This window comes from Hydra viridissima, unplaced genomic scaffold, assembly GCF_058129835.1.
Source record: "Hydra viridissima isolate aposymbiotic clone 2 unplaced genomic scaffold, HvirCarnegie_v1 scaffold_10, whole genome shotgun sequence".
NCBI lineage: Eukaryota > Metazoa > Cnidaria > Hydrozoa > Anthoathecata > Hydridae > Hydra > Hydra viridissima.
This window is the reverse complement of record NW_028324309.1, coordinates 561,235-615,000: the sequence shown is the minus strand read 5'-3', so window position 1 is coordinate 615,000 and position 53,766 is coordinate 561,235. Positions and strand designations below refer to the sequence as shown.

The window sequence follows — 53,766 nt, the reverse complement described above, 5'->3', positions numbered from 1 at the left end:
CTAACTGTTTTTTAACCCTGAAAGACCACAAAGAGAACTTTATAAACAACCCTACAGTCAGACTACTAAACCCTGCTAAAAATGAAATTGGAAGAATCAGTAAAAATATACTATCAAAAATAAACCATGATATCAAACGTATACTTGGTCTCAATCAATGGATATGTACGCAAAATGTCACTGATTGGTTTAAGATAATCACTGAAAAACACCTGTATAAGTTTCTTATCTTTGACATAAATGACTACCCTTCAATCAATGAAAATCTTTTAAACAACGCAATTAGCTTTGCTGAGAAGCACGTAACAATTAATAATGATCAAAAAATGATTATCAAACACGCAAGAAAATCGATACTCTTTAATAACGATCAAGTTTGGGTTAAAAAGAAAAGCGGTTTGTTTGATGTTACCATGGGTGCTTTTGACGGTGCCGAGGTTTGTGAACTTGTTGGCATTTTCCTACTTTTCCAACTATCGCAACATTACAACAAAGCTGATTTTGGACTATATCGAGACGATGGTTTAGCTATATTTAAAAACACCAGAGGCACGCAAATGGAAAGAATAAAAAAGCACTTTGTTCAAATCTTCAAAGACAATGGCTTACTTATTTCCATCCAATGTAATTTGAAAATTGTCAATTATCTTGACGTCACTTTAAACCTCAATGACTGCTCTTTCCGGCCTTATAGTAAACCTGAAAATGTTTTAAGCTATATTCATGCTGAATCCAACCATCCTCCTAACATTTTAAAGCAGATCCCGCATTCCATCGAGCTACGATTGTCTGCCAATTCATCTAGCGAACAAATCTTCAGAAATTCTTCTTATATGTATGAGGAAGCCTTAGAAAAATCAGGTTACGACCAAAAGCTTATATACATCCCCAATTTACAACCTGTTTACAACCTGTTAACAACAAAAGTCGTAAGCGAAGAATTATCTGGTTCAATCCTCCTTACAGCAAAAATGTTTGCACAAATATAGGAAAGCGGTTTTTAAACTTGGTCGACAAACATTTCCCAGTTACCCACAAACTCCATAAGATTTTTAATAGAAATTACACAGAACTATCGAAAGAAATATGGAAAATGAAAGAAAAAAATTTCACACCTATCGTTAAGTGGAAGATAATCAAACATTGCAAATCGTACAACCCGGCCACAAAATGCTGCATGCTATGCCTGCATGAGAAGTACATGATTATTATGTTTAATGAAGGTACCTTATTGAATAAGAAGAACGAATTGGTTTCAAAATGCAGGCATAGAAATAAATTTCTTCTTTCGAAATTTGATACTGGTGACTAGGCCTATATTATTTCTTTCTTTTCTTTTCTTTCTTTCTTTCTTTCTTTCCTTTCTTTTCTTTCTTTCTTTTCGTTCTTTTCTTTCTTTTCTTTCTTTTCTTTCTTTTCTTTCTTTTCTTTCTTTTCTTTCTTTTCTTTCTTTCCTTTTCTTTTCTTTTCTTTTCTTTCCTTTCTTTTCTTTCTTTTCTTTTCTTTTCTTTATTTCTCTATTGCTTTCTTTCATTTCTTTACTTCTTTATTCCTTTCTTTCTTTCTTTCTTTTCCTCCTCTTTTTCCTAATATGACGTCAGAGCACACGATACAGTAATTTTTGCAATTTGTAACGGTTTTTATAGATTTTTGATTTGTATTTCATGGCTGATGATTGCCGCTAGGCATGAAACTTTATGTACCATACATAGTTGTTGTTTCTTCGTTTTATATATATATATATATATATATATATATATATATATATATATATATATATATATATATATATATATATACATACATACATACATACATACATACATACATACATACATACATACATACATACATACATACATATATATATATACATATATAATATATATATATATATATTCAAGTTCTTTTTTTAAAGCAGGTGATGCCCCATTTAAATGTACGATACCAATATCTGAGGAATATCTCGATAAGCCGTGCGGTAATGACTCTCCAGATAACATGGCAGGATTATGCGAGTTTGTACTATTTACATTTGTGATTTTACTTTGTAAGGGTATCCACGGTAAATGATGTGATCACGTGGAATTGTTTTACAAAAAAAATTCCTGAATGAAGTAATTTTACTGTTGTGTTGAACAAGACTCTAAAAAGTTATTTATGATTTGTTCTCATTTGCTGGCTCGTAAAAAGTTCTGATCTAAAAACTACTTAATGCAAAAAGGTTTCATCGAGATCGTCTCGATCAAGTAACAAAAAACTTCAGCGTAGCGCACGCTCAAAATAATGCTTTTAGAGGAATTTTAATTTTGAAACGTCATATCTCTTTAGGAATCACTTTAAAGAGTACCTTGTGACCCTGGTCAACAAAAACAACTTGGATCCCGTGTTTTTTTTATCGGTAGACGAGCTTAGCGTTGTATTGACAAGAAGTTATAAAAAGGTTTTGGTAAAAAATGCGGACGAAGTCGATGAAGAGTTTCATAAAAGATTACAAGAGGTATGCCAAGTTTAAGGTCTTTGTTTTTCATTTTCACTATTAATATTTTTATTTCAGTCGGCTTCGTGTAATAAACACGAAAAACTTACAAGCTGCTTTCTTTTTAGTACGTCCGCACGGAGCTTCCTCTGCTGCCAAGAAAATGATTCAAGTTTATAGAACAACTTAATTTCGAATTTTAAATTTGATAACTTTTTACCATTACTTTTATCATCGTGATTTACATTTATAGGGCATGATAGCGTACACAAATTTTTTAAATAAACACTTTTTTGTATATATTAAATGAGTTAATTTTTTGTTTTATAAACTTTGTTTTTGTTAAACGAGTTTTTTTTTTAATATGTTTTCAATTGCTTTTTAAATTAACAATAAATACCTAAAGTAAATGGAAAAGCTGTAGATTAGCCGCGCAATAGGATTATATTCAAGGCTATACCACATCTGATCGTTAACTTTTGTGCAATCATACTTTAAAGCACAAGCTTTTCAAGTTTCAGCGAAGTTTGTTTTTCTCCTCTTTGTTTCAAAACATTTTTTCTTAAACTTTTTAAAAATCTAATTCGCTTTCTTCTCTTAAATGCCGCATTGATTTTATTATGAGAGGTAATTAAAATAATCGGCTTCCCTATAGTAACATAACACTTTTATATCATTTGGTTAAGAACCCTAAACTTTGCGATACTTATCCGAATGATGTCAAAGTTTTTTTTTACCATGAGGAAGCGGATCATTTAAGAAAAAAATGTTGAAATTTTAAAGCCTTTCGTTAAGAAAAAGAAATTTTAGCCTGAATTGTCCGGCACACTCTAAAAATAAAACATTTCTCAATTCGTTATAAAATAAACTATTTAACAGAAATTATAACAACTGAAAGAGTACTCAGATTGGAAATATTATTTTGAACAAAGTATACGCTTAATATGTTGTGCAATCGCTTGCTTCCAATTACTAGATTAAAATTGAAACAATCTATTAGTTTGAAAACAGAATAGATATATTGGTAAATCGATAGCTATTACAATTGGCAGACGTTCATTGTATTGCATTCCACGCAAATTCAATAGTCAAAGAAGACAGCATATTTTGCAAAGCAAGCATAATACATTCAGTTCTGATTATGTTTCCTGAAACTATTATCACTTTGTCTCAATGGCCTTCAATCTCGATAAGTCGTTCTCTATCCGTAATGAAGCACTGTTTTAAAGTTCATCTTTTAAAGCGTTGTGCATATTTTTTTATAATGTAAAACGAACTCAAGTATTCGTAACACCTAGGCATTAGTAATTTAACAGTATTTGCACCTGTATAAAGTAACATTTTTTAAATATATATTTGTAAGACTGGGATTTTTGGCTACAGGCCAAAAGAGTAGAGCTGTTTGTTAAGTTTAAGAGTTTAGACAAAATCAAATTTTGATTGACAAGTCCAAGATATATTTGGTTTAACTTTTTTGAAATTTAAAAGTTGTTAACTGAAATTTGGTCGTCGATTGTTCGTTACTGTTGGGCGCAAGACATCGCCGTACCACCATGAGGATTATGTCCGTCATCATCACCGTCGTCGTCTTGATGGTAAGCTTCACGCCGATTAGAAGAACCGTTATCCATGGAGGGATCGTAACTACTTAACATCACTTCCTGCACATCTTCTCGTGTCAAGTCAATGTCCGCCACTTTGGTTCTGGGCGGAAGAATACTTTCGAGAAGCTAAAAAAAGACACAAGTAAGTCACACACAAAAAAAACAACTTAAATCAAAATTATTCCAATAAGATAAAAAAAAAAAAAATAAAAATAATAAAAATAAAAAAACTGGTTTCTTTTTTACTTTTAACTTTTCCATCTCTAAGTAATTATTTTGCGGAAAGATTATGTCAAACGTCACGAATAAATGTCCTTTATCAAAAGGACTTCGATAATGAGGCATGCCTTCATTGAGCAACACACGAGTAGAATCTAAAAGAATAAAAACATTGGGATTAGCCTTTATAAAAAGGGAAAAAAAAAAATTTTGTGTTAAGAAAATATATGAAAATCTTTGTTATTATTGCATTTGTCTTTCATGTGTCCTGAGTACCTTTTTCCCGAAAATTTAAAAACTGTTTTCGGAAAAACATCAAGCTTAAGCAGCAAATTGAATTCAGGAAATGATTTGGTGAAGTTATTTGGCAAACGTTTTTGAAACTTGCTTTCATTACTATGACGTAGTTAATGGTTAGAGAAGCCGTTTTATTCTTATGGAAATTGAGCTTTGTATAAACTTTGTATAAATTTTAAAATTTAAGAACTTTATGAAAATATTGCACACAAAGATGTTTTTATTTTGAAGTTGTTCCAAATCTTTTGTTCACTTTTTCTGCTTTAATCAGATTGATTTTTTTTTACATTTTTGAACCCTATAATTTACACCTTGATGTTTTTGTTTCAGAAGAATAAAAACCAGAAACCACACTAAACTTGAGCAATTTTTAAAACTAAGTTGGGTTATCCTTTGAAACTATTTCTATTAACAATTAAGTATCATTAAAAAATGTATATATTTTGAATTTGTAAAGGATAAAAACTTTTTTTCAGTTTTGTTTTTACATTTTTTAAATTTTAAAAGTACAAAAAACTTCCAACAAAATTTTATTAGAAAACCTGCAAAATTTTAACAACTAAAAACAGATCAAAATTTTTGTTTGGCATCTTACCTGGTTCAATGACTTTTCCAGGAGTGCTTGTGACAAGCAATTCTCGATTGTCTAGATGCTGAATTGGTATTTTAAAACCACAGAGAGCTTCTGTTAGCCCAATTGTGAGCTTTAAGTATAGGTCATTACCTTTTCGCTTAAAACGGGGGTGTTCAACTTGTTGTAGAACAATTATAACATCTCCACTTTCAATACCTGGCTGTAGAAATTTATTGACAAAATCAATCAATAACAATTAAACATCAATGAAGTAGTGATTACAGTAAAATTTAGAAAATTTTCCATTTTTTGTAACATACTTGTTGGTCTCCTTCATTGTGGAATGTGATTTTTTGTGAATCTTTCATCCCTTTGTCTACTTGTACCTGATAAAAAGTTTTTTTTGAAAAGAAAAGAGTTAGTAAACTGTTTATATTTATATTTATACATCACTGAAATTTTATATTTATATTTATACATCACTGAAATGAGAAAAAATAGACAATTTGTACATGTATTCAATTTTTGTTTTAAGATTTCAAATCTCATTGAATGTCTGCTGAAACCAAACACTTTAAATCAGTGCTTTGAAAATGGCTGACTAAAGTAATAAGGACGTTATGAAATAGTAAATGTCAAAAAAAAAGCAGAAAAACTTTTCTATGTGTGGAAAAAGTATTAGGTTTTACAAACCAATCTTTTATACAACCCAATACCTGAAAGGAAGTGTTCAGTTTGTACCATGAGAATTCATTCAAATCTTTATGAAGAGAGTACAAAAAAAACTCTAAAAAAGACAGTGAAAAATGACAAAAGAACTTGAGACTTCTGATAAATTACTAAGTAGGGTTTTGAAATATGATCTAGCTTTTAAACTCTACAAGATTAGAAAACATTATCTGCTTTTAAGTGATAGAGGGGAAAAATACTGGATGAGATTTAGCAAACCACAATCTTTTCATTTGGCTGGACAAAAAGATTTTTACTAGTTGAGAAACTCTTGAGTATGTTAGTGACAACTCACGAATATCAAGTATCGCTTCTCGGCCTAATGGCTAAGATCAAGTGTAGCAGGCTGGCTAAGCTGGTGTGCTTTTATTAAACTGATATTTTTCTTTTTTTTCCGCCCATTCCTCAAAGGGGAAGCAAACTCAGGGTCAACATGCTTCTGGGTCTTCCCAGGAGAGGTTCGGGCAAGTCTACAAGGCATCGGCCGGCGGACTTAAAATATTTAATACCTCAAGTAAATGAAGAAGCATGTGCTTCTGTAAAAAAGAGATAAAAGGATATATTTTACAGCAGAAGAAGACAAAAATTTTGAATTGTAAAATTTTTTTTATTTAATATGCTTATATATTAGTTAACATTTCTTTAGTGTTTTATGTTGGAAGCATTATTTATGATAAATCATTAATGGGTATATATATATTGCACCTTTAGTGGTTTAAGTTTTTTTAAACACAGGCTTATTTTCCTTGAGAAATCTAAATTTTATTGTTTTGAAATGATTAAACCAAAAGTTCAATTTCAATAAGTTTTAAAAATTTCTTTTTTTGCTTTATTTAGTTGAGAATGTTTTTTGTCTAAACAAATTCTTTAGACAAATAAAAGCACAACTTTTCTCCAGTTCAAATTTAGCAGACAATTTTTTATGATAAAGTTTTATACCTCCAAAATTTTAGTTTCATCGCACACTTTTTTGCCGAGACATTTTTTGCATCTATTTTTTGGGTCTATGACTTCTCCTAAAATATTAAAAATAGGTATATTTTTAAAGATGTTAACTTGGTAAAGTCCCAAAAAATGCCAAAAGATTTTGTGGATTATATGAATAATACATAAACTGAAATAGAAAATAAAATCAGGAACTAAAATGAGTGAACTTTAACATTATTCAAATTTTTTATTATTAAACCAAAACATATATTTATAAAAAACAGATCACCTTCTCCATTACAGTCAGAACATGTTCTCTGAATTTGCTGGACCATTCCAGGTGCAAGCTGTTGAAGACTTATCTTTATGCCATTTCCATTGCATGAAGTGCATCTTTGAACAGCATTACCTTTCCCACCAGAACTTAAAAAAAAAAAAACTTTAAGTCAACAGGTTGTCATTCTGCTACCAAAATGCTTTCTGATTTGAGACAAGAACTGTGAATTTTAATTAGTGAAAAAAAAACTTTTGAAAGTGAAATACTTTTGAGACTTTTTTTATGTTGTACAAGAAAAGAAACAAAGAAAAACAAACAAATATGAAAAGAAACTAGTAACAGGAAAAAACAAACCCTTTGCAGGTGACACAAATAACTTTTTTTTTAAGTTTTAACTTTGCCAGTTTTCCATTGTAAAGGTCTTCCAATGTAACCCTTCAACAATAAAGTTAAAGAACTCATTAAATATTTTTTAAATAAATGTATAACTTAATTTTTTTTTTCATCAAATTTTAAATTCCACAACCTTAAATCTTAATGTAGTGCTATATCAATATTATCTTGAGTTCTTAGAACAAAAGTGGAAATACTAAATACTCAAGTTAACAAATATTAATTGATTTTTTTTCTTTTATAATGAACCTACCTTAATGGGTGAACTGTATCTTCTCCTTTCCTTTTTTGACGCCTTGATCCTCCTCCCATACCAAATGGTCCAAACCCTCCCATACCTCCTGGGTAAAAAATAGTATTTTTAATAATTGGAAACCTTCATAGATAAAGCTGAAATAAAACAGAAAATTGCTTTTTCTTACCAAAAAATCCACCATGCCCTCCACCATGTCCAAATATATGACTAAGGATATCTTCCATACCTTTAAACATATATATATATATATATATATATATATATATATATATATATATATATATATATATATATATAAACTCATTAACTCAATTAGAATACTATTTATAAAGCTAAAAACTAAAAACAGTAGAAGTTTATCTCTCTCTCTCTCTCTCTCTCTCTCTCTCTCTCTCTCTCTCTCTCTCTCTCTCTCTCTCTCTCTCTCTCTCTCTCTCTCTCTCTCTCTCTGTCTCTCTCTCTCTCTCTCTATATATATATATATATATATATATATATATAAAACACCGGATAATGAAATCTAAAAAAAATGAATTAAAAAATTTAACATTTAACTTCATTTTCTAAGGAACTCACCGCCTCCAAATCCTCCTTCAGTAAGACCTTTTTCTCCATATCTATCATACAACTCCCGTTTTTCTGGATCACTTAAAACTTCATATGCAACTGAAATTTCTTTGAACTGAAATTAAAAATTTCTGTTCAGAAAAAAAGTTACTAAAGATTCTTACCCAACAAACGAATTTCCCAGAATTCATTACTGTTACCCTGTAGTTACTGGTTGTTATGGTGTATACTTATATGATGTATTATGTAATTATATAATACACCAAAACAAGGAGTAACTATAGCATAACAGAATAAGAAGTGTTTTTTTTTTTTACAGATCTTATTAAACATAAAACCTTGGTCAATGTCATAACAACCATAATAACCATTTTTGTAATATATCAACTTATTTTTTTTGAAAATGCAATTTTAAAACAATTGTAACAATTTGACTAAAAATTTCTGCAATTATTTTAAAGCAGTCACATTTTCTACAGTTGTTTTATAGATAAACCACATAAATCAAATGGTACCTATAAATATGTGCAAGTAACTACATTTTATTTTTATCTAAAAAGAGATTTCCTAATCAGTAGTCTTATAAATGATTTTAAGTTTTTTTAAAATGTTTACCATTTTTTATTATTGCTCCAGGTTTATTTTTACCAGAAATTTAAAAATTAAGAATTTCTTTTCCAGTACCAATAATAAAAGAAAGACAATAAATTTGCAATTTTCTATTTACATATATATAATCAAAATACCATAATACAATTTCACCAAAGTATTGATATAAATTCATAGCAAGATTTTAATTCATTTCATAAAGCCTTTATAAATATTTAAAAGCTTGGTACAAGGGACATAAATATTACGGTAATAATTAGCTGCAAGTTAATTAAAAGCATAATGTAAACAAAAACATTTTATTAAAACACAGCAATCACCAAATCATGTAACAGACAACATAAATCAGATAAATAACACATAAGTCTACATAACAACATAAATGATCATATAAATCAATAAATATAATCAATAAAACAATAATCACATAAATCTACATAAATTACTGTTGATTGTTAAAGGTCAGAATAATGACTCACTTTTTCCTCAAACTCTGGTCCTGCTTTATCTGGGTGAAACTGTCTTGCGAGTTTCTTGTATTGCTATTTAAAAACAATAACATTTCAAGTAACTTTTTTATCTTTAAAAGTTAATGACTTCTCAACTACATGAAATTATGTTATGCAACCTTTAGTAAAATCATAAATTTCAGTAAAAAAAGCCAATAAAGTCATTTTTAAAAATGCTTTAAAAATTAGTAGGAAAATAAAAAAAATAAAAATGCTTAAAAAATTAGTAGTATAAAAAGTCAATTAATGCTCAACTTCTTGTTAAAATTTTAAGAAATATATAGATATTTTTTTTAGCTAGTTATAATAAATCTCAAAATCAGATGTCTTAGAAAGTTACCTGATTGCACAAAACAAAACGAAACTTCAGTTTTCTAATATTTTACTTAAAACTTGCTAGTTTGAAGTATTTATTTCCCTTTCTAAGACTGAAATTTTAAACTTTCCTTTTCTAAAACATACTGACTGTGAAGCTACTAAAAGAAACTTAAAAAATGAATTTATAAACAACTTGATAGCCAAACCTTTTTAATTTCGTTAATTGAAGCATTCGGTGAAACTTCTAGTAGATCGTATAGTTTGGTGTCTACTACCATTTTCTTAGACTAAACTGCACCTTTGAGAAAACAGTTGTAAATAATAAAATTTTTATAAAAAAACGACCAGAAATTGCAGCACTTTTTAGCACTGATGTATGGGGTTAATGAGGCAGTAAGCTTTCTATTTATGTTACGAAAATTTAATCTGGAAGTTTCGATTATCACGCTGTTTTTTAAGCCTCGTTTCAACTAGACTATGTTTCGTAACGTTTGTTTACACACAAAGTGATCTCGATTATTAGCAGTAATTTTATAAGTGAAGGTAAAACTATTGAATAATTTTGCATAGTATGAAAAAAGACAATATGCGCTATTGCCTATATTTATAGATATAGGTATCCTGTTCTAAAAAAAAATTAGAATTGATTTGCTGCTTCATAATAATATTAAAACACTTTTGGAGGATTGATTAAATAAATCAAAAATATTTTATTTTCTTTAGACAATTTTTCTTAAGGGTTTCTACTCATCATTAACAAAAGCTTATAGCTTTTATGTTAAGGTTTGATAGGGGAGTATACAATCACATATAAAATCGCCCCCCCCCCCTAGCATATAATAATTTAAAATATTCCTTACCAAAAGTTTACTAGTAGGCATTTTGTATTTTCACGAAATTAGTTTCGTAAGAAATGCCATTTTTTTATTCAATACAACATCTACTTATCTTGATCTCACATTTGTTTTGCACTAAGTGTTCCTTGGTGGGGCCATGGAGGGGTCTCTGTGGGGCCGTGGTGGGGCCAAATATTAAAATAATATAAAAGTATTTTACATAGCGAGCAATTAATACAATTAATCTTTTTTTTTTAATTTTTGATGAGGTCCAAGTTTTAAAGATCCCCTGTAAATATTCTTTGCCTTCACCACTTGATCACATTTGTTATTTGTTTTATTTATTCAAGAAAATTCGGTACCGATACCTGGTTTACAGATAAAACATTCCAACCCCAAAACTCCTTAACCCCAAAAGCTCCTCAACCCCGAAACTCCTCAACCATTAACCCTGTGTAATGAGTATATCAACCTTATTTATCTTTGTTACCATGGTTTTTGCGACCGAACGTGGAGCATGCGTCGTATATCATTGGTTTGATTTACTATTGGGCTGGCATTGTTGCCCTTCTCAGTTTGCTTTCAGCTTCACTTATGAGCTGTTGCTTAGTCAGAAGTTCTGTATGCTACATTAAACACTATGTAGCATACAGAACTTCTATTATTATTATCATTTTTATGTATACTACACTAATGTAGCATACATAAAAATAATAAAAATAATAAAAGTAATAAAAATAATAAAAGTAATAAAAATAATAAAAATAATAAAAATAATAAAAATAATAAAAATAATAAAAATAATAAAAATAATAAAAATAATAAAAATAATAAAAATGATAAAAATAATAAAAATAACAAAAATAATAAAAATAATAAAAATGATAAAAATAATAAAAATAACAAAAATAATAAAAATAACAAAAATAATAAAAATAACAAAAATAATAAAAATAATAAAAATAATAAAAATAATAAAAGTAATAAAAATAATAAAAATAATAAAAATAATAAAAATAATAAAAATAATAAAAATAATAAAAATAATAAAAATAATAAAAATAATAAAAATAATAAAAATAATAAAAATGATAAAAATAATAAAAATAACAAAAATAATAAAAATAATAAAAATGATAAAAATAATAAAAATAACAAAAATAACAAAAATAACAAAAATAATAAAAATAACAAAAATAATAAAAATAATAAAAATAATAAAAATAATAAAAGTAATAAAAATAATAAAAATAATAAAAATAATAAAAATAATAAAAATAATAAAAATAATAAAAATAATAAAAATAATAAAAATAATAAAAATAATAAAAATAATAAAAATAATAAAAATAATAAAAATAATAAAAGTAATAGAAATAATAAAAATAATAAAAATAGTAAAAATAATAAAATGTTTGAAATGTTATAATAAATGTTTAAAATGTTTGTTTTTTGTTTTTTCATTTTAAATCTACGCGTAGTTAAAACGATTATAAGAACACTCATATTTATAGTTTTTTAAATAAAACAAAATGAGAGAGGGTGGGGGTGGGTGGGAAGAGGCTTTAATAAAACACAGCGGATAAAATCTTTTCAGAACGTATTTGATCCATACTTAACAAGTTCATCAACTTACCAACCACTAACCGAGTAGTAAGATATAATACCTTCTTTACTAGTACACCTGAACTGCATAACAAAAGGTTTTTTTTTTCAATCTTAGAAAGTTTGATTGATATTGAAGCACAGAAATTAAAACTTAGAAAATTGTTGTAGGATTATTTTGGCTAATTGAAATTTTTTAATACAATCTTTTAAAAAAGAAAGTTATTATAAAATTTTAGCTTACTGCACAGAAACTGTTCATTTTTCACTCTTGCTATGTAACTGGGGGATCTTAGTAATGTTAGCTATAAAAAGTATTTAACAATTTAAAATAATTTTAAAATTATTTCTACTTTGATTGCGCACTGTAAGCCAAAATTTTCTAGATAAGTTTTAAATTATTGTCATTTTTTTTTAAAATTAAAGATTATTTTCCTGAATTATAGCATATGATGCCAGTATGCATTTTACATTCGCTGAAACTATTTGGTTTTGTAAACAGCAAATGGCACTTTATATTTAAATGGCACGTTAGTCTGGTGGAATGTGGGATTAATTTCCTGTCAGCGCATGCTTTTAATGGGTTAAAATTTTTTTTTCACTGAATTAGGTGACATCTCAATACCTGTCACCTGTTTTTCTTTTTTTTGTGTGTGGGTTAAGAATCACTCTGCATGGCCCGTTGTGGCCAACATGAAGTTGCCATTCTAGGTCATGCGCAGAGTTGAATTCAGTTAAGCTTTTTATAGTTGTAATAATCTCGTATTTTATGTGAATATTTAAGTGCGTCGATTTTTGTTTCATTGTGAATATAAAGATTAACGTAAATATAAGTATAAATATAAATCTCTTGAAGTGAGAAATTTTAAACCATGTAATCAGGTTGGTAGGACATTTTGAGAAAAATTATATTTTTTCCGTAACTTTCCTTCGTTTCTAAGGACGAAAATTTGTTCGAAAAATTAGTTTCGAACGTTAACACTTTTTAGTTGCAAGAGTTCGAAGCTTGAACAAAGAATTTTAGAATAACTTTTCGAAAAAAAAATTATTCTTTGTAATTATTAAATTATTCTTTGTAAATATTCTTTGTAAAAGATTATTCTTTGTAACAATTTTTATTCCAGCACGAGCTTCAACTCTCAAGGGAACGTCCTTTTACAGTTTCATCGCTGAGTTTAACGGCTCAAAAATTAAACAGCTCAAAAGTTAAACTTGTCAAAAAATTAATGCCATCATTTTGAGATTTTTAGTAACCTAGAAATTCTTGAATGTAGTCAATCATCTTAATGGTGTTAGCGACATTTCATAAAACATTTAGGAGTGGAGTTGCTATTTTTTAGTCTAAAACAAAACAATTTCGTTTACATTCTTTTAAGATAAACATCCTTGCCCTATAAACAGAAATTCGCACGCTCAGTTACAGTTAATGAAAAAAACGATGCGTTAATTTACATAATTCTCAATGCAACATTCTCTTGACTTTAAATATAAAAAAAGTTTTAGTTCCATGGCCATATTTCACTTTTTAAAAATGTGAGGCTTTAAAAAAAGCCATTTTGCATTTCCGATTTTATTTTGAGCTCGAGTACTTTGTCACTGCCTTAGTTCCTTCACTTACAGCATGCTTAGCTAGCTCTCCAGGAAGAATTAGACGAACCGATGTTTGAATTTCACGCGAAGATATGGTCATTCGCTTGTTGTGGAGTGCTAACTTAGAGGATTCACCTGCAATTCGTTCGAAAATATCGTTGACAAATGAATTCATAATGTTCATAGCTTTGCTGGAGATTCCAACATCAGGATGAACTTGCTTCAGCACTTTGTAAATGTAAATTCCATAACTTTGTTTCCCCTTTCGACGATGTTTCTTGTCTCGCTTCTTCATTACCTTTTCTACAGTTTTATGCCGAACTACTTTTTTACTCGGACTTCCAGGTCTTGAAGTCCCACGTGCCGGACTTCCCTTTCGTGGGCTTCCTTTTCGAGGACTTCCTTTTCGAGGACTTCCCTTTCGAGGACTTGTTTTCTTTGGACTTCCAGTCATTATCTTTGCAGTGATTATCGCTACTTAGAATGAATTGAAGATCGTAACTCGTCTTTTTATAAAGAATGAATTGTCTCAATAGGAAACAAGTTTTCGAATTCAAACGGTTCGAATGTTGAAACATTTGGCGCCGAGAAATTTAAAGAATTTGGCGCCGAAATTTCGAATAACAAAATACTTTCATCAAAATTTATTTGCAGCTTGTTTAGATTTAGATTTGATATTTTATAAGGAAGCAAAATAACTTTGTTTGAAAATTTCACCTAAAAATAGAAAAATCAGTGCAAGAAAAAAATTGATTTTATTTTACTAATTAATTAAAGAATTTTTTTAAGTTCTTTTTTTTTTAAGATTGCCATGATTGTAATACTCTCAAGTAGGATGAGTGAGTTCCGGGCCGCTTTAATATTTTAAGACCTCTTGTATATCACGCATTTACAATACGGGTCTGCGTATCGTTTCATTTCCGTATTGTTATCATTCCGTAATGTTATCATGTCGATATGATAGCGGAAAAAAAAAGTGTCATCGGAATAATTACGACAAAAAATCTGTAAAAAAATTTTATTCGGTATTGTAGTTAGTTTAAATCTCGGTATATATCGGAACTCTTGTCAATCCGATGACACTTTTTTTCCGCTGTCATATCGGAATGATAACGATACAGAAATGAAACGATACGCAGACCCTTAATTTACAACCGTCCACCTAAATACCGCGTATGAGAAAAAGTAAAAACAATGGTTCTAATCTTTCCAAGTGGAGAAAAAAGAACAGAGTTTACTTCCTGTAGTTTTGCTTGGACGCCTTTATATTTCCCCCCATGTTTGCGCCTTTATCTTAGGCCTGACTAATACAATTCTAAAACTCTAAATTCACGTATTTAAATTTTTTCAGGATATAGATTGCAATACTATTGCTACATTTTTTTTTGAAATTATCAAAAAAGATAAATCTCTCTAGACAATCTCAATAGATTTATCAACTACGTTTAAATATCGTATAATGAAAGTAGTTTGTTTTCAGCTCTTGATGCTTTACTGACTGATTTCCATGCCGCATCATTTTCTTTATGTTAAGTTGAGTTTTCATGAGACGGTATCTTATGTTTAAACTCTCACCATCCTCTGACAGTATTCTATTTAGATTGTGCACTGAAAGATGACTGATTTCCATTACTTTTGTTAGAAATAAAGCACGGTACACGGTACATAGATTGCTTTTCTCTACTTGAGCACAACCAGCCTCTTGTGCATGTTTCACCATTTGGAAGAGTTTTGGTGAGTGCAAAGAAAATGAATTGTTGCTGCACCTGCTGGAATGGTACTGGGAATATTGAAGAACGTTATTTAAAAAAACAGGTCCATTCGGGTGGTATTGTTCTTATCAATAGTTCCAATATCTAGTTCTACCAAAGAGTACAAATTGGTTGTTTAAATTTGTAAATAAATGTTTTCAACAAAAAACCGTCTGAGTTAAAGATTATTCAGTGTTTAACCACGTTGTAAGTTTTCTATTGTCGGTTTTTTTCTCTTCTTAATTTATAAGAGTTTAGTTTGTTACAGGGGGTAATCTCATCTGTAACTACACGCTTAATTTTAGGCTACTCCTGTCTCTAACATTTATCGAAAGTTATTTTCTCAAACTTTTATAAAAAAACTTTGATATTGAAAACAATTTTTTTCAATGATGTTTCGCGTTTTATCTGTGTTTCCTTTGTTTTATCTGCGTTTTCTTTGTTTTGTTTCAGCAACTTCATCCTATGACATTGTGAAGCTTTTTGTTCTTCTCTGATTTTTTCAAATGTTTATGAAATTTCTCGTCAAGTTTGTTCTCTATTGATAACGTGAAATAATCCTTCGATCCTGCGAGGGGTTCGATAAAAACTTGATATTTTTTTAGTTAGTTTTTTTACTCGAATGAGCTCAGATCTATTGGAAAACAAACATGGCTGCTTGGGAAATCCGCCAAATAACGAAGAGAACAAAGAATTGAGTTTTACATATCTTCAGTAAATATTAAAAAAATAAGTTCTTTAGCTCTAATGCGATAATTGTCATTATAAGATCAAGCCATATTATTAAGAATGAGGGGAGGGGGAGGACTTGCCTCTTTGGTCGCGAATTAAATCTAATTTACTGCTTTGATAAAAAGTTTCAATTTCATGACTTCTTTATAAATTCGAACTTGTCTCAAAATTTAGAGAAATTTCGAATGCGAACTTAACAACAAATTTGATGTTTAAGGAAAAAGCGAAGCAAATCACAAAACCGATTTCTTTGAAAATTGCTTATGAGATTTTTCGTTATCAAACCGTAAAAATGTTCCTCAAAGTATTCCATGGTTTCAACAAAGAAAAAATTTTTAAAAAAATGAACAACATATTTAAGAAGTTAAAAATTAATTTTTATTGCATTCCAAAAATGCCAGTCTATATTTTATGCAAATTTGAAAAGACCCCATTTATTTGTTTGTTTGTTTGTTCGCTTTAAATAAAAACAGAGAGAAGTGTTGACAAAATATTCATAACGAAGAAAATAACAGACGCATTAAAGTGGCTGATAAAAGCTTAAAATTTCTTATTATTTCGGTAATACCATCATTTTCTTTTTTATAAGACAATATGTTTATTTAAAATTCGGTTTAAAAAAACAGCTTGAATTTAACTTTACTTTAAAATTAACTGCAGTAGCATCAGCTGAGTTTAACAAGAAAATTCATCTTCATTTTAGATACTCGAGCTAAATTAATGAAAGAATAACATCACGTTAAAAAAATAACAAGAAATTACAAACTGGGCATGCGCAATTGCAACAGCGCGAAAAATAAAAGTCGGTTTGAACTAAAAACTAATTTAAATGTTTTAGTGGAAAAAAAAAATTTCAGCAAACATTAAAACGGGTAAAAAGAGACTATGATTATTTATATCAATTTTCTTTAAAATTCAGAGCAGAAAAAAAATGTCAACAACATTTTAAAACTCAGAGCAGAAAGATATTAAAAATATTTATGTCAGATAATTCTACATTAAAAGGAGGTTAATTGTGACAGTAAATAAAAGTTATATTTTTTCTAACTCGGAGAAACTTAAAAGAAACGATATAAGCTGTAGTTTACTAAATTTTAGAAAATTACTAAATAAGTAATTGAAACGCTAAATTAACTGTTATTTACCGGCAAATTAACTGTAAATAACAGGTAATTTATTGGTAAATTCCGATATGTTTCATATTTAATAAGAAAATAAGAATTTGAAGACGAGAAAAAATGAGAAAATGAAAAAAAGATGAGAGAATTAGAGAATAAAAGAAATTTTTTTCAAACTGGCAAAGTTTCGTAGTTTCGCTTTATCGTTTGGTGATCTTAAAATCCTACTGTTAGGTGAAGTTAGAGAACCGTCGTTCATTAAAAGGTTCAATCAGTGAGGTCGGTGCTGGGCTCCGCAGGCTTGGTTTTGCTTGATATCGCATAAATCCGCCAAGTCGATACATGTTACAAATAAACACTATTTGCCTAAAAAGCTTTTAACCGCTGTTTTTGCTTCACACTTTGTTTGAGCGGTTTTATATTTCATAAGCGTGAACTTTACCTGAGAACGGTAAGTATCGTTTTGAAATTACTACAATAAATAAATAAACTATAATAAGATTAGCTTTGGTTAGAGTTTTAGTACGGATCAACTTTGGAAATTATAAACGGGTGAAAAGGATAAGGCCACAGGTTTAAAATTGACGAAAAAGGTTAACAAACACGTTTTACATTTTTATTACTAACGCAATTTTAAAACCATAAGCATAAAAGACGTACTTTAACAACAACAAAAATATTTTTATAATTTTACGTTATATTATGTTATCTCCTACATAATTATTACTTTCATATTGCATAAAGATGTGCACCATAGCTTCCATCAAAAGTATTTACTGTTCCATGTTCTGATACAGATCTTGCAGTAGCCTCTTCCAATTGTTTTAAAGATGAACAACCATAGTTGTGAACCATAGTTGATAATGATACTGAAGCAAAGGAGATATGATTGCAAGTAAGATTGCTCCAACTAATTGAAATGTCTTAGTAATAGCTGCTAAAATGAATTCCTTTACCTAGCGGCTCAAATGACTTCATTTCATAATGAAGAATCTGATGGTTCTAAAAATGGACTGCGTTCCTGAGCAAAAATCAAGGTTTTCATCATATTTTGGATTAATTGAAACTATAAGACCCTTCTAAAAAACTGCCGATTCAAACCTACCACCTACCAAATACCAATCATCCAGGTTTTCATCACTAGTTCACTATTAAAAGATTCCATTTTACTATTAAATGCAAAAAATAAAGTTGTAAGTAATAAATTGAAATATAATAGAAAAAGATTGGGGTTCGTAATATTTTTTATCAAGAGTTAGCATCCGACGATGATCCAACATCTGACGATGCATATTGTCTGTTTTACTTTTGCATAAACAAAATCCATGAAGAGGAGCATGAGATTATATTTAAAAGCTATTGATCAGTCAGCTGGGTTACAGCTGGGATTGTAATAGAAATTTCATTAGGCCACATACAACAGTAGCCACATACAACTGTAGCAGAAATAGCCTGTGAAAGATTCACCGCGGAAACGAATCAAAATAGTTTGTATTTTCCATCCAGTCAATAAAAGCGAAGTTTTTCAAAAGTTTTTTTACAACTAAATATAACAAAATGAAATAAGTTTTTTCTTAGAATTCATTACGGTACGATGTTCGTAGGTCAAGCTTTAAAAAGTTCTCCTCATGTTACAATTGGACTCATTGTTTTTTCTTCCATAGGGAAGATGCGGGATGATGCCACCATCGTATGAAATTAAAACACGGTGAACTAAGTAAGTATTCCACTCTTTTATCTCACCATCAAAGTTCGAGTGGCAAGGTACTACATGTAAAACCCGCGGTCGAGCATGTTACTACTCTTAACGACCAGTACAATTTTTGTATTGGATTTAAGGATGGCGTTAAATTTTAACAAGAAAATAAAAAACAAATTGAAAAAAGGTGAACATCACTTAAAAAATGTTTTAGAGAGTTGAGTCATTTAGATTGTGATCCAACAGGTGTATCTACCATAATCGAAATCCAACTTTTGCTTCAGCTGTTTTCTTACATACTAAAAAAAAATGAACCTGAATAAAGAACATCAAAAGCACAAAACCCGAAAACACACCCAAATGGAAGTTGATTCAAAGCATTCTGCGGTTGAATCTATCAGCAGATTTGTTTACTCCTTCTGAGTTGATTACAATAATGAATACGGCAGGCAGCCCCCCTACTGTTACAGCTACTAAACACCTATGCACTAGAAAAGATGTATTTTATTCAATATTGCATAACATACCAGGATTTACCAAGTTCACTACAGGTTCGTGGACTTGGTAATCTATATGAGCCGAAGGCGATGGTCACCAAAACTCACGAACTTGTATTTTCTGAAATGTTTTTGCTCATAATTGTTATGTTTTATAAAATTTGTTCAGTTTTTGTAGTAAAAAAGAATATTTTTAACTTATTTTTTTCAATTGTTTATTTAGTTCTGAAAATTTTTTTAAAAATTTGTCAAACTAATAGCAGGCAGATATTTTTTTAAGTGCTTTCTCATTCACTGACACCTGCAATGTGTCATTATGATGCAAAAAAAAAAAAAGGTTTTTGATTCTTTTTGGTTTTATACCAATTTGATGACATTGATGAGTTGTAGTTGTGATTCATATTGATGACAGATGAGTTGTAGTTGTGATTCACAAATACAATTCATCCATCACAAACGTAAAATATACTTTGCATAATTTGTATTTGCTCCTAAAATTATTATCTTTTGGTAAGTTTTCTCAAAAATGGGACGAAAGAAATTCGCTTGAAGAACGCAACGTCATTATAAAATTGCATCAAAGTAATTAAAGTGAACTGAAAGTCGCTTGAATTGATTAAAACTGGAATTGAGAAACATCTTCATAAAACCAGCTCAGAACTCATCAAGATCGGGCCGGTCTTTTAGGATAAACGACCCTAATGGAAACGTCATCCTTTAAGAACCCTGAGTAATTCTGAAGATTTCTTTAACGTAAATTGTAGCAAACATGCACAAGCAATTCCATATGTTTTTGAAAATAAGCCGATTAAAGCTTATGCAGCTGAATAACACTCAAAGTAATGCAAAAGAGTTACAATCGTTTTGGAATAAAATAATTTGGTCAGATAAAGCAAATTCGAAATATTTTGATTGAAATGTCTGAGCGTGGCGCCAGGCCAAGTACGGTGCTGACGCCAAGAAATTTAACGACAGTAGTTAAATAAGAACGAAAAATGTGTCTAAAAATCTCTAAAATGGTTAAAAGTTGAAAACAGAATCCAATTTTGTTTTCCAGAATGATATGAGGTATAAAGAAATCGTTATCCCAAAAAGATAACTGTTTCTTAATACTTCGTACCCAACCCTTTGATATGCCTATGTTTTGCACCCAGCAAAATTGTAAATCTACATACCGAACATAAGATTGCTGGTTTATAATTTGGTATTTAGTGTATGTACAAATGACAGAAGGGATTTTTTTTAACTATTAGCGTACAAATAAATTGTGGGTTTTTTGCTAGAAAAAAAAAGTTCCTTCTAAACTCATCTTTTTTAAACTAAGCATGTCATACCCCATGTGATATTTCGACAATCGAAACCGTAACACAGCAACCTTTAGAGTTAGGGTATCTTATTGTTTCCACGCATATTTTTAATAATAATTTTTTTAAATAAAATTCGCAAAAATTTTAACTTTTGATTTTCTATTTACTTTAAACAACTTGTATTTTCTCTCTCTCTCTTTTTTTTTTTTTTCAATGAACGTTGATGACATGTGACGGTCTTGAACTTATAAGTCACCTTAAATTCTTTACCCTAACCTCGATTTTTAATCTCTCTGGAGATTTTAATCTCCATGGAGACTCCAGTTGTCGTAAAAAATGTCAATTTGGATTTGGCTGATTTTGTCTCAAGAAAAATAAAGTTATCTCTGCTAAATCTCATTTTTAATTCATAAAAATATATAAAGTAACTACGTTAGCAAGTGCTAGCATCTTGATTAACTATGAACCAGACCTAAGTTACCACAAACTTTTTTTGGAATATTTGTCCTTAAAGGTTCATAAGATTGATTTCATTTATGTTAACATATCTTCGTTTAAAATTTTCAATAAACTTCAAACTAGGTGGAAACCAGGTGGAAAAAAATCGTATATCTTCTTTTTAACAAAACCCTTAACTTTTTCCAACTTTCCAATTGCAAAAATAAACCAAAAAAAATAACCCAAAGAAGAATTAAAAACGCAATATTTCTGTTTCCAAGAATTCCTATTCTAATTAAAGATGTGTTATTACGTCACCTATGCGCCAAATTCAAACGAAGAAAGCTTGATAAGCCAGGGACAGCCATCCAGCCATTCAACAAAAACGCAGACGTCTGTATCCAATTCGTAAAGAACTTGAAAAAAACCAAAAATGAGTTTGTTTACTTTGCTTAGAAAAATTGGGTGTCTACGCTGGATTAGATCGTCTCTAGAAAACTTAAATTAATTCAAAATAACGCGGCTTGTTGACACGCAAAACTATAAAATATTTGACTTTAGCTTAACATTTCAATTTAGCTCAACTTCATTTTTGCGGTCAGCTTAACGACGAGTTTGTTCGATTCGTTGCACGAGAAACCTCTTAAAAATGGATTCCTCTTCAAAGGTATTGCATTATCGACCCGCAGAGTGCAAACAAAACTTTAAACTTGGCGAAAGCTTTAGCAGAAATATTTCCGGTGTTGTAAGCCCCCCTCCGCATTTTCCTGCGAGTATTTTTTTTGATGGCGATGACGACAGAGTAAAACGTCCAATGAACTCATTTTTACTGTGGTCAAAAATGACGCGAAAAAAGTATGCCAGAGAAAACCCCAACATGCATAATGCTGAAATCAGTAAACTTCTGGGCAAAATTTGGAATGAAATGAGTGAAATTGACAAACTTCCATTCGCTGAAGGTGCAGAGCGTTTACGAACTGTTCACATGCGTCATCACCCCAACTATCGTTACACTTCGAAGAAGCACAAAGAAATGAAAATCCGAGGGATGGTTTCTTCCGAAACCTTAGAAACTGTTGGCCTTAGAAACAATTTTTTTGACGTAAATAAGCTTGTAAACGGCGGCGTAAAAAACGGAGAAACAAAAAAGAACCGAGATTTAAAAAGTTTTGGTTATCTTCAAAGCGCATGCGCTGCGCACCAAAACAGCAATAAAACAAAACCTCTTGCCCACGAAAGTATCAACAATTTTTCGCGTGAGAAAAATCCAATGTATAGCAGAACTGAAATACCACTCGGAAAGGAATTAGTCTCTAGAATGACCAAGAGTAATTACACTAATAACGGTAGCAAGCAATTGACTTGCAAGGAGACTGCAACGTGTCATCATCGACCAAATTGGAAACAACCTTTGGAAAGTCAATCTAAAAAGAACAGTAGAAGCGGAACGAGTAAAATCTATCAAGAGGAAAGAAAAGAAGAGATTGTTGATTCTGATGACGAGCTGGCGATGTTCTTCCAAGAGCTTGCCGAAAAGCCTTTGCACATCTTGGACGAAACCAATCATTACCAAGCTGCCTGGTTACCTGGCTGCTTGGACGTCGCCGTTTAGAAACATTTTTGTTTCTTTCATAGGAAAAAATTATAAAATTTTTGCTAAAAAGATTATAAATAATAGAAATTATAAAAATTGAGTTTTTTTTAAAGCTAAAAAGTAGAAAATAAAAAAGTGTAAAACTTCGATTCTAAAAAAATTTTTATTTGTGCTTCAGTTTGTAGTTCATTAGGCCGGGTGAATAAAATTGAGCAATTGCTTTTACTTAGTAATTGGTCAGCTTTACGTGAATAAAAACTTCAACAACATTTCTTAAGTTTTTATTCACGTAAAATTGAGCAATTACTGAGTAAGTTGCTTTTCTTTACGTGAATAAAAATATAAGGAAAACTGCTGAAGTTTTTATTCACGTAAAGCTGATCAAAAACTGAGTAAAAGCAATTGCTCATTTTTATTCACTCGGCCTATTATTTTGGAAACCTATAATGAAACTTAATGATCTCAAAAAAAAAAAAAGAAGATCAAGATGATGATCATTTTCATGGTTATGTTGATGATTATGCTGATGATAATGTTTATGATAAAGTTGATGATTACGCCCATCATGGATGTATAAGAGATGGAGGTGCAACTTATTGTTTAACATCAAAGAGACCGCTGATTTCAGTGAACCATGCGAGTTTCCGACTAAATCTAAATTTTCCACCGTCAACAAAAAATCTATTGAAACGGCTGCCGACAGATTTGAAACTGCAATTCTTATCACATGGCATTAATTCAAACTTTTATGCTTTTGTTTAATAAAACTGTTCAGGATAAAGTAACTACTTCACGTGTTGACAAACTACTAAGCAAATTACACCCAATGATATATTATATATACTAGATGTCTAACTTCGATCCGAAAACTGAAGCCGTGCAAGCCATTTCTAATTCGGGCAAAAACATGCATTTTTAACTTTTATTTCGCTCATCGGATATAGTTTTTTCCCTTATTACAAATGGCGGATATAGCTTTTGCCCTTATTACAAATGGCGGATTCAATTTGTAAACAAAAAAAGCGGCTTAACTTTTCGTCCAATAAAATCCCACAAGTTAGACATCTAGTATATATAATATATTATTGATTACACCAAGCTATTAAAAATTGTCGGCACGAAAAGATTTTATAATTTTTTTAAGACAAACATTTGAAAATTAAGGAACTTTTTTCGTGTAAACAAAGTCAGTCAATGATAAAATAGACCTGTAAGGTTAATTTTAAAATGACTAAAAAAGTAAAGCGAAATATAAAAAAGTGTAAATAGGATTTATTCTTAAGATCTGGTTTCATTCAATTCCTTCATTTTTCAATCACTAGCCTTAATTTTGTGTATTTTTTTCGAAATCGCCATTCTTTTGCCTCGATTACTCTAGAAATTAAATACAAATTCCACAACGCATTATTTCTTTGTTGATGTATCTTTTAATGAGCTTTTTTGTAACTCATTAGTTAAAGCAAAACTTTTTAAAAAGTTGCTCAAACTTTAAGTTATCTTTCAAAATGCTGCGAGAAATGTCATGTTTTCGTTTTTTATAATTTATATGTTTCATTTGTCATAAAAAGCACGTAACAACCCATTTGTTTTTGTCAAATAAAATTTAATTTACATATAGCTGCTAAATCATATTATGTTAGTGTTAAATACTTAGTTGTTCTTGCAGTTTGCCATAAATTGGCTTTGATAAATTCTTTAAAACTGTGAGAAACTATTTTTTTCTTTATGGTATATATATATATATATATATATATATATATATATATATATATATATATATATATATATATATATATATATATATATATATATATATATATATATAACATAATATAATATAATATAATATAATATAATATAATATAATATAATATAATATAATATAATATAATATAATATAATATAATATAATATAATAAATCATAATATAATGATATTGGAATCCATTGTAGTAAGGGCTATAGTGTCTGATGCAAGAAACCTATATAAAAAATTCTATAACATTCATAAACAAGAAGACAATATAGTAGATGGAGTAGTTCACTGAACATGGAACCATTGTGCTCCAGGAAGTTACAAAACTAGTTGATATTTTGTATTATTTATTGTATCTCAAGTTGTACATGTACTAAAGAAGTCAAAATCTCAGTTTTTTTTTATCAACATCAGCGTTATTTCTTAAAATATTAAGAATGTCTATCTACGTAAAATCTAATTCCGAAACCCGCAGTGATATGTATATGTTTAACATCAGAAATATATACAGTTAAAGGATATTAAGAATATTAATATTATCATTATTAGTAAATTTATATATAAAAAAAGATGACGCTAATGAAGCTTTCACAACAAAAATAAAAAAAAAAAAACGAAATTTTTTGGCATAAAAAAATCTTTTTGATATCTTGAAAGTTTTTCATCCTGCAAACGAAATTTTATTAATGTATAGTTTTATATTCAGAATTTATCGTGTTTTTGTAACTTACTACAAAACGCATTTCTTTTTTTGTATTTCCAGACCCATAGTAAATTGATAACTTTTATTATTGTCATAAAAGTTTTTTTAATATCTTTATTATTCTTTTGTTTTTATTTTGTTAAATTGAAACGGTAAACTAAAGATTATGACAAACCGTTATGACGGAATACATTTCAAATTAATCCTTAATATGAAAGAAACCGCGGGCAATTAAGTGAATAAATAACGGAATACTTTCTTCGATGAATGTAAAAAACTGAATTATTCCGCGTTGCAACAGCGATTTAGAAGATCTATATCTGTTCCGCGATTGCATACAACAGCATTTAATTCATAGTAAGGTTGGGTTTTAACCACCTTTTTACCGGTAAATAATGACAGATAAACTCTAATAAAGTGCGTTAAATATAAAATAAAATTAAATACGTCATTAGAGAATTTTTAAGGTGATTTTTAATCATAACATTTTACCGAAGTGTGATTTTACACTAAGCAAATTTAAAGTGTTAAATAACGTTTAAGGCGATCTACTTGTTAGATGACGTTTAAAATGACCAGAAAAATTACAGACCAGATTTTGTTAAAAAAACAACTCATTGAGGGAAAAATGCACTAGATAATACATACTGAAAAAATGCATACTAAATATAATAAGGAATGGAGGGTGTTTTACCATAAAAAAATTCTAAAGCTGCGGCCCATCACAGTTATTCAACGTTAAGTACTTTTGATATACAATCTCTAAAATCCTAAATGAATGAACCCAAACAGATTACATGTCAGTAGGAGAGGGAATTATTCTTCAAATTACGGGAGACTTCACAGATCACTCTTCAATTTGCAGGAATCTTATTTGGTCTGGATAACGTTTACTCTGCATTGTAAAAAAAGCATTTACCAAATTTGACCAGAATCAAATTTTTATATTGACTATATTACACTTTGTGAGTTGTGCCCTCCATAAACCAGACAACGTCACCCAAACCATACGTCATAAACCATACGTCATCCAAACCAGACGTCATAAACCAAACGTCATCCAAAAAAAAAAGTTCAACAAGTTATTTCAAAGCTTCCTAAAAAAAGCTGTAATATTTAAAAATTATTCCAATTGTTATTTTTTTCATTATAAATGATAAACTATTAATTGATAAGTCAATAGTTGAATTTTAAACACGATTTGATGATAAATGCTAAACTATGAATTGATAAGTCAAAGGTTGGGGTGGGGGATAGGGTGGGGTAGTTTGGGTTTATTATTTTTTTCATGATAAATTTACTATTATACTATGTAAAGCGTAACTTTACATAGTAGTTACCCTGCAAGTTTTCCATTTCTTTAAAAAGAAAACTAAGAAAAATTTTTTTTCTTTTGCACTAAAAAAAGTGGGAGGAGGGGGGGTTCTTTTTTATTTTCAAGCTTTGCACGATAATTTCAATAAAAAAATAAAAAAATGTGCAAGTTTGTTGAATTTTTAATGTGTTTTCAATCTAAATTTATAAATTAATACTAAAAATATAAAATGCTCTACATGTTTTTTTTTTTATAAGCATATGAATCTTTTGAAAGAGGCTCGGGTATGCTTAAGCAAAAAGTTAAAAGAGGCTCAAAAATATGCTTAAGCTTAAGCATATTTCTAATAAAATATGCTTATTTCAATACTTTCTTAAAGTGTGCGCGTTACTAAAAGTTAATGGGTATAAGAAAAATAAAAATTTAACTTAAGCTCTGTATTTGCCTTGGTTTTAATGTAGCTGAATTAATGTTATAGTATAATAATAAAAAATAAAACATATATACTATATACAAATATTATCAATGAAATCAAAGATAGAACTTAGAAATAAAATAAACATTTTAAATATGGTGTTAAATAAACTACACATTAAAGTGAGAGAGAGAAAAAAAAGAGAGAAATAAAACACTTCAGAGCGACTCTTAAACTTTATGTTTTTATGTTTAAGTATTGAGGTTTAGGTTTTGCAACACAATGACTTCATTACTTCATAAAGTGGTTGCATTGCAAAACATAAACTTTGATTTTTGTTGTTTTTGTTGGTTTAAATTTAGAAATATATTTATTTCAAGTTTTTAATTAAATGAAATTTAAATTTTTAAAATAGTTCATCGAGGCTCAGGAATATGCTTACATATGCTTATTTTTTTTCCAAATCTGAGCCTCTATATGCTTATAAGCATTATGCTTATAAAAAAAAAAAAACATGTAATATAAAATATAAAAATACAAAAAATGATAAATTCTAAGTTCACTTTGCATTTTTAACCATAGGAAAATCTATTGATACATTTTTTCAGTTAGCAAGTTATTAAGAACAGATTCAATTTAAAAAAAACGTTTCAATCTCGATAAGTCAGTTGCATGGTGAAAGTAATCTTCCAAAAATCGTTATCTTATATTGTTATAAACCTTATCGTCACCAACTATCAAATGTTGATCAGGCTCTATTGTCTAGGTAAATATAGATTAGTACATAGATAGCATATAGGTAATATATAGATTAGTATATAGATAGCATATAGGTAATATATAGATTAGTATATAGATAGCATATAGGTAATATATAGATTAGTATATAGATAGCATATAGGTAATATATAGATTAGTATATAGATAGCATATAGGTAATATATAGATTAGTATATAGATAGCATATAGGTAATATATAGATTAGTATATAGATAGCATATAGGTAATATATAGATTAGTATATAGATAGCATATAGGTAATATATAGATTAGTATATAGGTAGCATCATCTTCATCTTAGCAGAACAAAAAAAAAAATTTAGCATTAAACTTAATCAAAAAAAAAAAAAAAATCAAAACTTTGCAAAATCTTTTTAAAAAGTTGCAAAAATTTTTGAAAATCCATCCAAAAGATTTGATAATTTTGAGTAATATTATTTTATGCGTGCGAAATTAATATTTAAAAAAATCTTGAAATCTTCATGAACACCAGCACACAAATTTCAGCATGACCCCCATCTACCTCTGCGAGAGAGAAAAATAAAACTGGTATTGATTAAGCTTATTACCCGTGAATAATTTCTCAAAATAATTTTTCACTGCCAACGCGTTTCACTTGAGCTGACGTTGGTAACATTTAAAATTTTCCTTAGTTGATGTTAGAAAAATTGTAACTTTAAACCTTTAAAATTAAAATCGGAAAATGAAAATGATGTTGAGACAGTTTCTGTATGGATGGGAAAGCCAAGACAGTCCTGGGTGACAAAACGGAACTTCTATCCAATTCTTTCCAAGGCTGCCTTTGCTATCCTGAGCATTCCTGCTAGTTCAGTATCCTCCGAGCACTTGTTCAGCACTGCTAGCCTGACAGTCACAAAGGGAAGAAATCGCATGGATCCTCTGAAGGCTGAAAAGCTGCTTTTCATCAAAAGCAACTACTCTCAGTTAGACAGAAAAATGCTGCTCAAATTCTGCTCAGAAACCATAAGCTCTTCTTCAATTCCAAATGAGGAGCCGAATGATGACATCTAGGAAGTCTTTGTTGATGCAATTAACGTTATGGACATGTATGACATTGAAGAATACAAAGAATTTGTCAATAAATGGTTTTTTAAGCATTCGTTCAAGTTTCTTTCAACTTATTTCATGCTAAGAATCTCTGTAAAAATAGTACATCTTCAAATTTTAAATGTTTATTTTGTTATCAGTGTTAGGTAAAAAATCAAAGGTGAAAAGGCTATATTTGCCAGTATTTTATTTCTATGATGACTAAGGCAACTCATGCGCTTAGAAAGTTAACTTTTAGTACCAAAACTGCATCTATTTTCAAACCATTTAACCTGTTTGATTTAGCCATATTGTTTGATTAACTTTGGACTCAGTTTAAATAAGCTTGATTCAATATCTTTTTTAAATTTTAGTTTATAAATTTCACAGACTCTTCCAAAAATGCTAAAATTACCGCAAGCAATAGCTCGTTGCAAATTTCTGCAGATTTTAAAAATCTTTTAAAAAGTTTCGGGACCCGAACGGTGATAAAGTTAAAAACCAAACGGGTTTGGGTTTTCGGGTATTAAAAATTTCAATACTCGAACGGGTAACGTTAATATATCGGTTTGGTTCCTTAGCTGTCGGTGCTCGTTTATCCGTTTGATCAATGTTTCGGGTTTTCGGGTGTTTAACGGGTCTATACAAAACGGGTTCGGAATCCGAAAAATTTTTTGAAAATACCCGTTCAGCGGCCGAACGGGACCCAATTACATTCCCAATTACAAACAACAGTTTTTTTTTAATAAAAATTATTTTCTCCACATAACTTTGCATTTTTATTTATTTTTTTTTATTCAATACTTTTTTAAATATCCATTATTATTTTTATGATGTATAAATTTAGGAGAAAAATATATAAGCACTGAGTTCATCGATCCAAAGCTAAAAAGCTAAAAAGTTATTTTTCTAAAATATTCGTTTTTGTGGCTTGTCATTGTTTCACAATAAACCCTTCAATTGTATAAGCTAAAAATTCATTCTGCGCTCAAACGATTAAAACACCAATTTGGTAAAAAAAATCATCACTATTGCACACTAAATTAAAAACAAGTTATCTAAACTTAAAAAAAATCTCTTAATAAAAATTTCTGTTCATTACGGTAATAGTTTCAACCAAAATTTAGACAGAATCGAATAAGTAGAAGTTGCCGAAACAGAGTTTTCGGTTCAAAGTAACGATTTAAGCCGAAACCGATATCGAAAGTTTTCGTTCACTAATGAGAAATCCATGGTGACACTGGAAACAAAATAAAAATTTATCTCTATTGGTTTGTAAGTTTTACCCAATAACTTATTTACAACAACTCACAATATTTTCAAAAAGTGAAGTCGTTAAGCAAAAATTTTGCGTAAAAAAAAAATCGCCAGTTGGTTTTCCGGTTTTTCTTGAATAATAAAGAAAAAAAAAGAAGTACAAATTTTATTTCAGTGTTTTAAAATAAAACAGTTGCAAAATTCCTTTTAAAAAAATTTTGGTGATACCGCATTTCGTGGTGTGACCACATACCTTCTATAATTTTGTTGCAACTTCTGAAACTGTTTCGCAATAGTGTTGTTTAACTAAATCCGTTATTTTATCTTATAAAAGATATAAATTTTTAAATAAATACAAGTTTCTCACGCCAAAAAACGCGAAGTGCTTCATTTATTTGAAGACCGAAGTTTACACTTTTTTCGTTATAGCTACAGCTAATACCTGTATTTATAGGCAGTGCTTACAAATTAAAAAAGGTAACGTTTTTTCAACAGTTATTTGTCCTTCTTCGAGACCCTGATTTTCATCCAAGCAAACTTTTTATTTCATTTTTCCACGTGTAATAAAGTCAACCGCAAGTTGATAAAACGTCATAATAATTGAAAAATGAATGGGAGCATAATGCTGATTTTTACAAAAAGCTTCCGAGTCCATTTCCTTTATCTAAGTAGACTAGGGTTCGACCAATCGTCTACAGAGTGCAATGTTTTTTTACCACTCCTAGTAAACATTGTAATTTTTTTCACAGACAGCGTGCAACTTAAAAAAATACACAGTTCTAAGGACTGTAACAATTTGAATTCGGTTTTAAAAATGAAGTTTTAAATTTTGCTTAGACGAAAAAAGAATTCCTTAAAATGGCAAACATAAAATTTCTTTCTTTTTAATATTTAAGTTAAGAACTGGTAAAAAACTTTAATAGTAAAATGGAGTAAAATGCGTAAGTTTAAGAGATAAATTTGAATCAAAATTAAATGCCATCATTTAGAAATGTTATTCAAAATTATTGGTGACAAACGAGATCTCGTTTTTTTCTTCTCATTCATACGAAATTAAATTTTGAAAAAACGAAAAATAAAAGTTGAGAAAAAATTTCTAAAACTCTACAACTTTTTTTTGTTATTTTTTATCGATTAAATTTAAGTAAATTAAAAATTTTACTGGACTCATTTGTTCATTTTATTTTATAAAATGAACAAATGAGTTAACTTTTTGTATTTGGAGAGACTAAAAAAGAAGCTGCACTTTACATTTATTTTCGCAAACAAAATAAGACGCAGCTCGGCAGATCTAATTCAAGAATATAAAATCGTGTTTAAAATTCTTTATAACTTTTTCGATAAGTTAAAATTATCTATGTTAACATGAAAAACTTACATACATCTAAGAATGTGCATTTATGTAAAACTGATTTTAAAAAAATAATTTTTTTTCTTACAACACCAATAATTAAAACAAAACAAAAGAACCACAGATTGTAGCACCGTTCCCCCTCCCCCGCCTCCCCCACAACTCACTCTAGACAAGGGTTGCCAGATGTAGATTAGTGTATGCAAGACATGCTAGAAAAAGATTAAGGGAAGGGGGACTCCTCACTGCCCTCTCTTAACAATTTCTTTGTTTAAATACATATTCTTCAGAATTCGGGATTTCTGGTAACCCTATTCCAGACCAAACTGATTTTGCAATTAAAAAAAATTCAAATAATGAAACTGTACTATAACACAAAACCAGAAAATTAATTTGACATTCGTCATAACTTCGTTTTTTTGGAAGAAAATTAAAGAGAAAAAAAATCTAATATCAACACATCACCATTTTAAAAAAAAAATCAGAGAAATATAAATATTTTTTTTTTTAATCATATTTTTATAAAAAATAACTAAGAGAATTTCAAAATGAAATTAAACTGAACACAACAACAAAAACTCTACTTTATATAACTTAGGAAACGCAACAAAAATATGTAAAACTACGTTACATACAAAAATAGGACACACAAAAACACAAAATCTATAAAACAGTATTAAAGAACACCTTTGAACAAGATAAAAATGCAGAACATTATTTTGAAACTTTGATCGTGTACATTTTTTGTGCAACATCATGAACATAATCAATACCAGGCCTCTGATCAGGTTCAGGATTAATACAAACATCAACCAAATTTCGCAAATCATCTGAGTAATATTCTGAAGGAAGGGGTGGGTAGTCACATTGTTCTATCTTTTTGCACAAAGAGTATAAATTCATCTTGTCACCATAGAAAGGAGATTGAAGTGCTGCCATTTCAAATAGCAGACAACCAAGAGACCAGATATCTGACCGAAAGTTATAGCCAGTTTCATGAATCCGCTCTGGTGACATGTAATAAGGAGTCCCTACAAAAATGAAAATAATTCTAAATACATTTCAGAAAAAATTGCATGATGTCATCTTTAAAAAAAGTTGAGAAAGTAATCGTAAGAAAATGTGATCCTAAGAAATAGTGATCATGAAAAATAGTGGTAAGAAGATTAACTATTGTGTAATAGAAAACTAAAAATAAATGTAAAAATTACTAACCAACAAGTGAATGAGCTGCAATTGTTTGAGAACTAAAGTATCTCCCTAACCCAAGATCCCCAAGCTTCACAACACCTGTGGCAGTGATAAACACATTGGCAGGTTTTATATCTCGATGCATTATTCTACGAGAGTGCATATGTTGCAATGCTGCTGTGATTTGCACAAAGTATTTCCAAATTGTCTTTTCTGGAATCAGACGTTTTTGTTTTTTAAAATGCTTAATCATTTTTGACAAGTCTCCAGCATCTGCAAGTTCTAATACAATATTTAACTCATTATTCTCAACAAATGAAGCCAGATATTTAATTACATTTGGATGATTCAATGATTTAAGAAGCTGAATTTCCTTCAGACAATCATTGCGAGCTTTTATATCCATCATTTCAAATATCTGTACTTTTTTTAATGCTACTATACCATTATCAATTAAACAACGAGCACGGAAAACCTCTGAGAATTGACCTTTACCAATCCGTTTCTGTATTTCAAAGTTACTTAAGCAACTGTATTTACTTTCATCAACTCCATCAGTATCCATTGTTGCTGATGTGGAAGGTGATATGGGAGACTTAGGTGTCAGTGGAGTGGTGGAGCGAACAGATTGCTTAGATGAGTTTTGTTTTTTCTCCTGTTCTTCGTTCTCTGATTTTAAATCTGCCTTGACATTTGGTACCTACATAAAGAACCTTTGTTATACTTTAACTCAAGAATTTTTAGTTTGTAAAACCTAATGACACTAACTTTAAAAAATCTCTGCAAATATTTTCTATAACTAAACCATTAACATTAAAATCAACATAAAAAAATTCCTTTTTATGTGGAACTTTTATAAAATGTTCTTCCACCTTTAATCACACATTTTATCGTATTTCACATCCTTCAATTCTCAAAACACTTCTCATTCTTAAAAACAACTTTCCATTTTACAAAAGTAAACAAAAAGAATGTAAAAAGGCAACAAAAATGTAAACAAAGAAACAAAAACTTATGAATTAAAGATTTTACATGGCAACAAAATAGTAGCTGAGTACACATCAGTATTTACTTTTGAAATAAGAGAAAGGTATTAAAATTGAATTTGATTTTCATTTTAAGAACTTTTTTTTAAAACATGAACTATTTTTTCAGAAAAAGATTTAAGAAGATTTTTAATAAGCTAAAGTGCTGACTCAAATAACAACAAAAAGTGACTTTAACATTATGTAATAATACTAAATAAAAATAAATACTAAAAGGAAAAAAATTTAAAAAAAATATGAAAGAGAGAAAAACAAATTTAAACAGTTTTTAAATACCTTGCTTTCTTTAGACATTTTCTGTAAAAATTTCAATTCACAAATTCATAAAAATTTCTTATTAAAAAGAGGATAGCTTTTGACACAGTTTCTTTGCCATAAATTATTCATAGAGTAATAAATTATAGATTTCAACAAGCAGGTTATTCATCATTCAAATTTCACTGACTATTTAATATGTTAAAACCAGAATAGAGATATGTTCAAAGAGGTATGTTCAAAAGGATAATCAATTATTTTCACTTTTTAATACTTAAACTAAAGAATCAATCGATTTTGTTTTTAATGGAGTTTCCATTGCAGAAAAAATTTAGACATTAATTTGAGCAGCCTACCTGTTTCAGAAAAATGTGACTTCTTGAATTTTGTTCTAAACTAATATTTTAATTATTTATGAAACTCTCATGCTAATAAATTAAAAAAAAAAAAAAAAAAAAAAAAAAAAAAAAAAAAAAAGAATGTTATTACAATATAAAATAACTCTTACATTTGTGTAAAACTTAATACTCAATGAAATCCTTAAAATGCAAACCCATCTCATTAATTATGTTAAAGGTGCAAACAAATTTGATTTTAGTAATAATAACAAAATAGAATAAATATATAATTTGTAAATACGCATGCATATTGTTTCTTTTGAAAATGTTAATAATTCTAATGCACATTTATTTACATTTATATATTTATATTCACACACATGTATAAAAATACACACAAAGAATAAAAATTTTATTTTAGAGGATAACAAATGCTTAAGTAAAAAAAACTCTATCATATGAGAAATTAATAATTCTTTTCATCCTATAAATATTTCTTTACATCAAACAACCTTCTGTAAATATTTAAATAGAAATATGTTTATCAGAAAATCTGCTAAAAATTAACTTAATTGGTTTGCCCTGAACAGTAATAGAGCACAGATTGTACTGGATACTAGGATGACATAGGATACTAGGATGAGATTAGGATGACACTGGATGTTTAAGAGTAGTAAGAGTTAGAATCAATTTGAATCTTGAGATAAAAGTTCCATTTTTTTCTCAATTGAAATCAAAGCATTTAAATTTTAGAAAGAAAAATAGCAGTTATATCATGTAATAATTAAATAGATAAACATACTTTATAATTGTTATTATAACATTTTCCAACTACCCAATAAGTAGCTTTACAACAATAACAAAAATATTAATTGCAATAAGTGGTATACGCATAACCAATCGAACTGAACGAATCAAATTTAGTATCTGATTTTTTACACTTGGCTCATTATTGAATTCTACCATTTGACTATTGCCCCAACCAATTTTTGATAAAAAACGTTCTTCATTTAATATAGCCATAGCATTAACCACAAGCAGTATTGCCTCAAGAAGACTATAAAATCCAAAAGCCATTTCTTATTCTTCTAAAAAAAGAAAAAGTTGTAGATACTTTAACTTATGCATGCATGCATGTATGCATGTATGTATGTATGTATGTATGTATGTATGTATGTATGTATGTATGTATGTATGTATGTATGTATGTATGTATGTATGTATGTATGTATGTATGTATGTATGTATGTATGTGTGTATGTATGTATGTATGTATGTATGTATGTATGTATGTATGTATGTATATATGTATATATGTATGTATGTATGTATGTATGTATGTATGTATGTATGTATGTATGTATGTATGTATGTATGTATGTATGTATGTATGTATGTATGTATGTATGTATGCATGCACGTGTGTATATATGTATTTGCTTATGACGATGTGCCTGTATATATATATTTGATATGATATACGTATGTATATGATATATATGCATATGATGGTTTAATTATAAGATATATACATGTTTATGATATATATATATATATATATATATATATATATATATATATATATATATATATATATATATATATATATATATATATATATATATATATATACACTATGGAATACGCAAAACCAAGCAAGCTTAATGAAAATTAAGGAACATGAGATCCTGTTGTGAACATTTACGCGCATCTCTAAGCAATATCTCAAGGAAAAAAGGTGTTATGAAACTTAAAGTTCTTTCTTTTTCTGTTGACCTCCTCCCCACCCTCCTCATTTTATTTTAAAAACAAGACAAATTTAAGCAATAATTTGAAAATCAGCATCGGATTCGGGTTTTTCCATTTTTAATTCGGGTGGATATAAATTGGAAAAAACCATACCCGGTACATTGATGTTAAAAATTATAATCAATAAGTAGTGGTGTACAGTGGTCTAGTTCATAACGTTTTTCAAATTATGTGTACAGTGGTCTAGTTCATAACGCCATATTAAAATACTTAAAGCCTCGTTACGTAAGTTGCTCTTTACTCTCGAACTCTATTAATATTTTATATTTATTTTACTTATATATTTATTTTTTATCATAGTGAAAACTATTAAAAAATTTGTGTAATGATTTTATAATATTCAATATGTCTGTAGTTGATCAGCGTTAACTTATGGCTGTTTACATTTGTTTTAGTTATATGTAATAAACTAAAAGTCGTAAATATTATTGTATATTATTCGAATAATATAATTCGTTATCATTCTAAATGTTTGATTGATTTATTAAAAATGCAGATGGTTACAGGTATTAAAATTCTGTTTTTTTGTAGCTTTATGTAAACTTAAGATAAAAAGAAAAGAAACCCAGAATGCCCTTCACGGTTTAGGGGTCGTCCATTACTTCGCGAGCTGAGGGGGAAGGAGGGATTCACGTTTTGTGATTTGTTACGAGGAGAAGGGGACAAGGGGAGAAGGAGACAAGGGGAGAAGGGGACAAGGGGGAAGGAGAATAACCAACTTCTGTGAAAAAACAACTTTTTAAATAACTTGATTTTTTATGATGTTGGTTGTATCATCTGCGAATTTATATTTTTTTAAGATGAGCATATCATTTTTTAAAATGAGCTTAAAGTTGGCGACAAGTCGTTCGAAACATTTTTTAACGCTCAAGGCTAAGTTTACTTACTACTTTAAGCGTAAAATACAAAAAAAATGTGCATAGTCAGCATCGTTGTTTGGCTCGATTTTTAACAAACTTCTGCATCAAAACATCAAAACATTAAGGCATCAAGACATCAAGACATCAAGACATCAAAACATCAAAACATCAAAACATCAAAAACATCAAGACATTGTGCAAAAATCCTATTCGGATAAAGTCAAACTTATTTCTATAAAAAATTTTTTATTAATAAATATGAATATTAAATTGTCACACTAAAAACTGTTCTTTTAAAAGCAAAAAGAGTTCTATTTTAACAAAAATCAGAAAACACAATTTACAGTAACAAATCAAAATTTATTTTTATTTTTAAATTTTTATTTAACTGAATATATTTTTCTGGAAAAAAAATAATAATAATTAATTTTAGAAAATAGACAAACAAAATAAAAGGTAATAAAAATGATAAAAACTTTTAAACAAATAAAAAAAATGTATTTAAAGTTTTATAGGTAACTTTTATGTCTTTATCAAGCCAACTCCAAAGATTTTCAATGCAATTTAGATCTGGGCTATTTGGTGGTCAAGTTAGACGCTCACTATTTTTACTTTCGAACCATTCAGAGACAATTTTAGCCCTGTAACATGGTGCATTGTCTTGCTTGAAAATGAACGGATAGCTTTGCTCAAGTGCATCAATTGACGTTAACAAGTTGTTATTTAAAATATCGACGAAATAAATAGAGTCGAGTCGACCATCAAATAATTTAAACCTACCGAGACCATAATATGTTATGCAGCACCATATTCCAACCGACCCGCTACCTTGTTTTGTTCTTTGAACGATACAATCGAGATTATCTTTTTTTGAAGGCTGCCTGCGAATCATAATTTGCTTTTTTCGGTTATCAACCTGATTAAAAGGTGATCATCATTGGGTGTCGTCAAAAGCGGTCTTCCAGAACGATGGCGATCAACGTAAGATTTCGTCTCTTTGAATCTTTTGATGATTGTTAACACCGAACTATGTGATTGCTTTATTATTCTTCTAATTTCACAAGCGGATTTACCTTCCTGGTGAAAATGTACCACTTTTACACGATCTTCATAGGTAATAGCTTTTCTGCTCATTTTTTCAAAAGAAAAGAATTTTTTTTTGTTTGAAATTAAATACTTTTAATGGTTTTTTGGTAATGACTCAGGTCATTAATAGAATATTTAAACAAAGAAGGTAAAAATAAATTAAAAAAGATGTTTCCGCCGCATTTAGCACAAAAAATTCTTTGTGGTTCTTAACTTTTTCACAAAAAAAATATTAAAAAAAAATTAACACATAATATTTAATCCTTATTTTTACAGGTTCTTTTAATTAATTTTCAAAAAAAAAAAATCTTCTTTTTTCTCATGCTCTATTTAATGTTTGAAAATAAAGACAATTTTATTATCTTTAGAATAAAAATTAATTAAATTTATTTGAAAAAAATATTTTTTTTTACTTAATGGTTCTTAACTTTTTCACAATACTGTATTTTAAAAGACTGATTTAAAAGCCGGTTATTTTTTGCTACCATTTTTTACAAACCGAAAAGGCAAACGCAGATGCTTTGGAGTTAGGGGTTAACATTCCGGGCGAGTTTGATCGCGTTTGATCCGAAATTCCGAAATTCGTCGGAATCGGAATTTAGAAGAAACTTCCAGAGAAACTGAAATTTCGGTGAAAAAATAACAAAATTCTTATATTTAAATTTTGTGTATATATATATATACATAAATACATCATTACAAGCAAATACATACATACATACATACATACATACATACATACATACATACATACATACATACATACATACATACATACATACATACATACATACATACATACATACATACATACATACATACATACATACATACATACATACATACATACATACATACATACATACATACATACATACATACATACATACATACATACATACATACCCTCTGTTGTTTGCTGATTAAAACATTGGTGCCTCGATAGGCTCTATATGAAAGTTTTTATCCTCGTTTATTTATTCTTTTTTCTTCCAAAATTAATGATTTATTTACAAAATGGAAAAAGGTAGTTGTATGAAGAATGATTTGACAGATACGTCATAGCTTGTAATCGCGAAAAGTCGAAGCAAAGATGCCTAATAGAGATGAAATCATGTAGAATGAAATAAAGAAATGAATAATTTTTTTTCCTTTTCATCCAAAGCAATGAAAATTTAAGACGATTTGTTATCAGTGCCCACATCGAAGACCAAAAATAAAATCAGTGCAGCAAAAAATAAAAGCTCAACGTGTGAAGCTAAAAATTTTAAAGTCGAAGGGAAGCCTTAAAAAAGTGATTTTACACCAACAGATTGAAAGACTTTTTGTATAAGTAGAGGTCGTCCGCGACCCGAAGTGAAAACCATTTGTGATATTTGCTCTTTATGGGTTGGCATCTCTTAAAAAAAAGAAGACTAGCTGATATCTGAGATAATTTTTCGCTCAAGTCACTGAACATTTTTATGCTTCAGACAATACAAACTTGTAGATAATACAAATTTGTAGATAAAATAATTTTATATGTCGATGGCTTCGCTCAACAGCTGTGTTTGCAAATAGGCTAACTGAAGCTAAATCTAATGAGTGTAGGCTAAAAAAGGGGGAAAAATAGGTACCGAAAATACTTGAATATATATTTTTTTGGTTGCTATTAGCAGCACTAGCTTAATGAGTTGTTACCTTTATTGGCGCACAACCCCCTCCCTAAAACTAATTTTTCCTCTAAAATTAAATCCCGTAGTGGCATTTGAATTTAGTATCTATTGCGTATTGCGAAGTAGTTATCATTTCTCATACGCAATTGATTACACAATTGAATACGTAATTGGCTTTAATTATGAAGTAAAATTTCAAATTTCATTTTTTTCAAAACATCAAAAAGACGACATTTTGATATTTTACATACTCTTATTTGTCATTTTACAGCTCGACTTTCAATAAAATTGAAGCGAATCATTCAATACCAGAACGAGCACAATTCATGAAGGCAACCTGCAAAAATTCAATCACTATAACGTTACATACTCACGGCATAATGGTAGAAGATTCTGTACACAAACCATTCAGCGTCTTAAAGAGAGGTTGGTTCAGATTAAGTCCATATGAAGTAATTTTTCCTTAAACAGGATGACAAGGCCTGGGTTTCGCTAAAACGGTCTATTTGTTGAGCTGGTCGTCTTTCTTATTATACATAGTGATAACAGAACGTCATCAGTGGAAGCTTATACTAACTGCAAATAAAAAAACATTCCGGAAAATCCTCTATAAAAAGTTTTAAATTGGGTTGTTTTATTTTCTTCTTAAACCAGCTTTATAAATGCTTTGTTAGTTTAATATTTTCATTAAAAAGCTGCGTAAAGTAGCTAAAGATTGTTAATGAAAAGGTATCCAGAATCATTTTTGTTATATTTAAGATTTTTTTGTGGAGATTTTTAGAAGATCTAAAAAGTTTAGATTCATAGATTTTGGTCAAAAAGCAAAAAGCGAATTACGAAGTGGTAGATAATATTAACAATTGGTCCAGAATCAGTAACAGCATGGAGTTGATAATTTCCGAAAGTTGCATCAAAAGGACACCACAAGCATTTGAAATGACAGATGGGATCTTAAGTCATTTATAGTTCCAGAAGATCATAAAAATATACGGAGCGCAATAACAGTCTTATATATCTCCAAGTAATAGCTGATCCAAGGTTAAGATATCGTGAACCAAAATCTTTGACAGAAATCATGAAAAGTGTTTCTAAATGTTTTTTCAAATACAGTTACAAACATTCTAAAGAAAATGTTATGATAATTATGAAAATTATGAAAATTATGCAGCCGTTATAAAACCAATAATGGTGACCAGTGATTAGGGTCTTTTAAAGTATTACAAGTAATTTTAAGTGATGAAAGTAACTGCAAGGCGGCTGTGGGAGTGGCGGTATTTAGGGCTGCTTTACTTATAACTTAGCAGGTTTATATGATAGTAATAGTTAAAATCATCAAAGAAATATAAAGTAATAACAAAAAAGAAATACAAAGTAATAACAAAAAGAAATAGGTCAATATCTTCTTTAGTTTTTAGTTTATAGTGCTTTAAAAAAACTTAAAAAAAAAAAAAAGAAAAATTTGTAATACCTATTTTTAAACCCCTCTTATTGCAGAATTAAAACATCAAAAATTTTACTTCCAATGTAAAAGATCTTCTCTCAATTATAACTTTATATTGTTTATAAACAAAATTTGTTTATAAGCTTTTTATTGTTTATAAGAAGCTTATAAGCAGGAACGCTACAGTTAAACAAAAAATTAACAGCAAATGTTTTATCACACTATACTGACCAACAAAAGAAAAAAAACTGTTGGTTTCCTGTGTATTTTTTTTTTTTTTTTTTCTCAATTTGACGAGTATTTGACAAGTATTTCTGAAATATGGCAACAATTCTTCTCTAACAGCTCTTATTTTTTTTACAGCTAACTACCTTCAATTACTATTATTACTTTGATTTTCGTTTTTTGTTGGACACTAGAATATTTTTTCTTGTTGTTTCGTTAAGAAGATATTGTGTGCTAAATCCAGATTGTTTTTATTATATTTGTGGTGATTATGTATTTTAAAAAAATCCAAAATTGTCGGACTTCGTTAAAACTGCGTATTATCTATAATTAAAAATAAAATTGTGAAATCAGAACAAACTATAGGTTTCTCATATTTCATGACTGAAATGAATTGTATCTTTACGGTTATGGTCAAGTGGAAAAAGGGTGCAATAAATTTCTTAACCCTCATGATTTAGCGATAACGTCGAAACCACCATGACGACTGCCGCTTGTTCGTTGTGAAAATAAACGGAATTAACCCTGAAACTCGATGTAAGTGATCACATCCTAACTTATCTTCTACTCAAAGACCTCAATTAAAATCGCAAGAGGAACAACTTAGCACATCTAAATCCTCTGGTGGTCCAAATCTTAGTGAACATGAACGAAATACGTCAAGTGAAGACTTTGATCCAGACTAAAAACATAGCCTTTCAGAACCTCAACCAATCAAAAAATAAATAAATCACTCAGTAAGTGCTCTGAACTTACCCAAAAAAAGTTTCTGAAATTTTAGAAGAAAAAAATTCGTTTACTCCGGGAACCAACATCACTTTTTATCCCGAGAAAAAAATCTGATGCAGTATTTTTCTCAAGAGAAGCATTTAATCTTTTGTAATAATGTTGGTGGCATTTTGCAACAAATAGGTTTAAAAGACTATCAACCAAGTAATTGGCATCTTTTTACAGACAGCTGCAAATGCAGTTTTAAGCGTGTTTTGTTTCATACCGGTAACAAGTATGGATCCATACCTATTGCACATTCAAAAACTTTAAAGAAGAATGCAAAGATGTTTCTATGGTTATGGAAAAAGTTAATTACCAAGACCATAACTGGGTCATTTGTGTTGATTTGAAAATGGTAGACTTTCTCCAGGTCAATAAAGATGGTACACAAACTTAAATTGGAATTAATACCAATTCTATTTCTTTAATATTTTCAAAACGGATCTTAACATACGCACTGAGTTTAAGTTTTTCATTTAGGGATGTTTATAATTATTTAAAATTGTGTTAAAAATTGTAATACTTCACAAAACAAACTAATAATATAATAATAAAAGTAAAAAAATAATAAAATAATAATAGGGAAAAATACTTAAAAGCATAAAAATAATAAGCAAAAACTTGAAATGATTAATCGCAGACTTGAAATGATTAATCGCAGACTTGAAATGATTAATCCCAGACCAGTTGATAATTTAACTGCTCTAATAATAGGTTTATGTTTAAACTAACCATAGGACAACCAACAATTTCAAGCAAGGTTAGAATACGAATTTAACAGTAAGAAACCCCCTCCCCCTCCCCCTATTATTTATTTAACCGAACCGTTGTAGCCGTATTTGAAGAGTTGTGATCTTAACCGAAAATTGATTTCAAATAAAACAAATATATATGATAATGTTTGACTATTGAAATTTTTTAATGTTATGCTTTTATTTTTCTTACGAATTCCCGGGGAGCATGACTCAAGTAAGAAAGCATTATATTTTTTGAGAAATCCCTAGAGGAAAAGAAGAGGCGGATCCCGTGCATGAGAATTTTAATCTTAGAATTACGAGAGAATTAATTCAATGACATCTTTAAAATTTCAATTGTAAATTGATACAAGTGTGACTCAACCAATGATATATTATATATACTAGATGTCTAACTTGCGGGATTTTATTGGACGAAAAGTGAAGCCGCTTTTTTTGTTTACAAATTGAATCCGCCATTTGTATTAAGGGCAAAAGCTATATCCGACGTGCAAAATAAAAGTTAAAAGTGCATGTTTTTGCCCGAATTAGAATGGCTTGCACGGCTTCACTTTTCGGATCGAAGTTAGACATCTAGTATATATAATATATGGTTGGACACGACAATCAGTTCATCAAATATAATAAAGAAACGAGTACTTTAATTAATTCAATCAAAAACCAAACTGTTGCTGGTGATCATTAGTCATGAAAACTATATACATATATAAAAATATTGGGGTGTGAATAACTGTTGCAATTATAATAAATATGAAACGTAGAGAAATTAGCGTAGCAAATATTCTTTTATACTTTTTAATTTGTCAACAAACAAAAGAAATTAGACTTTTTGATGAAAATTAAAAAAAAAAAAAAAAAAAAAAAAATTTTTTTTTAATTCTCTATGGCTTGGTTCGTTTAACCTGCTGCTTGTTCAATCTTTTAAAATTCTATATTTAACATTCTAGGATATGTGTGTGTGTGTGTGTGTGTGTGTGTGTGTGTGTGTGTGTGTGTGTGTGTGTGTGTGTGTGTGTGTGTGTGTGTTTACAAATATTATATACACATTTTTTAACAAAATTGTTTTTTGTTATTAGAAACTTTTCAAAAATTAGATTACCTCCATAATACTAAAATCTCCATAAACATTTCGCCACAAAATTGTGTTGTCAAAGTTTTCTCGATCTGAAGCAATTAGAATTCAAACATCTCTTTATGAAAATGAAACGACAAACCTTTGGTAGAATACTTAGAACACATCCTTTCAACATCGTTCACCATGCCTAATGGACCGCATGTGATTACGGCAATCTTGTAATGCTGATCCATTAGTGCAAACTTTGTCATTCTTTCAAAATATTCCGATAACAATGGTCGACCAAACCTTAAATCTGGTTGAACGTCTGGCTTGATGTTTGCTTCCAAGAACCTTGATTCGTCTCTTTCTTTGGTCAAATGGAAATAGTTCTCTAATAATTTCTCTGACACGTCCTGTCGGTTGATTAAATCAGGCTGAAACGAAGTTGGCAAGCTATGAACGTACGTGTTATTGATGTTATCTTTATCGCATTCGATAACTGAATCCACTAGAAACAGGTCTCGCACGGACCACACAAACATCACTTTGTGCAGAGGTCGACCTCTCCTATACTCGTGAAGCAACTCGTTACAAATGGACTGGGCTGGTGTTATTCCTATTCCTCCGCTAAAAAACATGAACAACTTGTACTTGTCACTGTCAATGTCAACACTAGGAGCACCGTAGGGACCGTCTACATACGTCAATATTTCTCTTGTTTGCTCCATGTGATCGTACAACTTTTTGGTCCAATCTCCGAGTACGCGGATGTGCAATGTGACATTTGGTTCATGAGACGACGACGAAATACTGAAAGGGTGCCATTCGAACAACGACACTCCTGGTATACAGATAAAGCAATACTGACCGGCTTTATATTTGAAGTTCTTTTTAGAAAATGTTAGTCGAATCACACCAGCCGGAAGTCTCGTGGCCAAGAGCTTTCTCTGGTTCTTTTTGTTGACAAAAGTAATAGCGATTCGCAAAAAAACATCGAACAGCCATAATCCAGCACCAATCAGCACTATTCCAGCTCCGTGAGCGATTGAGAACCCAATTACAACAAGAAACAAAAGCCAATGAAAACGATAAAATGCTTCAAAAAACTTTCTTCGAATCGGCCAAAACGAGAACAATATTAACCCACCCATCGATCCTGTGAGCACCAATCCGGTTACGTCCCACTCTTGAGAGACGTAGCCGTGCCAAGCACCAACAAGGACTGCTAGCCAAGCGCACAGCTTGTGCCAAAACAAACCGCGCTCAAAGGGAAGGCCAGCTAGCACAATCCACAAGGAGTTTCGACAAGCAAAAGCAAAACACAAAATAAGCGGTATAGAAGCAATGCTTCCTGTTTCCTGTACTTTACCTTCGCCATGATCGTTATCATCGTCGTTACCATGATCTTTTCTAAATGCGTTCGTTTGGTTGGTAGTTGAATTAGTTGTGGCATCTGTCATGCCAACTGCACCCAACCAACCAGCTAACCCTCCGACTAAGAAAATGAAGAAGATTACCTAAAAAAAAGATGACCTAATTGGGTACAAGAAAAGATTTTCGAAAAAATTTTTAAAAATTTCAGTTCAAAGTTTTATTTAAATCTGATAAATTTGAAGTTTGATAAAAAAAAAAAAAAAAGAAAATGAAGATGGACAACCTCTCCAACAACGATATCAAAAAGAAGTTGAGTATGAAAGATTGCCAGTAGTTTCCATCTGATATAATAGTAAGTTGGCCACGGCACCAGACGATTGAACACCGGCGAATCATACTTCGTATCAGCGTATGGTTTCCAATCGTGGGGAGTTTGTATTTCTATTGCAGTTTGAACATCTTGATCAGGGACTGTAGAGAGCTCTATCGCGTCCACTTTTCCAGGCATTTTCTCTCAGCTTACTATCTAAGAAAAATTAAGCTAAGTCTACAGGAGAAAGTACAAATATTTTAACACTGAACACCAAAACTGAAGCTTTTAGAACTGAGCTATTAGAACAGAGTTTACGCTTTGACAAATAGAATTAAACCAAAATAAGACATTTTTTTGAATTTGCCAAAGAAAATTATACAGAGGTCAAGTTTAAAAACATTTCTTCGACATATAATAAAACTTCACAGAAAATCTTTCATAAAGATTTGAAAGCTTTCCTAATAAGGAATTAGGATCCGTCATTTTCTTTTGATATTTTGAATTCCAACATTGCCTCAACTGAAAAGTTAATCAATATTTCAAGTGACGAAATATTTCGAGTTCAAGTTTTGAATTGCTAATAATTTTGGCCAACAATTGGAATTGAATACACCGATTTAAAGGTGGTAAAAATTTTGATTCAGTTTGCATCAGTCTACCTACGTGAAGCTGATTTTTCTAAGTTAATGGCTATTAAAACAAAATATCGATCCCAATTAGAAACAGATGATGACTTACGGCTTACAATTTCCAACCTAAATCCAAATGCAGAAGCCATCATAAGCTCTTTACAAGCTCACACATCACATTAACATTTTCATTTAATGTTTAAATACGAAACTTTATCTACAACTGTCATTGCAACTGTCACTGCAACTGTTATATGCATAAATCCCAGCAAACATCGAGTCTAAAAAAGACGTCTTTTAGATGTATAAAAAACGTGTAATACGTCTAAAAGACATATTTAAGATGTCTTTTTTAGAATAAATGTTTGCTGGGATAAAACCGTTCTTAAACTAATCTTAAGTTAATTGATGTGTTTGATTTATATGAGTGAATTTTCTTTGAGTTTGTTAGTTTTTCTATAATTTTTATTTCACCATAACTTCGAAGATGATTGAAAAATTATTCACTATTAACCATGGGATCGCGACAAAACTTTATACAAAATAGTTTGCACACCACTTTACATGATAATATACGGATTTCATGACAAAATGCATTTCATATATTGGCATCTTAAGATCATTGGCAAATTTATTTGTATCATTTAAAATATATAGATTTAAGAATATTTTTTATACAGCAGTTTATAGGTTGTTGTTTTTAAGGCAATTTATTTAATTTTAAGAGACTCAGTCATAAAATATCTCATAACCGAGGTACTTTAATTTCTTACATCGTTAATTAAATTCTCACCTGTTAAAAAATGTTAATAATAAATTCTGGTAATAAATTTAATAGGAAAAGATCGTCCACGATGCATTTATTGAAATACAAAGGAAAGTTTAATCGACTAACGGATGGTGTGGGTAGGGGATTTGAAAAATAAACCAATAGAATTATTGCAATTAGCGTTATGGAAATAGTAACCAATAGCGTAACTTACAGCTCGATTGTACTGCAATTTACAAAAAGAACAACTCAAGTGACAAATGGGGAAAAATATGCAAAAAAAAAAAAAAAAAGAAAAAAAAAAAAAGAAAAAAAAAAAAGAAAAGAAAAAAAGAACAGAAGCCACTGTGTCGAATTCTTTAGATGGATTTTAACTTTTATGCAAAACAAATACCTTTATTTGCAAATATATATATTTATTGCGAGATTGAAAAAGAAAACAACTTTTTAAAGAAAATATCAAAAGTGCTGAATATATATAAAAAGTGTTTTTCTATTCTTTTTTTTAAAAAAAAAAGATTCGATTTTCTCCAAAGTTACTATTTTCTTTAAAATGAAAAAAGTTCTCTAATTTTTGAGTTTTATTTAAAAATTTATTTTTATGAACTTAATTAGAGAGAGAAAACAAATCAAAAACAGCAAATATAACTTAAGACTCAAATTATTAAAGTGGAAAAAGCAAAAAAAAAATAATAAAACAAAAAAAATTGAAAGTTTTTAATTAGCTTAATTTAAAATAAAATAAATTTTGAAATTATTGCATTTTTTGAATAAAAAATCAGTAGCTACATGCAAGTAGAAAGTAGTTGAAATCCCTAAAAATTACGGCTACTTAATTTGAAATTTTAAAAAATTAAAAAGAGTTCAAATTCAAACATATTTTATATTGAACTCTCTTCTTAGAAATGACTTTTTACAGTGTAACGCATCGTTGGTCAGACAAAAAAAAAAAAGAAAGAAAAGAAAAGAAAAGAAGAACGATACATAATGATGTTATGTTGTGTAAGAAACCATCTGCTAATCAAAAAATATTAGTTACGGGCAAACCAGCTAAAAAACCTGAGTTTATAAATCGTCCAACATCATAAATATTACAGCGTTGATGAACAAATGTGGATTTATGCCAGATTATACACCTGGTATTATATCATCTAACAGTGTAGTATATATAGTATAACATATATCATGTGACGTAAATCATAGGGCAACATATAACATATATATATACATAACATATAACATATATATGTATAGTATAACAGTATATATCATCTTAAAAGTATAATATAGCCACTAACAGTAAAATAAAAAAGAATAGGCAATAATATCATCAAAAAATACGAGTATAATTATAAAGAACTTTACTATTAATAATTTGTGCATAGCTTACATTAGAGCGTTTTTTTTTAACTTTAAGTTTTTATTGGCAAATAAACTTGTACGACCGATCAAGGAAAATGTCCTTAATATACAAGAGTATTCGAATTCTTAAGTTTTACTAACAAATGTAAATAACGGAAAAGGTTTACCTTTAAAAAAAGATGCGATCACTCTGGAGCTCTATTTAATCAACTAAAATTATCAAGGTTGTGACCGTCTACATAAAATAGCCAATTAACTTGATTATCCCAATGTTATGCAGCTTATTGTAAAGTATAACTCCGGCATTAATGCATATCAATTTATTTCCGATACAAAAAGTATGAACGAAATGTAAAAACTCTTTAAGTGACGTAATATAAACTCGTTAAAGATAATCGTTCACTCTAGATAAAACAACGTGATTCGAAACACGCAGCTGAAGGAAGCAATTGAATTGTTACTATGCGACTTTTTTTTAACAAGGTCGCTTAGTAACAATGATATACATAAATTAATTAACTCTAATGATTCAGTTTAAAAAAAGTTTTAACGTGTTTTTGTGATGAATCATTCAAGTTTTTTTAATGGCACTTATTAAAAAATAGCATTTTTTTCTGTTTGTTGCTACAATTATATGCAGAAATTCTGATCAACGAATTGCTGAAGCTGACCCATATAACGTTTAAATATTTCAAAAATTCATCACTGTAATTTTTTTTTTTATTAATTATTTATCACACCAAATTATGTCAGCATACTGAACTGCTACTGAGTACCGCGGAATTGTTACTATGTATGCAGTGATAAATTATGAGATGCACCCAATCTGAAGATGCGGTTGGGGAAAGTAACAGATTCTGTGTAAATCGAACTAAAACATCCCTCACTGAAAAAACTCCTGTTTAATGATTAATCAATTTTTGTCGTTAAATTTTTATCACCATTAAGTCAGCGGATTCAACGGGGATTTTATTTCTTTACATTTTTATAAAAACGATTTGAATGAATGAAGAAGAATCAGAGTTTTTATCAAAGTTTTTATTAAGAGAGGGCAGCAAAAGTGCAATAGTAAAAACAAGATTAAAATGTTTATAATCCTGTTTTAAATAACTTGACATTTATTTGTTTAGACGCATATGCGGGTAAATCATTTTTACAAAATCATTCGTGGCATTGAACCATGTGTCTTCAAATTTCCTTGAAATTAGATTGGTCAACTTGCTCTCATCATAAATAGGGTTTTTTACCTGCAGTTTCTGAAATTCTTACTTAAAAACACTCCAACACAAAATAGAACAAAATCATAAATAAAATGACGAAAACCCCCTTTGTATTTTTTGCAAGTTTAGTTTTATACTACTTACAAAGTTATGACTTACGAATCAGAACATATTTTAGTGTGATGGCCGAACACAATCAAGTTTGATCCTAAAAGTATTTTTTTTTAAATTCTCCTCATGTCTTTTTACTTGTTTATGTATTTTTAAAAATACCCTTCTATAAGTTTTTCTTCAAATTAATCAATACAAAATCAAAAACACTTGAAATAAATTGAAATTATTATACTTATCAGTTTTAAATGTTGCACAAAAGTTTTGCAGTTTACAAACCTTAATTGCCCAATTTTTGCCTCACTCATTCAACACATATACTCTAGAACTGATATATTTGAGAGACAGTGATACGCTATTGACACAAGGGGATATTTGACGAAACATTCCCTGGAACATGGAACATAAACTCGTGTGAACGCAACTTGAACAAAAATTCACAGAACATTAGAGGAACTTTTGCACCGTACGGCTAACCCAGAACAAATAAATGTTCCGGAATATTTCTTTGTTTTCGTATTAAAAACATGGTGCCATTTTTAACTATCTTTAATGTATATCCAGAAAAGCGTGTACGTATATGTTATATTACAATAAAATGTGACAGATAAAAGCGTCAGAAGTGTAATTTCAGTGTTTGCTTGATTTATGATTAAATCGTTGACTGAAAGATTTATATTTAATGTTAAAGCTCAACTCAAACAAGGCTTTTTACAAAGTTGCTGTTAGGTTGTGAGCTTAAACTGAAATATGATTTACACTGTGTCATCCTTTTACTATCATTAAAAAGAAGTTTTAGTGTGACACTGTCAAAATGTAGTTGGCTTAAAACAGTCTTAAAGTGAAATAAAAAGTTTGTAGTGAATAGTCTAAGGGTTAAGCCTTTATCGCTGCTAGAATATACATGACATAATTAATTTGTATTGAATGCAGAAGTATGTAGAAACATAAAAAAATTTATACTAATTGTAAAGTTCATCCTTTAATTCGATTGCTAAGCACTTCTTTGTTTCTTTTTTTTTTTTTCTTGCTAGGTTCAATTTACTTAATAGTAATAATAAATATACTAGCAAAAAGCAACCCGTAATACGGGTTATGGTCGGTCTGTTAATTTATAGTGGCTGTTTTCCACAATTTAAAGTTACGAAACCTAAACTAAGACCCTTTCAGAAAAACGCCTTCAAATTGAAAAAATTAAACCATCTGTAAAATTAAAATAAAAAGTATGCGGAGGTAAAATAATTTACTAATAATTTAACATTATTTGAGTAATTCACAACTGACATAGGTCATATCAGTGTAAGGCAGAACCATTTTCCTCAACATTACTAAGTTCAAAACAATACGTTTTTAGTTACTGACACAAAATAATAACACTTCATCATGCTTTAAATTGGCGAAAAAGTAAGACTAAATTCTTGTTATATTTTTTACAACATGAACTTTAATTAAGGTGGCTCACCCCCATTAAAAATCAAAAAAAAAATTTTTTTTTTTTTTTTGAATTATGTTATATTAAGCATCGAAGTACAAAATTCATAATATATTTTTACTATTATATGCTTAAAAAGTAACAAAAAATACCGTTATTGTGGTTAATACAGTTTCCTACTCCTTAGCAACGCCATAGCAACGGTGTAAACAACAAATTTATTCATTACTTCTTGAAGGTTTTAACTTAAAGTTTTGAACTATTTTTCAATGTTAGATCTATTATGCTTTTCTACTGTTCTGTAAAATGTAATATTTCTTAAAAATGTGCTCTGTATCATTAATTCAATGTAATTTAACTGAAAACTATCTATCTGGATATGGCGAACAAAAGGAATAAAATTAGAAATTTAAAGAGAAAATATCATGGAAATAGGTATACAAGGAGAGCAGAGGAAGTAAATGGTTGTAGCAGGAAATCAGAAACAACAAGTGCATCAAAGCTTAAGAAAAAACATAACTTTAGTGCTGCAACAAATTGTGATTCCGAAGTTGACAATTTTTTCTTTATTTGTAACTTTAGAATTATTAAAAATATATTTGAACAGTATTCCACATGCAGTGAGTGTAATAGCAAGCTAACTTTTTTTCATAATGAATCTATACGTATGGGATTTTCTATTGGAATTATAATACAATGTTCAAACTGTGACTTTGAAAGTACATTTTATTCATCACCATCTGTAAATCAAAGTGTTTCTAGTTCAAAACCATATGAAATAAATTTACGTGTTGTTATGGCATTTCGTGAAATTGGACGTGGTAGAGAAGCTATGTCTACTTTTACTGCTATAATGAATATGCCTCCACCTCTTACGAATCACAGTTATAATATTACAAACAATAAACTACATAAAGTTTATAAAGAAAGCAGTTCTCAGAGTATGAAAGCTGCTGGGTAAAACAAACTATAGACAAAAAATAAATTTACCTGTAGCAATTATGGAGGAAATTAAACCTATTTTTCAAGGATTATCAAACCCTGAAATGCTAAGAAAGTGTTTACATGGGATGACACAAAACTGCAATGAGTCATTTAATGGTTTGATATGGCAGCGATGCCCTAAAACTACTTTTACTGCAAGGAAAATTCTTGAAATATCTGTTTATTCTTCTATTTTAAATTACAATGATGGATTTTCTTCTTTAAGTTGCATTTTTAAAATGCTTGGGTTTTCTGGAGGTGTTTATTTTGAAAAAGGAGCTTTCAAAAAAGATAAAAACCGCCTATCAAATATGTCAAGAAAATCGACTGATGTTAGTAAAACACGAAGAAAACATATAAGATCAATAAACAAAGGTTATTTAGACATTGACAAGGAGAATGATGATATGAAATCTTATGCTAGTGGCAGTTTTTAGTAACTTTTTATAAAAAAAACTTTTTGTTTTTATGTTTTTTTTTTTAAAATGTGTTTTTTAAGACTTTCTTATTTTAATATATTTTTCTTACGAAAACGTTAATATCTTCAGTTTGGTTAAAGCTTTTATCTTCAAATTTTCACAGTATGTTGATTAACTTATTTATGAGGGCTGGGACTAGAATTATAACATTTTAAGCATAAATAAATTAGTTTGAATGTAGTTTGTTAGACTGACACAGGCACTAAATCAATTTCTGCACCTTTATTGCTGCCATTTTAGTTTTTTTTAACATTTGAAAAAAATTTTAGTTCCAGCCCTGGAGCAACTATTTAGCTACCATTTGGCAAAATATGGTGTATTCAGTGCAAATATTACTCAAGATATCATTGTTTTAGCTAAGGTAAGATTTTAGACAAATTATGCTGACTCAGCATCAAAAAATGGAAATTTCATTTTTCTTTTAAGAAGTTAAAGTTTTAATAGAATTTCCTTATATAAAAAATAAAAAACAAGTTTTTAACCTTTATAAATAAAAAGTTAGATTTAGAGGGGGTGAGCCACCTTAAGATTAATAAAAAGTAAACGCAAGTTATGCATGAGTTATTAATTTTTTGGTATCCCCTTGATACATGTTTCTTTAAAAAAGGAAATTGTCTTTAAAACGTTAAATGCACGCAACTAAATAAATTTATTAAAAATAACTGACCATTACTATATATGGCACTAATCTGACCATTTTTATATATGGCCTCTTTGTTTCAATAGTTTTTAGTAAACGGTAATTTGCTGCCATTTACTTAAAATTCGTTTTGTTACTCGAAATTTAATTCTCTTAAATATTTTGTCACTAATAAAGAACCTCCCTTCCCCGTTTTTGTATTAATAGTGGTCAGGAGAATAGAGTTAGTTTTATTAAGAGTAATTAAATTTTTGATGAAGACCTTTTACCAGAATAATAAAATGTAAAACAATGATTTACATGTATAACAAATTTTTTCTTTTTAATATATATAAGAATTTAACATATATAAGAATTTTTTCTTTCCTCAAAAGTGTTGCAAATGCAAACTAAGCTAATTAATTAGTTAAACACCT

General features: G+C 29.3%; 8 protein-coding genes and 2 long non-coding RNA genes across 17 annotated transcripts in view; 5 read left to right on the top strand and 5 right to left on the bottom strand.

Moving 5' to 3' along the window:
• LOC145192979 (E3 ubiquitin-protein ligase RNF31-like) overlaps positions 1-2,826 on the top strand; it is a 14,301-nt gene extending 11,475 nt beyond the window's left edge. The window contains exons 15-17 of one of the 3 annotated variants that reach the window (XM_090099649.1): positions 1,922-2,018; positions 2,332-2,500; positions 2,608-2,826. In XM_090099649.1, the coding sequence (XP_089955775.1) occupies positions 1,922-2,018; positions 2,332-2,500; positions 2,608-2,646 (305 nt within the window). In that variant the 3' untranslated portion in view covers positions 2,647-2,826. Of the gene's footprint in view, positions 1-1,918; positions 2,019-2,331; positions 2,501-2,607 lie in introns of those variants that run through there. The other 2 variants (XM_090099648.1, XR_016456181.1) reach the window with 2 other exon arrangements.
• A 1,087-nt stretch (positions 2,827-3,913) lies between these two features.
• On the bottom strand, positions 3,914-10,202 carry LOC145192992 (dnaJ homolog subfamily A member 2-like). 2 transcript variants are annotated; one of them, XM_090099848.1, is made up of 12 exons: positions 9,965-10,202; positions 9,411-9,473; positions 8,332-8,437; positions 7,922-7,981; positions 7,753-7,840; positions 7,461-7,541; positions 7,119-7,252; positions 6,842-6,918; positions 5,494-5,559; positions 5,195-5,393; positions 4,330-4,457; positions 3,914-4,209 (listed from the first exon to the last, which is right to left on the bottom strand). In XM_090099848.1, exons 1-12 carry the CDS (start codon positions 10,034-10,036, stop codon positions 4,000-4,002), a joined length of 1,284 nt encoding a protein of 427 aa, XP_089955974.1. In that variant the 5' UTR covers positions 10,037-10,202; the 3' UTR covers positions 3,914-3,999. The 2 variants fall into 2 exon arrangements, with proteins under 2 accessions (XP_089955974.1, XP_089955975.1); XM_090099849.1 differs by having other exon boundaries at positions 7,753-7,837; positions 9,965-10,181.
• Positions 10,203-13,746: 3,544 nt separating this feature from the next.
• On the bottom strand, positions 13,747-14,300 carry LOC145193013 (histone H2B 7-like). Its single transcript, XM_080070399.2, has one exon. The coding sequence runs from the start codon at positions 14,241-14,243 to the stop codon at positions 13,770-13,772; it is 474 nt and encodes a 157-aa protein (XP_079926525.2). The 5' UTR covers positions 14,244-14,300; the 3' UTR covers positions 13,747-13,769.
• Positions 14,301-17,690: 3,390 nt separating this feature from the next.
• Positions 17,691-19,781, top strand: LOC149882494 (uncharacterized). The gene is made up of 2 exons (XR_016456527.1): positions 17,691-17,841; positions 19,055-19,781. It is a non-coding gene; the product is annotated as an uncharacterized LOC149882494 (long non-coding RNA).
• Positions 19,782-21,883: 2,102 nt separating this feature from the next.
• Positions 21,884-23,102, top strand: LOC145192998 (uncharacterized). Its single transcript, XM_090100648.1, has one exon. It carries the CDS (start codon positions 21,981-21,983, stop codon positions 22,941-22,943), a length of 963 nt encoding a protein of 320 aa, XP_089956774.1. The 5' UTR covers positions 21,884-21,980; the 3' UTR covers positions 22,944-23,102.
• Positions 23,103-31,512: 8,410 nt separating this feature from the next.
• On the bottom strand, positions 31,513-34,212 carry LOC145192995 (serine/threonine-protein kinase Nek7-like). Its single transcript, XM_080070368.2, has 3 exons — positions 34,062-34,212; positions 32,764-33,439; positions 31,513-32,579 (listed from the first exon to the last, which is right to left on the bottom strand). The coding sequence occupies exons 1-3, from the start codon at positions 34,077-34,079 to the stop codon at positions 32,263-32,265; spliced, it is 1,011 nt and encodes a 336-aa protein (XP_079926494.2). The 5' UTR covers positions 34,080-34,212; the 3' UTR covers positions 31,513-32,262.
• LOC149882493 (uncharacterized) lies at positions 33,741-40,408 on the top strand. Of its 3 annotated transcripts, none has more exons than XR_016456523.1 (3): positions 33,741-33,829; positions 37,616-38,161; positions 40,060-40,408. It is a non-coding gene; the product is annotated as an uncharacterized LOC149882493 (long non-coding RNA). The 3 variants fall into 3 exon arrangements; XR_016456524.1 differs by lacking the exon at positions 33,741-33,829 and adding an exon at positions 34,242-34,272; XR_016456522.1 differs by lacking the exon at positions 33,741-33,829 and adding an exon at positions 36,059-36,412.
• Positions 35,210-35,455, bottom strand: LOC145193018 (immediate early response 3-interacting protein 1-like). The gene has a single exon (XM_080070401.2). It carries the CDS (start codon positions 35,453-35,455, stop codon positions 35,210-35,212), a length of 246 nt encoding a protein of 81 aa, XP_079926527.2.
• A 3,240-nt stretch (positions 40,409-43,648) lies between the features above and the next one.
• On the bottom strand, positions 43,649-48,881 carry LOC145198458 (superoxide-generating NADPH oxidase heavy chain subunit A-like). Of its 3 annotated transcripts, none has more exons than XM_090100885.1 (3): positions 48,652-48,881; positions 45,695-45,933; positions 43,649-45,554 (listed from the first exon to the last, which is right to left on the bottom strand). In XM_090100885.1, the coding sequence occupies exons 2-3, from the start codon at positions 45,917-45,919 to the stop codon at positions 44,154-44,156; spliced, it is 1,626 nt and encodes a 541-aa protein (XP_089957011.1). In that variant the 5' UTR covers positions 45,920-45,933; positions 48,652-48,881; the 3' UTR covers positions 43,649-44,153. The 3 variants fall into 3 exon arrangements, with proteins under 3 accessions (XP_089957011.1, XP_089957010.1, XP_089957012.1); XM_090100884.1 differs by having other exon boundaries at positions 45,695-45,937; positions 48,652-48,855; XM_090100886.1 differs by lacking the exon at positions 48,652-48,881 and adding an exon at positions 46,710-47,609 and having other exon boundaries at positions 45,695-46,596.
• Positions 48,882-51,477: 2,596 nt separating this feature from the next.
• Positions 51,478-52,223, top strand: LOC149882492 (uncharacterized). Its single transcript, XM_090065460.1, has one exon. The coding sequence runs from the start codon at positions 51,627-51,629 to the stop codon at positions 52,206-52,208; it is 582 nt and encodes a 193-aa protein (XP_089921586.1). The 5' UTR covers positions 51,478-51,626; the 3' UTR covers positions 52,209-52,223.
• Positions 52,224-53,766: the final 1,543 nt, after the last annotated feature.

Excerpts from the sequence above, each read along its gene's own strand:
- LOC145192992 (XM_090099848.1), bottom strand. The coding sequence starts at position 10,036 with ATGGTAGTAGACACCAAACTATACGATCTACTAGAAGTTTCACCGAAT. Across the intron at positions 7,542-7,752 it reads GATACAGTTCACCCATTAAG|GGTTACATTGGAAGACCTTT; the intron begins GTAGGTTCATTA and ends TTATTGTTGAAG. Across the intron at positions 5,560-6,841 it reads ATGAAACTAAAATTTTGGAG|GTACAAGTAGACAAAGGGAT; the intron begins GTATAAAACTTT and ends ACTTTTTATCAG.
- LOC145193013 (XM_080070399.2), bottom strand. The coding sequence starts at position 14,243 with ATGACTGGAAGTCCAAAGAAAACAAGTCCTCGAAAGGGAAGTCCTCGA.
- LOC145192998 (XM_090100648.1), top strand. The coding sequence starts at position 21,981 with ATGGATTCCTCTTCAAAGGTATTGCATTATCGACCCGCAGAGTGCAAA.
- LOC145192995 (XM_080070368.2), bottom strand. Across the intron at positions 32,580-32,763 it reads TGCAGCTCATTCACTTGTTG|GGACTCCTTATTACATGTCA; the intron begins GTTAGTAATTTT and ends TCATTTTTGTAG.
- LOC145193018 (XM_080070401.2), bottom strand. The coding sequence starts at position 35,455 with ATGGCTTTTGGATTTTATAGTCTTCTTGAGGCAATACTGCTTGTGGTT.
- LOC145198458 (XM_090100885.1), bottom strand. The coding sequence starts at position 45,919 with ATGCCTGGAAAAGTGGACGCGATAGAGCTCTCTACAGTCCCTGATCAA. Across the intron at positions 45,555-45,694 it reads TTGATATCGTTGTTGGAGAG|GTAATCTTCTTCATTTTCTT; the intron begins GTTGTCCATCTT and ends TCTTTTTTTTAG.
- LOC149882492 (XM_090065460.1), top strand. The coding sequence starts at position 51,627 with ATGGCGAACAAAAGGAATAAAATTAGAAATTTAAAGAGAAAATATCAT.